General features: G+C 56.5%; 3 protein-coding genes and 1 pseudogene across 4 annotated transcripts; 3 read left to right on the top strand and 1 right to left on the bottom strand.

Moving 5' to 3' along the window:
- Positions 1-29,545: 29,545 nt before the first annotated feature.
- Positions 29,546-30,280, bottom strand: LOC308534046 (E3 ubiquitin-protein ligase RNF138-like; the record flags this gene model as incomplete). Its single annotated transcript, XM_081112323.1, has 2 exons — positions 29,546-29,914; positions 30,173-30,280. 2 exons carry the CDS (start codon positions 30,278-30,280, stop codon positions 29,546-29,548), a joined length of 477 nt encoding a protein of 158 aa, XP_080968449.1.
- Positions 30,281-30,924: 644 nt separating this feature from the next.
- Positions 30,925-33,798, top strand: LOC308534676 (polyadenylate-binding protein-interacting protein 1-like; annotated as a pseudogene). The gene is made up of 5 exons: positions 30,925-30,978; positions 32,036-32,058; positions 32,144-32,207; positions 32,599-33,560; positions 33,619-33,798. The product of its transcript is annotated as a polyadenylate-binding protein-interacting protein 1-like (transcript).
- A 10,283-nt stretch (positions 33,799-44,081) lies between these two features.
- On the top strand, positions 44,082-51,273 carry LOC308534044 (E3 ubiquitin-protein ligase TRIM38-like). Its single transcript, XM_081112321.1, has 7 exons — positions 44,082-44,286; positions 45,138-45,670; positions 46,165-46,260; positions 46,978-47,208; positions 49,827-49,849; positions 49,938-50,050; positions 50,360-51,273. Exons 2-7 carry the CDS (start codon positions 45,254-45,256, stop codon positions 51,070-51,072), a joined length of 1,593 nt encoding a protein of 530 aa, XP_080968447.1. The 5' UTR covers positions 44,082-44,286; positions 45,138-45,253; the 3' UTR covers positions 51,073-51,273.
- A 7,427-nt stretch (positions 51,274-58,700) lies between these two features.
- LOC308534045 (E3 ubiquitin-protein ligase TRIM38-like) lies at positions 58,701-66,695 on the top strand. The gene is made up of 7 exons (XM_081112322.1): positions 58,701-58,770; positions 60,590-61,122; positions 61,617-61,712; positions 62,438-62,668; positions 65,285-65,307; positions 65,396-65,508; positions 65,818-66,695. Exons 2-7 carry the CDS (start codon positions 60,706-60,708, stop codon positions 66,528-66,530), a joined length of 1,593 nt encoding a protein of 530 aa, XP_080968448.1. The 5' UTR covers positions 58,701-58,770; positions 60,590-60,705; the 3' UTR covers positions 66,531-66,695.
- The last annotated feature ends 1,906 nt before the right edge of the window (positions 66,696-68,601 follow it).

Raw genomic sequence — 68,601 nt, 5'->3', positions numbered from 1 at the left:
TCCCTCTCTGAAAATAATAACAATATATGCATACTAGAGGCCCAGTGCACGAAATCTGTGCATTGGGGACGGGGTATCCCTCAGCCGTGCCTGCATCCTCTCTAATCTGGGAACCCTTAAGGGATGTCTGACTGCTCCAGGGATGGGGCCTAAACGGGCAGTCAGGCATTCCTCTCACAATCCAGGACTGCTGGCTCCCAACCGCTCTCCTGCCTGGAGGCCTGATCACCCCCTAACCACTTCTCTGCCAGCCAGATTGATGCCTAAGTGTTCCCCTGCCGGCCCAGTCGCCCCCAATTACCCTCCCCTGCTGGCCCGATTGCCCCAAATGGCCTTCCCCTGCAGACCTGGTTGCCCCCAGTTGCCCTCCCTGCTAGCCTGATCACCCCCAATTGCCCTCCCCTGCAGGCCATCTAGTGTGTAGGAGGGATGGTCAATTTGCATACTGGTCACGACCAATTTACATATCAAGGCTAATTAGCATATCATCTCTTATTATTGTGTTGGCGAGATGGTCAATTTGCATACTGTTTGGGACTAGTTAGCATATCAGGTCACAACTCATTAGCATATCCGGTCATGACTCCGGTCATGTGACCAATTTGCATATTACCCTTTTATTAGTATAGATTTTTAAAAATAAAAAAAATTAACGGTATGTACGAGTGCTGAGAAAAGAGAGGGCTCTCCTGTGAGAGGACCGGTGGCAAACGCACAGCCAGGGCGCAGAGGCGTGTGGGGAAAGGCAGGTGTCGCCGAGCCTTCCATCAGCTCAGTCGAGGTCCCCACAGGCTGTCCTGGCCATTAGCCGAGAGGAGGGTCAGGGTGACAGGGACAGAGAGAGCCCCGGGCACTGACATCAGGTTCTTCCCGTCCGAGGGAGAAGGGAGATGTGGTCAGCAAGGGCCACTCCATTTCTTCCTCCAGGAAAAGCTCCAGGAAGCGGTGAGGAAACTGAGGAAACTGGAAGAGGAATGCACGGACCAGAAAGCTTTCACGGCGAAGCAGATCGCCCAGTGGGAGGTGAGAATGGGGGGCTCTCGCCTTGGCCGCTGGAGGGCACCCCCAGGGCTCAGGAGCAATCCCCACCCAGTCGGGCGTGTGCAGGAGGCAACAGTCCATGTCTCTCTCACATTGAAGCTCCTCTCTCTCTCCCCACCCTCCCTCCCTGCCACTCCCCTCTCTCTAACAATCAATGGAGAGAATATCCTGGGCTGAGGATTAATGACAACAACAGAAAAAGAACAGGGATTTCTTGGTGTCAAGCTCTGTCTGTCCGGGCGCTTAGGCGTAGGGTCTGATCGGGCGAAGCACAGTGATGGTGCCACTGAACCAGAGCAGCAGGTGGAGCCCCGAGAAGAAGCCATTGTCCTCCTTGTCCACATCGATGAGAGCTCATCCCCTCCCACCCTCCTCCCAGCAGGAAATGGCCAGGAAGCCAGTGCCTGTCGGAGCCGCAGAATCACATGCCTGTTTCCCGAGAGCCGTCCCCACTGGGTTTCCAACTTTCTTTACTTTATTTTATATTTGTATTTATGTCAGAGAGGAAGGGAGAGATAGAAACATCCAAGAGGAGAGAGAATCATGGATCAGCTGCCTCCTGCACGCCCTCCACTGGGGATGGAGCCTGAAACCCGGGCCTGTGTCCTGACCAGGATCCAATGTGACCTCCTGGGTCACAGGTGGACGCTGAACCACTGAGCCCCTCCGGCCGGGCTGAGTGTCCTCTCTTGACTGTAGGAGAAGGTAGAGGCTCAGAGACAGAAAATCCAGGCGGGCTTCCAGAACCTGCACAGGTTCCTGCGGAAGGAGGAGAGGTCGTACCTGCGGAGACTGGAGAGCGAGGAAGAGCGCACTCTGCAGAGACTGAGGGACAGTGAGGCCGACCTGGACCAGCAGAGCCGCCAGCTTGAGAGTCACATCCAGGAGCTGGAGGAGCGATGCCAGGGCTCCGCCCAGAAGCTGCTGCAGGTGAGGCTGTGCCCTGGGGGTATGCCACGGGGGCGGGTCCTCAGCTCCTGGGGGTAATTGGGGGTGGGGGGGGGGCGCGTGGGAACAGAGGACCGCCTGCCTGTCTCAGCGGTGGCCCATCTGTGTGGGGGATTCAAAGGGAGATTTATTCTTATTTAGTCATTTTGTTAATCCTCATTCGAGGATATTGTTAATTGGTTTCAGAGAAAGTGAAAGGGAGAGGGCGAGACAGAGAGAGAAACATTGATGGGAGAGGGACAATTGATTGGTTGCCTCCACAGGTGCCCCAGCCCTGGGCCAAGGATCAAGGCTGCAACCAAGGCATGTGCCCTTGACCTGAATTGAACTTGGGACCCTTCAGTCCACAGGACGACACTCTATCCACTGAGCCAAACCGGCTAAGGCAGTGGTTGGCAAACTGCGGCTCGTGAGCCACATGCGGCTCTTTGGCCCCTTGAGTGTGGCTCTTCCATAAAATATCGACTTCTGGGTGTGGGCCACGAAATTTCAATCGCACTGGTCGCGCGCCCGGCACGTGGTATTTTGTGGAAGAGCCACACACAAGGGGCCAAAGAGCCACATGTGGCTCACGAGCTGCAGTTTACCGACGACTGGGCTAGGGAATAAAGACATATTTCTTTTATGTTTAATACTTATCATTTTTTAACTGTTTTTTTAAAATTTGATTTGAGAGAGGATGGGAGAGGGAGAGAGAGATAGAAACATCAATGATGAGAGAGAATTATTGATGAGAGAGAATCATTGATCAGGCCTGCAACCTGGACATGTGCCCTGACAGGGAATAAACCCTGACCTCCTGGTTCATAGGTTGATGCTCAAGCACTGAGCCACACCAGCTGGGCCAAGCCTATTCCTTTTAGAATATTGAACAGGTAAAATCTACAAGGTGGCTCCATGGTCTACAGGGCTCTATGTATAAATCAGAAAATTGTGATTTGGCTCAAAACTCCACTGTGGCTGAGTGGATAGAGCATCAGCCTGAGGACCAAAGGGTCCCGGGTTCGATTCTGATCGAGGGCACGTACCTTGGTTGCAGGCTCCTCCCTGGCCCAGGCCGTGGTCAGGGCTTGTGCAGGAGGCAACCAGTCAATGTGTTTCTCTCACATTGATGTTTCTCTCTGTCTCTCCCTCTCTCTTCCGCTCTCTCTAAAAATCAATGGAAAATTATCCTCGGGTGAGGATAATGAAAAATGAAATCCCCCCTGTAGGTAGAGGGGGTTTTGTTTGGAGGCCTAACAGGCTCAGGGGATGGTTTCCGCTCCCACGTGCCTCTGTCCAGGGGCACAGGATCCTGAAGGTCAGGCGATGGCGGGGACCAGGTGGGGCCGCCCCATGAGGGATGGGTGAGCCTGGGCTGATGGGCCCTCCTTCTGTTTATGGTAAATCATCGAATGAGATACAAGAGGTCTTAATGAGCCAATTAACTAGGAGTCGTTTATCGTGTGGGGCCCAGAGGGAGGTGTCTCTTTCCAAATCTCTGAGCAACTCATACAGGAAGTTTCCCGTATTTATACCTTTTGAGCCTCTTTGTTTGCAGATATTACAAAGGGCTCTCTGTGAGTTAAAGTTACAGACAGTTGTAACCTTGAGTACATAATGAGTTTGTGCACGGCACAATTCTTACCAGGATTAGTCTATTTTAGGCTATTCCATTGGGTGGCTAGTTGGCAAGGTTAGACAGTTAAGTTGATCTTTTTCTATTATTTGAACTAAAAACAAATTGTTTTACAGAATAACAGACTGTCTTAAAGTGACTGAGTTTATAATGACAGAGCTTACAGAACAAGGGATTATCTCACAGCAGCAGAGAATTTTAACAGCAGTTTTCTATACGAGATGGAGGTTACTATGCTTCACTTCCAGCCTCAGGAAGGTGAACCTCCCCGGCCGCTGCTGGTCCCAGGTCCGGCGGGTGGAAGTGGAGGGCGCCCCTCAGGGTGACCATGTCTCATGGCTGCTCCGCCCCCGGGGTCACTGTGGCCGCCACCTCAGGGCCCAGTCTGGGCGCCGTGCACCCACCCACCCCTGAGGCTTTGTGACAGGTGGCCTCTGGCAGGTGCGCTCTGAGGGAGGTGAGGCCAGAGGGAGTGTGGGGGGCTCCCCACCCCCCTAAGCAGCCGCAGGGTCCCCAGCACCTCAGCAAGGAGGGCGCCCGGCTCGGAGGCTGAGAGGTGTCCTGCTGTGCTGACCGTCCAGAGGCCGGAGTGGGGATCGTTGCCCGGGGTGTCCATCTGTTACCCGGAAACCCCGGGGTGGGCTCGGGCTGCCTGTCGCTGTGTCCAGTCACGAAGGCAGGGATGAGTCCCATAAGGCGTTTGTTTACTGAGAAGGGGCCCACCCAGCAGGCAGGGGGCTTACACCCATCGAGTCCTGTCTCCCAGCAGGTGCAGGGACCGGACTACAAAGAGAAGGGGCTGGGTGCTGTGTGCAGCCCTGGGGGCCTCAGCCGTCAGCTCTTGTCCTCAGTCCCCAGGCGATGAGATGCTGTTGGTCAGATGGAGCTTTGGCTCCTGGTGGGTGGGCCTGACCCTGCTCATGGGCTCTGCTCGCCGGGCTCACAGCTCAGTCACCCCCCCAGTCACTTCGCACAGGGCTTGGGAAGGAAACTTAACAAAACATAACCCCTGTTCACATGTAAGAAACGCACCCCTGTTCCCATAAGTGTGTGTGTCCTAAGATTTAAAAGAACAGGATGGCTTTTCAGAGTCATCCAGGTGCTCTGCCGACCAGCGTATAAGCCCCATCCCATCCGAACCCAAGGCCGGGCCTGCCCTGTGCCTCTGGGAGGGAGCAGCAGCCCATCAGCATGGTGTTCCCACACTCACCTGTGCCTTTGTTTCCCGCAGGACGTGAAGGGTGCCCTGAGCAGGTGAGTGCTGAAGGAAGGACGGGAGAGGGGGAGTGGGGTGCGGAGCCAAGGGGTGCCCCCTGAGCAGCTCTGGCCTCTGCTCCCCCAGGAGCCAGGCTGTGAGGTTGGAGACGCCAGAGGCCCTGTCTTTGGAGATTGAGACTGAGTGTGAGATCCCCGACGTCTGCTTTGACCTGAGCAAACATTTGAGGAGCCATCAAGGTATGTGAGGGCGATGCTAAGCGCTTCGGGGACTGAGCTCAGTGCAACCTCCACCCCACGGGTCACGGGGACAAATGGGAGGGTTTCTATTTATGGTCACAGCCCTGAGCTCCCCTCGCTGGTCTGAAACAAGGCTCAGACTCCAGAGCACAGGCTGGTCTTCTCTAAAAGAAACTGTGTTGGGAGCAGAGCCCGCCTCCAGCCGCCCCTTCCCCACCCTCCAAGAGGACATTCTTGAAACAAACGAGACCCCAGGACGCTGACAGCCAGCGCCCTGAATTCTACCCTTGAGGTTCTTCTAATTTCCAGGACCCAGCGAGGATGGTCTCCCTCTGTCCGTATTCGTTTGGGATTTCTTTAACCGTCTGACAGAGCAGCCTGGCAGTTGTGAAACTGACATGGAGCAGTTTGCAAAGACCCTGAGTGGCCGGGTCACCACGGACGAGGCTTTGGAAGAACTGGTGGGCCTCATCTACCAACAGGCCACATCCGAGCCAAAGTTCTGCTGCCTGGGAGCTCGCCTGTGTAATTACCTGTCCCGTCACCTGACCATTCGCTCACAGAGGGGCAGATTCTTCCCAGTGCTCCTTCAAAGATTAAAGACTGATTATGAGCCTTTAGATCAAGCTGGCACGAGAGATGAAGCAGCTTGGAAACGTTTCCGTAAGTTGGTGCTCTTTATGGGAGAATTTTATCTTCCGCTGGAGATCGAAGGGGCTCATGGACAGGCTCAAACACCTTTTCTTTGGTGGTTGTTGGAAGTCCTCCTTTCTCACCCTGTGGACGATAACCTAATTTGTGCAGTACAATTCCTGAAAGTGACAGGGCCCGCCTTGGAAGAAGCCTGGAAGGCACAAGGAAGGACGGACATGGACAAGGTTATCCAGAGGATTGGAAACATCGTCCTGGACGCGCCCTGCAGTGAAGGCGTGAGGCACATGCTCTTGAAGCTTGTAGAGCTCCGGTCAAGTGACTGGGGGAGAGGTTCTGTCACCTCAGCATCCGAGAGAAGCAGCACCTGAGAATGATCCCAACTGTTTTGTGACAGAACCGCCATTGGGTCCAGTGGATGGTGTTCCTCTCCCTGCAGCTGATCCCGACGACCAGGATTCATCTCAGGAGTGACCTGAGGGTGGGAGGGGAGGGGGAGGTGGAAGGACACATGTAATACTTTCAGCAATTACAATTTATTAAAACAAAAAAGAGTGACTTGAAAGAAAGGACTCTTTTTCCAGATTGTGAAGAAAATGGAGCAGGTGTGTCCGGGGTGGTGACCGTACTTGGATGATATGACGCTGAGGTGGACCCAGAAGCTTATGCAGAGTTTTGTTTGGAACCAGAGCGTCAGTAGAAGCCGTCGGGTTAAACATCCAGGGGTCAGAGTGAGGAAGCCGTGCAGGTGATGGTGGGAACCGGACGTAGGAAACCTGTCACACTTGTACCCGATGGAGGACGCAGAGAGATGTTACTAATGTCCGCACCTCCAGTCGTGTGTAGCACTCTCTGCCACAATAAACTCTATTCCCTAGAACTTAAAAAATAAAATGGTAAAGTAAACTGTCACCCAGCCGGTTTGGCTCAGTGGACAGAGGGTTGGCCTGTGGACAGAAAGTCTCAGGTTCCATTCCAAGGGCACGTCCCTCTACAAATCGGTGTGTGTGTCTCTCTGTCTCTCCCCCTCCCTTCCTCTCTCTAAAGATCACTGGAAGCCTGGCTGGTGTGGCTCAGTGGTTGAGCATCGACCTATGAACCAGGAGGTCGGGGTTTGATTCCAGGTCAGGGCACATGGCTGGGTTGCGGGCTTGATCCCTAGTGTAGGGCGCTGCAGGAGGCAGCAGATCAATGATTCTCTCTCATCATTAATGTTTCTATCTCTCTCCCCCTCTTCCTTCCTCTCTGAAGTCAATAAAAAATATATTTTAGAAAATAAACAAGAAATTAAAAAAATTATAAAACTAAACAAAAGGTAAATATAAAAAACCCAACACATAGCCTATGCATGTAGAATTATCTCTGTGTGAATATACACATGTACATTTACCTATGGTGCATGTGTAGACATGTGCATATGTGTATGTATATATACAAACACACACACATAGAAACGTGAGAGCCCAGGCCCACCCTGACCCGCGGGCACACTCAGCACTGGGGTCAGTTTCACACGCGGATTCATTAAGAAGCGCCGTCAGGGAAGTGGAAGAAAATTGTGAGGGAGAATCACGGACCAGCTGCCTCCTGCAGGCCCCACCCTGGGGATCCACCCACAACCTGGGCCGGTGCCCTGACCGGGAATTGAACCCTGACCTCCTGGTTCCTAGGTCACTGCTCAACCACTGAGCCACACCAGCCGGCTCCCAGCTCACATCTCTGTCTGCCTCCTCGCTGCCTCTTCTGGGTGTGCCAGCCGGCATGTCCATCCTCTGTTTTTTCCCGTTAAAAATCCACGCAATTTGTGCCTCTGACTGAGTTTGCTTAGGACGAATCAGAACAATCTGTCCCATCAAATTGCCAGAAGAAAGTGCTGTGTGTAGCTGCGGCCTCGGCACACGGCACCCTGTCTGTGCGTCCACACCCGTGTGCCGAGGCCGCAGGGCCCCCCCGACAAAGGCCACGCTCGGGGTGTCACATGAGCAGCCGGGTGACCTGGCCCTGTGACCCCACACCCAGGGCGCCGCTGTTCCGGGCCTGGGAGGGGCTGTCACCTGGACCCCCGGCAGCTGCCACCCCCATGGGCACGGGGTCACCAGGCGGCCTCGGGCCCTGGCTCCAGGGCGGGAAAGGGGGCGTCTAACCCGCGGGTGAGCGGGGCTGGGTGAACCCATGTCATCGTCCCGTCTGCCTGCTCTCCCGCCCCGTCTGCCAGGGACCCGCACCCCGAGCTCTAGGGGCGAACCTTCACCTCCTGGCGGGGACTGTGGCCTCAGGGTGAGGTCCAGGCCTCTGCTCTGGGTCCGGGAAGAAGGCAGCAGAGTCAGCGGAGCCCCAGCTTCCCTCCTCCTCTCAGGGGTCCTCACAGGGGAGCCCAAGGCCTGGAAGGTGCGGGGGTGGGGGGGTGGGGGGGGGGGCCCTGTGGGGGGAGGGGCCGGGGAGCCCAAGGCCTGGAAGGGGCCAGGGAGCCCTGTGGGGGGAGGGGCCGGGGAGCAGCCAGGAGGCTGCGGATTCACTGCTGGGCTCAGCCCTGGGCACCTCCCTGTGGCCTGACCTTCCCAGCAGGTCACAGGGCTGAGCAGTGAGCCTGCCCGACCACCAGGGGGCACCCGCGAGGCAGAGAGGAGAAGCCTGGGGAGGAGCTGCCCCACAGGAAGCTGAAGGGGTCACAGCCTGGGGGTGGGATGGCTCAGTGGACAGAGCCCGGCCTGTGGACCTCAGGGCCTCGGGTGTGATTCCCGGCCAAGGGCACGACCTCGGTCAATGTGTCTCTCTCATGGACGTTTCTCCCTCCCCCCTCGCCTCCCTCCTTCCTTCCACTCTCTCTAAAAAATCGATGGAAATCATCCTCAAGTGATGATTGAAAAAAAGAGTAAGTCTAGGTGGGGTAGACAGTGCTTTGTAAAAAAATATGTTTTTTATTGATATCAGAGAGGAAGGGAGAGAGAGAAACATCAATTTTGAGAGACAATCATCCATTGGCTGCCCCTGCACGCCCCCCACTGGGGACCAAGCCTGTGAGCCAGGCCTGTGATCCGAATGGAACTGTGAGCTCTTGGCTTGTAGGTGGGTCCACACTCAATTCCTGACACAGGGGCTGGGTCTTGCAGTCCTTTTGCTCTGAGTGCCCCCCCCATGGTGGCTCCCGGCTCCCAGCTGGGTGCTGACTGGTGGTGATGCTGACCAGTGTCTGACCCTGCAGAGCGACGCTGAGGAGGAGCATGAGGGCGGAGGTCACCAGCCCTTTCCACCGCCCCCTTCAGAGCAGTGATGAGAGCATAGGGACCTAAAAAATAGCAAAAAATAAAATAACATCAGCCCAGAAGCTGAAGGTCCCCGAGGGGGTTGGTTGGAGGCCACGGCAGGAAGAGCTGCAGTCGGGCCAGTGGGCTGTGCCGCTCGAGGACCTCAGACGCTCCTGCTGGCCCAGAGCCCAGGTCCCTTGAGGAGTTGGCCCCTTTCCTGTGGCTGTAGAAGAAGGACTTCGACCCACCACTCCCCGCCCTGCCAGGCCCAGCCCAGCCACCTGCAAACCCTTAGGGTCCAGCCAGTCACCTGTAAACCCTTAGGGCCATTTCCTGGTTTCCTCCCAAAACCCCGCAGTGCCCAGCTCTCCACTGCAAGCAGTTTTATTTCTACCTGAGTCCTGCCCAGGACTTGGGAAGTGGCCTCTCTCGGTGACTCCCTCTAGCGAGTGTGTGACATCGGTGGTGTCCCAGGTACTGGGGAGGGTCTGGGCGGGTCTCCCAGGGAGGGTCACGACACCCAGTGTGTGGACTGGAGGGGGTGCGGTGGGGGGCCCGGGCGGCAGGGAGGGGCGTGTGTCAGACATCAGGGCCTCTGGTCCCTGTCCCTCCAGGCCCTGCCTCCCAGCCCTTCCGTGAGGCCGCTATCGCTTCCATCAAACTCCAAGCTGTTCCAACCTCAGGAGATCCGGGTGCGAGGAGGGGGGAGGGGAGGGGAGTGGACAGGCCCCCGGGACCGCTGGAGGGCAGGTCCTGTCCTGGGGTCACAGCCCAGCCACAGGGCACCTGAGTGTGTCCCCGGGAAATCACCCGCCCAGGAAGGGACTCTGAGCAGAAACTCTCTGTGGCTCTGGGGGCTGCCCTGGTTCTAGAGGAAGAGGGGTCCAGTGGTCTCAGGGATTCCTGGTTGTGTTCCCTCCATTGTTAGGTCCCAGGAAGGTCACTCTGCCACCTGCCCCGCCTCCCTCCGCTCCCAGGAGGGCAGGCCTGGCTCTCCAGGAGCTGCAGCCCCGGGCCAGGGTCCCAGGGTCCCTCCTTCGCTCTCTGGTTCCTGGGTCCTCTCTGGAGGGTCTTGGCGTCTTGTCTTCCCATTTGCTCCCCCTCCCCTCGTCCCCCAGGGTTGCAGGTGCCTGGAACTTCTCTTGGGAGACAGTCCTGGCTGAAGGAGAGAGGTCACCTGACTGGGCCTCCATGACCCGCCCCTCTCTGCCCAGCCCAGGCCTTTCCTTTATTTAAAAAAATATTTGTATTGACTTCAGAGAGGAAGGGAGAGGGAGAGAGAGAAAGATTGATGATGTTTCTCCTGCACGCCTGCCACTGGGGTTCGAGCCCACAAGCCAGGTATGTGTCCTGACCAGGAATGGAACTGTTGCAGAAGACCAGAGAAAAACCAAGCAATGCTTTTAGAGAAAAGGAGTGGCACTGTTTATTTACGCCGGAGGACTCAGGGAATAACTTTCCCAATCTGAGTACAGTAACATGTAGTGGGCTTCTCTTTTATATCTCTCTGGGGTCTTTGTCCCCCAAATATGGATTATGCTTCTGGTCCTTTTCCACAGGCTTTCCAAGAAGGCCCCCAGGTGTTTGGACTCTCCGGGCCATGTCTGATGGTCTGGCCTGGCACCAGCATTAATAACCCCTCCCTCCCCCGCTCTGGGGAAGGTGCTGTTCACAGTTTTATGGCCTCTGTATTTAGATAACCGGTTCTGCAACACCAGTTTCTAGGAAAGAGATAGTGACTTAATTACAGGTTATCAGGAATGTACACTGGGCTTGCTGGCATAGATTCAGATTGCTAGCTCCCCACCACCACCCCTAATATCAGGGTTACATTGGAATTAGCCCTTTATGGCTTCTCAGAACCCTGACCTCCTGGTCCAAAGGCTGACGCTAAACCACTGAGCCAGCCGGCCGGGCGCCTCTCAGGGGAGGGAGGCCTGGAGGGACTCACTGGGTCTCAGGTGCCTTGTTTACTTCAGGGCCATCCTGGGTGGGTTTCCCTGGAGGATATTTTTTCTATTGTTTCTTCCAGAGAAAGGAAGGGAGGGTGGCCGGAGAGGGGGAGAGAGAGAGAGACCTTGGGAATGGAACCCAGGACACGTCAGTGTGCAGTGGATGCTCTAACTACTGAGCCCACTGCCCAGCCTTCGTTCTTTGTGGGGGGCAGTCGGGGGAAAGGCTGGGGGTGCAGAGGCTCAGCTGGTCCACTCTCTTCAGTGGAATCTTCCTGATCCACCCAGTTCCTTAAGTTGCAAAGAAACGGTCCTGGAACCAGTTATTCTGATTATTCCTCATGTTCCTCAGGGGGGAGAGTCCCCCAGGCCCTCACTGGGTCCCTGGGGGCATCCCTCCTCGCTCTCGCCCTGCCTGTGTCTGGGCTCCAACACCAGCTTCCCCCTGATGGATGGTCTCTATTGGGGCTTCATGCAGCCCCCGGTGGCCATGAATGAATGGAAATGTGACCAGTCCTACCCGGTGCGGCTCAGTGGAGAGAGCATTGGCCTGCGGACTGAAGGGTCCTGGGTTCGAATGTGGTCAAGAGCATGTACCTGGTTTGCAGGTTCCATATCTTTCCCTGGTCAGAGTGCATGTGGGAGGCAATCAATGGATGTGTGTCTCTCTCTGTCTCCCCCCTGCCTACCACTCTCTCTAAAAATCAATGGAAAAACATCCCCAGGTGAGGCTGCATCTGCATGTTAAATTCTGTTTCATTTTAGTGAATGGAATTGGGGTCCCCACCCTAGTCCACAGCACAGCTGCACTCTCTGCAGCGTCCACATTGCAGACCTTTCTTCCCTCCAGATAAGACCTCCAGGCCCGGGGGCCTGGCAGCCGGGCGCCCACAGGAAGCCGGGGTGGGTGTGCAGCCACCGCTGTGGGAGCCTCTGGGTCCAGCATTGCAGCTTCCGGCAGAGGCATGGCATCGGCCTCCACCAGCAAGAAGATGCGGGAGGAGGCCACCTGCTCCATCTGCCTGCACCTGATGGCCGAGCCCGTGAGCATCAGCTGTGGCCACAGCTACTGCCAGGCCTGTCTCCTGGGCTTCATGGGCCCGCCCTCCTCAACGCGGAGACAGCAACACAGGGAGACCTTCTCCTGCCCACAGTGCCGGGCTCCCTTCCAGAGAGGCAGCCTGCGGCCCAACAAGCAGCTGGGCAGCCTCATCGCCGCCCTCCGGGAGCAGGAACCGTCCTGCCAGGAGCATGGGGAGCGGCTGCACCTCTTCTGTGAGGACGACGGCCAGCTCATCTGCTGGCGCTGCGAGCGTGAAGGGCAGCACAAGGGCCACAACACGGCGCTCGTGGAGGACGCGAGCCCCGGCTACAGGGTGAGTGCCTTCTTGTGCGCCCGAGACCCCCTCATCCAGCCCAGTGCCCCCTCGTGTGCCCGAGACCCCCATCATCCAGCCCAGTGCCCCCTCCTGTGCCCCGAGACCCTCATCATCCAGGAGGGAGCCCAAGGTTGGGACCCTGAATGCTAGCTTTCCTCCTGTGGTTCTTTCTTCTAGCGGGAGGTAGGGGTGAAGGCCTGGAGGGGTGGGAAGCTTTAGGGTGGATCCTCCCTGAATGAAGTCCTGGCTGTCCAGCCCCACCTTCCACGAACAGACAGACTCATCCAGGTCCCGGCTGCGTGAGGAATTGGTCCCAGCTCCAGTGCGCCATGCACTGCAACCCACACATGGGTGGTTTTTTATTTTGTTTGATAATCCTCACCTGAGGATATTTTTCCATTCATTTTTAGAGAGAGTGGAAGGGAGGGGGAGAGAGAGAGAAACATTGATCTGAGAGAGATATGGATTAGTTGCCTCCTGCAGGCCCGTGACCAGCACCAGGAAATGGCAGCTGAGGTTCATGCCTTTTGACCGGAATCGAACCCGGGACCCTTCAGTCCACATGCTGAGGTTCTAGCTGCTGAGCTAGACCAGCCAGGCCGCACCTGCAGGTTTTATCGCCTCTCGGGTCAATGTAAGGAGACAGCGCCATGTGCAGGGGCACGTGGGGGAGTGAAAGCACAGGGACAGGATGCCACTTCGTGGGCGGCCTGCCGTCCAATAGGGAAGACGCACCAGCAGAGGGACTGCCCGGCCTCCATGGCCTGAGGGGTGCGAAAGGGGACCCGGGTGCGGGTGGTCTCGGGGATCCCTCCCAAAAGTGAGTCCTGAAGGAGCCTAAACACTAACCGTTCATCCCAGCCAGTGGGGCTCAGTGGTTGAGCATCGACCTAGGAATCAGGAGGTCACGGTTGGATTCCTGGTCGGGCACATGCCTGGGTTTCGGGCTCCATCCTCAGTGTGGGGCATTGCCGGGAGCCGGTCCATCCTTGCTGTTTCAAGGGACCTGGCATATATGGCATACTGTTCTTAATATGTTTGCTCACCTTCTTGGCACTATGTGTTTTAACCAAAGTCACCTCTCTGAGAAAGGTTGTTTCCCCAGGTAGGGATTTTCCCCTGAAGTTAGGGAGGGAATAAAACCCCTTAACTAAGTGCCAGGCGGGTAATTAATCACTTTAACTATGAACAATCATGCTTAAGCTACATAATCTTTACTCCCTGGAATGGAGATAAGAAACGCCCTAACCTTTGAAATAGAGATTGATAGGATTGGAATCAACTGGTATAAATACAGATGTAACAAGACAACAGAAGACAGAACTTAGATGAAGATCCTAGAGACAGAACTTATAAGACAGAACCAAGACACAACCTAGACACAGAACTTAGAGACAGAACCTAGAGACAGAACATGGCAAAAGATCCTGGACGGAAACTGGCAACAGAACCTAGAGACAGAACCTCACGAGAGAACCTGGCTGAAGATCCTAGAGACAGAACCTGGCTACAGAACCTGGATAGAACATGGCAAGAGAACCTGACTAGAACCTGGCTACAGAACCTGGCTAGAGAACCTAGCAAGAGACAATAAATACATAACCTGGCTGAAGAACCTAGAGACAGAACCTGGCTACAGAACCTGGATAGAACATGGCAAGAGAACCTGACTAGAACCTGGTGACTGAACCTGGCTGGAGAACCTGGGCAGAACCTGGCTGGAGAACCTACCGAGGGAACATGGCTGGAGAACCGAGCAAGAGAACATGGACACAGAACCTGGCTGGAGATCCTAACCAGAACTTTGCTGGAGATCCTGTCCAGAACTTGGCTAGAGATCCTGGCTAGGCTGCTGATCAACTGAATGCTGTCCCTGTGTCATTCCTTCTTCGCTGATGCCATCCACACCTTTGGGGACCCCTGGACCTGCTGGGGTTGGACCCCAGCAGGGCGTGCAGGAGGCAGCCGATCCATGATTCTCTCTTGTCATTGGTGTTTGTGTCACTCTCTTCCTTTCTGAAATCAATATAAAACTTATGTAATAAAGAGGGAATATGCTAATTAACCATCACACCATCACAAAGATGACAGCGCCCATAGCCAATAAGTAGGGAATATGCTAATTGACTTCCCTGCCCTAAATGTTGGCGGTGCCCCATTTCCTCACTCCTCCACCGCCCAGGGCCGCCCGAGGCTTGCGCTGCCGGCAGTGGCAGCAGCAGAGGTGTGATGGGGCGTCGCTGGCCCCTTATGGCCCGGTCACCTCTGCCCCTGAGGGCTCCTGGACTGTGAGAGGGGGCAGGCCGGGCTGAGGGACCCTCACTCCAGTACATGAATTTTCATGTGCTGGGCTCCTAGTATACACACGTTTTTAAAAAAATTAGTGGTTTGTAGGAGTGCTGAGAAAAGAGAGGGCTCTCCTGTGAGAGGGCCCACGGCAAAGGAACAGCCAGGGGGCAGGGGCTGAGAGGGAAAGGCAGGTGTCGCCGAGCCTTCCATCAGCTCAGTCGAGGTCCCCCACAGGCTGTCCTGGCCATTAGCCGAGAGGAGGGTCAGGGTGACAGGGACAGAGAGAGCCCCGGGCACTGACATCAGGTTCTTCCCGTCCGAGGGAGAAGGGAGATGTGGTCAGCAAGGGCCACTCCATTTCTTCCTCCAGGAAAAGCTCCAGGAAGCGGTGAGGAAACTGAGGAAACTGGAAGAGGAATGCACGGACCAGAAAGCTTTCACGGCGAAGCAGATGGCCCAGTGGAAGGTGAGAATGGGGGGCTCTCACCTTGTCCGCTGGAGGGCACTCCCCTGGGCTCAGGTGCAGTCCCCCCCAGTCGGGCCTGTGCAGCAGGCAACAGCCCATGTCTCTTTCACATTGACTTTCCTCTCTCTCTCCCCTCCCTCCCTCCCTGCCACTCCCCTCTCTCTAACAATCAATGGAGAGAATATTCTGGGCTGAGGATTAACGACAACAACAGCAAAAAGAACAGGGATTTCTTGGTGTCAAGCTCTGTCTGTCCTGGCGCTTAGGCGTAGGGTCTGATCGGGCCAAGCACAGTGATGGTGTCACTTAACCGGAGCAGCAGGTGGAACCCGGAGAAGAAGCCATTGTCCTCCTTGTCCACATCGATGAGAGCTCATCCCCTCCCCTCCCTCCTTCCAGTGGGAAATGGCCAGGAGGCCTGTGCCTGTCGGAGCCCCAGAATCACATGCCTGTTTACTGAGAGCCGTCCCCACAGGGTTTCGAACTTTCTTTTTTTACTTTATTTTATATTTGTATTTATTTCAGAGACGAAGGGAGAGAGAGAGAAACATCCATGAGGAGAGAGAATCATGGATCGGCTGCCTCCTGCACGCCCCCCACTGGGGATGGAACCTGCAACCAGGACCTGTGTCCTGACCGGGATCCAATGTGACCTCCTGGGTCACAGGTGGACGCTCAACCACTGAGCCCCGCCGGCCGGGCTGAGCGTCCTCTCTTGACTGTAGGAGAAGGTAGAGGCCCAGAGACAGAAAATCCAGGCGGAATTCCAGAACCTGCACAGGTTCCTCCGGAAGGAGGAGAGGTCGTTCCTGTGGAGACTGGAGAGCGAGGAAGAGCGCACTCTGCAGAGACTGAGGGACAGTGAGGCCGACCTGGACCAGCAGAGCCGCCAGCTCGAGAGCCACATCCGGGAGCTGGAGGAGCGATGCCAGGGCTCCGCCCAGAAGCTGCTGCAGGTGAGGCTGTGCCTGGGAGGACGCCAAGGGGGGCGGGTCCTGAGCTGCTGGGGGTGTCGTGGGGGGGAGAATGGGAACAGAGGACCGCCTGCCTGGCTCAGCAGTGGCACATCAGTGTGGAGGACTTCAAGGCAGATTTCTCTTATTCTTATTTAGTCATTTTGTTAATCCTCATTCCAAGATATTGTTCCTTTGGTTTTAAAGAGAGTGGAAGGGAGAGGGAGAGACAGAGAGAGAAACGTCGATGGGAGAGGGACACATTGATTGTTCTCCTCCCCAGGTGCCCCAGACCTGGGCCGTGGATCAAGCCTGTAACCAAGGCATGTGCCCTTGACCTGAATTGAACTTGGGACCCTTCAGTCCACAGTCAACGCTCTATCCTCTGAGCGACACTGGCTAGGGCATAAAGGCACATTTCTTTTATTTATCATTTTTAACGTATTTTTTTTTTTATTGATTTCAGAGAGGAAGGAAGAGGGAGAAAGAGATAGAAACATCAATGATGAGAGAATCATTGACCAGCTCTGCAACCTGGACATGTGCCCTGACAGGGAATCATACCCTGACCTCCTGGTTCATAGGTTGATGCCCAAGCACTGAGCCACACCAGCTGGGCTAAGCCTATTCCTTTTAGAATACTGAACAGATAAAATCTACAAGGTGGCTCCATGGTCTACAGGAGACCAGAAATCAGAAAATTGTGATTTGTTTCAAAAGTCCAGTGTGGTTCAGTGGATAGAGCATCAGCCTGAGGACCAAAGGGTCCCAGGTTCGATTCTGATCAAGGGCACGTACCTTGGTTGTAGGCTCCTCCCTGGTCCAGGCCGTGGTCAGGGCTTGTGCAGGAGCAACCAGTCAATCTGTTTCTCTGACATCGATGTTTCTCTCTGTCTCTCCCTTGCCGGGAGCCGGCCCATCCTTGGTGCTTGACACAGTCGCTACAGGGAAGAAACATCTGCACAGCATATGTTTCAAGGGACCTGGCATATATGGCATACTGTTCTTAATATGTTTGTTCACCTTCTTGGCACTATGTGTTTTAACCAAGGTCACCTCTCCGAGAAAGGTTGTTTCCCCAGTAGGGATTTTCCCCTGAAGTTAGGGAGGGAATAAAACCCCTTATCTAAGTGCCAGGCGGGTAATTAATCACTTTAACTATGAACAATCACGCTTAAGCTACATAATCTTTACTCCCTGGAATGGAGATTAGAAACGCCCTAACCTTTGAAATAGAGATTGATAGGATTGGAATCAACTGGTATAAATACAGATGTAACAAGACAACAGGACACAGAACCTAGAGACAGAACCTAGCGAGAGGACATGGCAAAAGATCCTGGACAGGACCTGGCTACAGAACTTGGCTGGAGAACCTAGACAGAATCTGGCTGAAGAACCCGGCTACAGAACCTGGCGACCGAACCTGGCTGGAGAACCTAGCAAGAGAACATGGACACAGTACGTGGGTGGAGATCCTAACCAGAACTTTGCTGGACATCCTGAACAGAACTTCGCTGGAGATCCAGACCAGAACTTGGCGGGAGATCCTGGCTAGAGATCCTCGCTAGGCTGTTGATCAACTGAACGCTGTCTCCATGTCATTCCTTCTTCGCAGACTCCGTCCACACCTTTGGGGACCCCTGGACCTGCTGGGGTTGGACCCCAGCATTTACTGAGAAGAGGCCCTCCCAGCAGGCAGGGCGCTTACACGCATCAAGTCCTGTCTCCCAGCAGGTGCAGGGACCGGACTACAAAGGGAAGGGGCTGGGTGCTGTGTGCAGCTCTAGGGGTCTCAGCTGTCAGCTCTTGTCCTCAGTCCCCAGGCGATGAGATGCTGTTGGTCAGATGGTGTTTTGGCTCCTGGTGGGTGGGCCTGGCCCTGCTCATGGGTTCTGCTTGCCGGGCTCACAGCTCAGTCACCTTCCCAGTCACTTCGCACAGGGCTTGGGAAGGAAGCTTAACAAAAACGTAACCCCTGTTCACATGTAAGAAACGTACCCCTGTTCCCATAAGTGTGTATGTCCTAAGATTTAAAAGAACAGGATTGCTTTTCAGAGTCATCCAGGTGCTCTCCCGACCAGGGTGTAAGCCCCCATCCCATCTGAACCCAAGGCTGGGCCTGCCCTGCGCCTCTGGGAGGGAGCAGCAGCCCATCAGCATGGTGTTCCCACACTCACCTGTGCCTTTGTTTCCCGCAGGACGTGAAGGGCGCCCTGAGCAGGTGAGTGCTGAAGGAAGGACGAGGGGTGTGGGGTGCGGAGCCGCGAGGTGCCCCCTGACCAGCTCTGGACTCTGCTCCCCCAGGAGCCAGGCTGTGCGGCTGGAGATGCCAGAGGTTGTCATTTTGGAGATTCAGACCGAATATAAGGTCCCCGAGGTCTGCTTTGACCAGAGCAAACAGTTGAGCAGCCATCAAGGTACGTGAGGCCATCTCCTTGGAGATTCTGACTAAGTGCCAGGTCCTCAAGGTTTGCTTTGAGCTGAGGAAACGGTTGAGCAGCCATCAAGGTACATGAGGACATTACCAAGCACCCAGGGGACCGAGCTCAGTGCAACCTCCACCCCACGGGTCACGGGGACAAATGGGAGGGCTTCTACTTTATGGTCACAGCTCTGAGCTCCCATCCCTGGTTTGAAACAAGGCTCAGACTCCAGAGCACAGGCTGGTCTTATCCAAATAAACTGTGTTGGGAGCAGAGCCTGCCTCCAGCTGCCCCTTCCCCACCCTCAAGGGGTCATTCTTGAAACAAACAAGACCCCAGGACGCTATCTGCCAGCGCCCTGAATTCTACCCTTGAGGTTTTTCTAATTACACAGGAGCCCGCGAGGATGAGCCCCCTCTGTCCGTATTCGTTTGGGATTTCTTGGACCATCTGACAGAGCAGCCTGGCAGTTGTGAAACTGACATGGAGCAGTTTGCAGAGACCCTGAGTGGCCGGGTCACCACGGACGAGGCTTTGCAAGAACTGGTGGACCTCATCTACCAACAGGCCACGTCCGTGCCAGAGTTCTGCTGCGTGGGAGCTCGCCTGTGTTTTTACCTGTTCGGTCACCTGACCATTCGCTCAGAGAGAGGCAGTTTCCGCCAAGTGCTCCTTGAAAGATTTGAGACTGAAGGTCATCTGAGAGATCAAGCTGCTAAGGGAGATGAAGCAGCTCAGAAACGACTCCAGAGGTTCAACCTCTTTTATGACGAATTTCTTCGTCCGCTGGAGATCAAAGGGCCAGTAGGAAAGGTTCAAACAGCTTTTCTTCTGGGGTTCTTGGATTTCCTGCTCTCTAACCCTGAGCACATGAAATTAATTTGTGCAGTAAAATTCCTGAAGTTGACAGGGCCCGCCCTAGAAGATGCCTTGAAGGCACAAGGAAGGATGGACATGGACGACGTTATCCAGAGGATTAAAGACATCACTTTGCACTCGCCCTGCAGTGTAGGCGTGAGGAGGATGCTTCGGAAGCTTGTAAAGCTCCGGTCAAGAAACTGGGGGAGAGGCCCTGTCACCTCAGCATCAAGAGAAGCAGCACCCGACGTTTTTATGACTGAACCACCATCGTGTCCAGCGGATGGTGCTCCTCTCCCTGCAGCTGATCCCGACGACCACGATTCATCTCAGGAGTGACCTGAGGGCGGGAGGAGGGGGGGGAGGACATATGTGATACTTTCAACAACCAAGATTTATTAAAAACTAAAAAGAGTGACTTGAAGAGAAGACTCTTTCCAGATTGTGAAGAAAATGGAGCCGGTGTGTCCGGGGTGGTGACCGTACTTGGATGATATTGACGATGAGGTGGACCCAGAAACTTATGCACAGTTTTGTTTGGAACCAGAGCGTCAGCAGAAGCCGTTGGGTTAAACGTCCACGGGTCAGAGTGAGGAAGCCGTGCAGGTGATGGTGGGAACCGGACGCAGGAAACCTGTCACACTTGTACCCGATGGAGGACGCAGAGAGATGTTTCCAATGTCCGCACCTTCAGTCGTGTGTGACACGCTCTGCCACAATAAACTCTATTCCGTAGAACTTAAGAAATAAAACAAAATAAACTGTGTTGCTCTGGCTGGTTTGGCTCAGTGGATAGAGGGTGGGCCTGTGGACAGAAGGGTCCCTGGTTTGATCCCGGTCCAGGGCAGGTACTTCTACGAATCCATGTGTTTGTCTCTCTGTCTCTCACCCTCCCTTCCACTTTCTAAAAAAAATCACCGGAAGCCTGGCCAGCATAGCTCAGTGTTTGAGTGTCAACATATGAACCAGAAGGTCAGGGTTCGATTCCTGGTCAGGGCACAGGCCCAGGATGCAGGCTCATTCCCCAGTGTGGGGTGTGCAGGAGGCAGTGGATCTGTGATTCTCTCTCATCCTTGATGTTTCTCTCTCTCTCTCCCTCTCCCTTCCTCTCTGAAGTCAATAAAAAATATATTTAAAAAAAATAAAAAAAATTATAAAACTAAACAAAAAGATAACTACAAAAAAACCCAACATGTATAGCCTACACATGTAGAATTATGTGTGTGAATGTACATATGTACATTTCTCTATGTGTGCATGTTTAGACATGTACGTATATGTATGTATATGTACACACACACACACACACACACATAGAAATGTGAGAGCCCAGGCCAGTGATGGCGAACCTTTTGAGCTCGGCGTGCCAGCATTTTGAAAAACCCTAACTTAACTCTGGAGCCGTGTCACATATAGAAATTTTTTGATATTTGCAACCATAGTAAAACAAAGATTTATATTTTTGATATTTATTTTATATATTTAAATGCCATTTAACAAAGAAAAATCAACCAAAAATATGAGTTCACGTGTCACCTCTGACATGCGTGTCATAGGTTGGCCATCACTGGCCCAGCCCCACCCTGACCGAGGGGCACATTCAGCACTGTAATCAATTTCATAAGCGTAATACATTTAAGAAGCGCCGTCAGGGAAGTGGAAGAAAATTGAGAGAGAATCACAGACCAGCTGCCTCCTGCAGGCCCCGCCCTGGGGATCCACCCACAACCCGGGCCTGTGCCCTGACCGGGAATCGAACCCTGACCTCCTGGTTCCTAGGTCACTGCCCAGCCACTGAGCCACACCAGCCGGCTCCCAGCTCACATCTCTGTCTGCCTCCTCGCTGCCTCTTCTGGGTGTGCCAGCGGCATGTCCATAGTCTGTTTTTCCATTTAAAAATCCACGCAATTTGTGCCTCTGACTGAGCTTGCTTAGGACGAACCAGAACAATCTGTCCCATCAAATTGCCAGAAGGAAGTGCTGTGTGTAGCTGCGGCCTCGGCACACGGCACCCTGTCTGTGCGTCCACCTCCGTGTGCCGAGGCCGCAGGGCCCCCCGATCAAGGCCACGCTCGGGGTATCACATGAGCAGCCGGGTGACCTGGCCCTGTGACCCCGCACCCAGGGCGCCGCTGTCCCGGGCCTGGGAGGGGCTGTCACCTGGACCCCCGGCAGCTGCCACCCCCATGGGCACGGGGTCACCAGGCGGCCTCGGGCCCTGGCTCCAGGGCGGGAAAGGGGGCGTCTAACCCGCGGGTGAGCGGGGCTGGGTGAACCCATGTCATCGTCCCGTCTGCCTGCTCTCCCGCCCCGTCTGCCAGGGACCCGCACCCCGAGCTCTAGGGGCGAACCTTCACCTCCTGGCGGGGACTGTGGCCTCAGGGTGAGGTCCAGGCCTCTGCTCTGTGGTCCGGGAAGAAGGCAGCAGAGTCAGCGGAGCCCCAGCTTCCCTCCTCCTCTCAGGGGTCCTCACAAGGGAGCCCAAGGCCTGGAAGGTGCTGGGGAGCCCTGTGGGGGGAGGAGCGGGGAGCCCTGTGGGGGGAGGGGCCGGGGAGCCCTGTGGTGGGAGGAGCGGGGAGCCCTGTGGTGGGAGGAGCGGGGAGCCCTGTGGGGGGAGGAGCGGGGAGCCCTGTGGGGGGAGGAGCGGGGAGCCCTGTGGGGGAGGGGCCGGGGAGCCCTGTGGGGGGAGGGGCCGGGGAGCCCTGTGGGGGGAGGGGCCGGGGAGCCCTGTGGGGGGAGGAGCGGGGAGCCCTGTGGGGGGAGGGGCCGGGGAGCCCTGTGGGGGGAGGAGCCGGGGGGGCCCTATAGGGGGAGGGGACGGGGAGCCCTGTGGGGGGAGGAGCGGGGAGCCCTGTGGGGGGAGCAGCCAGGAGGCTGCGGATTCACTGCTGGGCTCAGCCCTGGGCACCTCCCTGTGGCCTGACCTTCCCAGCAGGTCACAGGGCCGAGCTGTGAGCCTGCCCGACCGCCAGGGGGCCCCTGCGAGGCAGAGAGAAGCCTGGGGAGGAGCTGCCCCCAGGAAGCTGAAGGGGTCACACCCGGGGGCGGGGGGGGGGGGGGGAGGGGGGGGACCGCTCAGTGGACAGAGCCCGGCCTGTGGACCTCAGGGCCTCGGGTGTGATTCCCGGCCAAGGGCACGACCTCGGTCAATGTCTCTCTCATGGACGTTTCTCCCTCCCCCCCCTCGCCTCCCTCCGTCCTTCCTCTCTCTCTAAAAAATCGATGGAAAAAACATCTTTGAGTGAGGATTGGAAAAAAAAGAGTAAGTCTAGGTGGGGCGGACAGTCCTTTTTAAAAAAATATGTTTTTTATTGATATCAGAGAGGAAGGGAGAGAGAGAAACATCAATTTTGAGAGACAATCATCCATTGGCTGCCCCTGCACGCCCCCCACTGGGGACCAAGCCTGTGAGCCAGGCCTGTGATCCGAATGGAACTGTGAGCTCTTGGCTTGTAGGTGGGTCCACACTCAATTCCTGACACAGGGGCTGGGTCTTGCAGTCCTTTTGCTCTGAGTGCCCCCCCCATGGTGGCTCCCGGCTCCCAGCTGGGTGCTGACTGGTGGTGATGCTGACCAGTGTCTGACCCTGCAGAGCGACGCTGAGGAGGAGCATGAGGGCAGAGGTCACCAGCCCTTTCCACCGCCCCCTTCAGAGCAGTGATGAGTAAATAGGGACCTAAAAAATAGCAAAAAATAAAATAACATCCGCCGAGAAGCTGAGGGTCCCCGAGGGGGTTGGTCGGAGGCCACGGCAGGGAGAGCTGCAGTCGGGCCAGTGGGCTGTGCCGCTCGAGGACCTCAGACGCTCCTGCTGGCCCAGAGCCCAGGTCCCGTGAGGACTTGGCCCCTTTCCTGTGGCTGTAGAAGAAGGACTTCGACCCACCTCTCCCTGCCCTGCCAGGCCCAGCCCAGCCACCTGTAAACCCTTAGGGTCCAGCCAGTCACCTGTAAACCCTTAGGGCCATTTCCTGGTTTCCTCCCCAAACCCAGCAGTGCCCAGCTCTCCACCGCAAGCAGTTTCATTTCTACCTGAGTCCTGCCCAGGACTTGGGAAGTGGCCTCTCCAGGTGACTCCCTCCAGCGAGTGTGTGGCATCGGTGGTGTCCCAGGTACTGGGGAGGGTCTGGGCGGGTCTCCCAGGGAGGGTCACGACACCCAGTGTGTGGACTGGAGGGGGTGCGGTGGGGGGCCCGGGCGGCAGGGAGGGGCGTGTGTCAGACATCAGGGCCTCTGGTCCCTGTCCCTCCAGGCCCCTGTCCCCCGGCCCTTCCGTGAGGCCGCTATCGCTTCCATCAAACTCCAAGCTGATCCAACCTCAGGAGATCTGGGGTGCAAGGCAGGGGGAGTGGAGGCCGGGACAGGCCCCCGGGGCCCTGAAGGTCAACTTCTGTCCAGGGGACAGAGCCCAGCCACAGAGCACCTGAGTGTGTCCCGGGAAATCACCCGCCCAGGAAGGGACTCTGAGGAGAAACTCTCTGTGGCTCCGGGGGCTGCCCTGGTTCTAGAGGAAGAGGGGTCCAGTGGTCTCAGGGATTCCTGGTTGTGTTCCCTCCATTGTCAGTTTCAAGGAAGGTCACTCTGCCACCTGCCCCGCCTCCCTCCGCTCCCAGGAGGGCAGGCCTGGCTCTCCAGGAGCTGCAGCCCCAGGCCAGGGTCCCAGGGTCCCTCCTTCGCTCTCTGGTTCCTGGGTCCTCCCTGGAGGGTCTTGGCGTCTTGTCTTCCCATTTGCTCCCTCTCCCCTCGTCCCCCAGGGTTGCAGGTGCCTGGAACTTCTCCTGGGAGACAGTCCTGGCTGGAGGAGAGAGATCACCTGACTGGGCCTCCATGACCCGCCCTCTCTGCCCAGCCCAGGCCTTTCCTTTATTTAAAAAAATATTTATATTGATTTCAGAGAGGAAGGGAGAGGGAGAGAGAGGAAGACTGATGATGTTTCTCCTGCACGCCCCCCACTGGGGTTCGAGCCCACAAGCCAGGTATGTGTCCTGACCAGGAATGGAACTGTTGCAGAAGACCAGAGAAAAACCAAGCAACGCTTTTAGAGAAAAGGAGTGGCACTGTTTATTTACGCCGGAGGACTCAGGGAATAACTTTCCCAATCTGAGTACAGTAACATGTAGTGGGCTTCTCTTTTATATCTCTCTGGGGTCTTTGTCCCCCAAATATGGATTATGCTTCTGGTCCTTTTCCACAGGCTTTCCAAGAAGGCCCCCAGGTGTTTGGACTCTCCGGGCCATGTCTGATGGTCTGGCCTGGCACCAGCATTAATAACCCCTCCCTCCCCCGCTCTGGGGAAGGTGCTGTTCACAGTTTTATGGCCTCTGTATTTAGATAACAGGTTCTGCAAGTCCAGTTTCTAAGACAGAGTTAGTGACTTAATTATTATAGGTTATCAAGAATGTACACTGGGCTTGCTGGCATAGATTCAGATTGCTAGCTCCCCACCACCACCCCCAATGTCAGGGTTACATTAGAATTAGCCCTTTTTAGCCTTCTCAGAACCCTGACCTCCTGGTCCATAGGCTGAAGCTCAACCACTGAGTCAGATGGCCGGGTGCCTCTCAGGTGAGGGAGGGCCTGGAAGGACTCACTGGGTCTCAGGTGCCTCGTTTACTTCCGGGCCATCCTGGGTGGGTTTCCCTGGAGGATTTTTTCCCCCATGGTTTCTTACAGAGAATGGAAGGGAGGGCGGCTAGAGAGGGGGAGAGAGAGACATCAGGGATTAAACCCGGGACACGTCAGTGCGCCGTGGACGCTCTAACTACTGAGCCCACTGCCCAGCCTTTGTTCTCTGTGGGGGGCCGTCGGGGGAAAGGCTGGGGGTGCAGAGGCTCAGCTGGTCCACAGTCGCTGCTTCAATGGAATCTTCCTGATCCACCCAGTTCCTTAAGTTGCAAAGAAACGGTCCTGGAACCAGTTATTCCGATTATTCCTCAGGGTTTGAGAGAGTCTCTCAGGCCCGCACTCGGTCCCTGGGGGAATCCCGCCTCCCTCTCGCCCTCCCTGTGTCTGGGGGTCCAACCACCTTCCCCTGTGATGGGTGGTCTCTATTGGGGCTTTATGCAGCCCCCAGTGGCCATAAAGCAATGGAAATGTGACCAGTCCTACCTGGTGCGGCTCAGTGGAGAGAGCCGTGGCCTGTGGACTGAAGGGTCTTTGGTTTCATTGCGGTCAAGGGCAGGAACCTGGGTTGCAGGTTCCATCTCTGGCACTGGTCGGAGTGCATGTGGGAGGCAACCAATGGATGTGTGTCTCTCTCTGTCTCCCTCCACCAACCACCACTCTCTCTAAATATCAATGGAAAAACATCCTCAGTGAGGCTACATCTGCATGTTAAATTCTGTTTCTTTTTAGTGAATGGAATTGGGGTCCCCACCCTAGTCCACAGCACAGCTGCACTCTCTGCAGCGTCTACATTGCAGACCTTTCTTCCCTCCAGATAAGACCTCCAGGCCCGTGGGGCCTGGCAGCCGGGCGCCCACAGGAAGAGCGGGGTGGGTGTGCAGCCACCGCTGTGGGAGCCTCTGGGTCCGGCATTGCAGCTTCCGGCAGAGGCATGGCATCGGCCTCCACCAGCAAGAAGGTGCGGGAGGAGGCCACCTGCTCCATCTGCCTGCACCTGATGGCCGAGCCCGTGAGCATCAGCTGCGGCCACAGCTACTGCCAGGCCTGCCTCCTGGACTTCATGGGCCCGTCCTCCTCCCCACGGAGACAGCAATACAGGGAGACCTTCTCCTGCCCCCAGTGCCGGGCTTCCTGCCATAGAGGCAGCCTGAGGCCCAACAAGCAGCTGGGCAGCCTCATCGCCGCCCTCCGGGAGCAGGAGCAGGAGCAGCAGCAGCAGGAGCAGGAGCTGTCCTGCCAGGAGCATGGGGAGCGGCTGCACCTCTTCTGCAAGGATGACGGCCAGCTCATCTGCTGGCGCTGCGAGCGTGATGGGCAGCACAAGGGCCACAATACAGCGCTCGTGGAGGACGCAAGCCCCGGCTACAGGGTGAGTGCTCTCACCTGCGCCCCGAGACCCCCATCAGCAGCCCAGTGCCCCGTCCTGCGCCCCGAGACTCCCATCATCCAGCCTGGAGCCCAAGGTTGGGACCCTGAATGCTAGGTTTCCTCGTGTGGTCCTTTCTTCCAGCGGTGAGGTAGGGTGGGGAGGTAAGTGGGGGGGGGGGGGGGAGGCGGGAAGGTTGAGGCTGGGTCCTCCCTGAATCAAGTCCTGGCTGTCCAGCTCCACCTTCCTCGGACGGTCAGACTCATCCAGGTCCCGGCTGCGTGAAGAACTGGTCCCAGCTCCAGCGCCCCATGCGCTCAAATGCACACGAGTGGTGTGTTGTTTTGTTTGATAATCCTCACCTGAGGATATTTTTTTTATTGATTTTTTGAGAGAAAGGAAGAAAGGGGGAGACAGTGAGAGAAATGCATTGATCTGAGAGAGACACAGATTGGTTGCCTCCTGCAGGCACCACCACCGGGGCCAGGAAAGGGCAGCCGAGGTTCATGCCTTTGACCGGAATGGAACCTGGGACCCTTCAGTCTATGGACTGAGGCTCTAGCCACTGAGCCAGACAAGCCAGGGCTGCACCTGCGTGTTTTATCTCCTCTCGGGTCAATGTAATGAGATGGTGCGTGTGCAGGGGCGCGTGGGGGAGTGAAAGCACAGGGACCAGGAGCCACCTCGTGGGCAGCCTCCCGTCCAGTACGGAAGACGCACCAGTGGAAGGACTGCCCGGCCTCCATGGTCTGGGGGGTGGGAAGGGGGACCCGGGTGCGGGTGGTCCTGGGGAGCCCTCCCAGGAGTGAGCCCTGAAAGAGTCTAAACACTAACCATGTGGCCTGGCCAGTGTGGCTCAGTGGTTGAGCATCAACCTAGGAACCAGGAGGTCATTGATGGATTCCTGGTCAGGGCACATGCCTGGGTTTCGGACTCCATCCCCAGTGTGGGGCGTGCAGGAGGCAGCTGATCCATGATTCTCTCTCATCATTGGTGTTTGTGTCTATCTCTTCCTCTCTGAAAACAATAAAAATCGTATCTAACAAAGAGGGAATATGCTAATTAACCATCACACCATCACAAAGATGATGGTGCCCACAGCCAATAAGGAGGGATTATGCTAATTGATTGCCCCACACTAAAAGAGGTCGGTGCCCAGTTTCCTCACTTCCCCCCAACAACCGCCCAGGGCCACCTGAGGCTTGCGCTGCCGGCAGTGGGAGAAGCAGAGGTGTGATGGGGCGTCGCTGTCCCCTGATGGCCGGGTCCCTCCGCCTCTGAGGGCCCCTGGACTGTGAGAGGGGACAGACGGGCTGAGGGGCCCTTCCTCCAGTACATGAATTTTCATGTGCTGAGCTCCTAGTATACACATGTTTTTTAAAAAAGTAATGGTTTGTAGGAGTGCTGAGAAAAGAGAGGGCTCTCCTGTGAGTGGGCCCATAGCAAACGCACAGCCAGGGGCCCGGGGGGTGTAGGGAAAGGCAGGTGTCGCTGAGCCTTCCATCAGCTCAGTTGAGGTCCCCCACAGGCTGTCCTGGCCATTAGCCGAGAGGAGGGTCAGGGTGACAGGGACAGAGAGAGCCCCGGGCACTGACATCAGGTTCTTCCCGTCCGAGGGAGAAGGGAGATGTGGTCAGCAAGGGCCACTCCATTTCTTCCTCCAGGAAAAGCTCCAGGAAGCGGTGAGGAAACTGAGGCAACTGGAAGAGGAATGCACGGACCAGAAAGCTTTCACGGCGAAGCAGATGGCCCAGTGGGAGGTGAGAATGGGGGGCTCTCGCCTTGGCCGCTGGAGGGCACCCCCCTGGGCTCAATGCAGTCCCCCCGAGTCGGGCGTGTGCAGCAGGCAACAGTCCATGTCTCTCTCACATTGATGTTCCTCTCTCTCTCTCCCCACCCTCCCTGCCACTCCCCTCTCTCTAACAATCAATGGAGAGAATATCCTGGGCTGAGGATTAACGACAACAACAGCAAAAAGAACAGGGATTTCTTGGTGTCAAGCTCTGTCTGTCCTGGCGCTTAGGCGTAGGGTCTGATCGGGCCAAGCACAGTGATGGTGTCACTGAACCAGAGCAGCAGGTGAACCCCGAGAAGAAGCCATTGACCTCCTTGTCCACATCGATGAGAGCTCATCCCCCGCCCCCCTCCAGCAGGAAATGGCCAGGACCAGTGCCTGTCGGAGCCGCAGAATCACATGCCTGTTTCCCGAGAGCCGTCCCTACTGGGTTTCCAACTTTCTTTCTTTTTTCACTTTATTTTATATTTGTATTTATGTCAGAGACAAAGGGAGAGAGAGAGAAACATCCATGAGGAGAGAGAATCATGGATCGGCTGCCTCCTGCACACCCTCCACTGGGGATGGAGCCTGAAACCCGGGCCTGTGTCCTGACCGGGATCCAATGTGACCTCCTGGGTCACAGGTGGACGCTCAACCACTGAGCCCCGCCGGGCCAGGCTGAGCGTTCTCTCTTGACTGTAGGAGAAGGTAGAGGCTCAGAGACAGAAAATCCAGGCGGAATTCCAGAAGCTGCGCAGCTTCCTGAGGGAGGAGGAGAGGTCGTTCCTGTGGAGACTGGAGAGCGAGAAAGAGCGCACTCTGCAGAGACTGAGGGACAGTGAGGCCGACCTGGGCCAGCAGAGCTGCAAGCTGGAGAGCCACATCCGGGAGCTGGAGGAGCGATGCCAGGGCTCCGCCCAGAAGCTGCTGCAGGTGAGGCTGTGCCCTGGGGGGACCCCAAGGGGGTGGGTCCTCAGCTCCTGGGGGTAATGGGGTGGGGGGGCATGGGAACAGAAGACCGCCTGCCTCGCTCAGTGGTGGCATATCAGTGTGGGCAGATTTCTTTTATTTTTATTTAGTTATTTTGTTAATCCTCATTCCAGTATATTGTTCCATTGGTTTTAGAGAGAGTGGAAGGGAGAGGGAGAGACAGAGAGAGAAACGTCGACGTGAGAGGGACACAGTGATTGGTTGCCTCCCACAGGTGTTCCAGCCCTGGGCCCGGAATCAAGCCTGCAGCTAGGCGTGTGCCCTTGACCTGAATTGAACTTGGGACCCTTCAGTCCACAGGTCAAGGTTATATCCACTGAGCCACACTGGCTAGGGCATAAAGGCATATTTCTTTTATTTTTATTTGTTACCATTTTTTAATGTATTTTTTTAATAGACTGAATTACTTTCATTAATATACACATCAAGTTATTGAAATGGTGACTGCATTAGTTTTCTCCTTAAAGATGGCACTTGCAGGTACAAAGATGCTCAGATGTCTGTAGCCTTCAGATGTTTACTTGAAAAGATTCTTCAACAGCAGTTTGATATTGGGTTTCCTCATCTAGCTGAAGATTCACAAATTCTCCATAATCAAACTGATGTCTTTGATTTAGATGACTAACGAAATTTCTAGTAATCTGGCTAGGATCTGCCCAAGGAAGAGACACACAAATAGGACATGTCACAGGAACTATTTGAAATAGGTGATGACTGTTACAGTGATCCAGTAAACGCTGTCTGGTAAAATTTGATTCTTGACACAAGGGACACTTAAAGGTGGGATGCCCAGAACTTGTATTCTCTTGATATGTTCCTATGTTATCAGATGTAGATGTTTCACTCCTATTATTGTTCCCTACTGAATCTTGAAAGATCTGAAAGTTTGGAATGATAGCAGAAACACCATATTCATCTTGATACTTCTTACAAGATTTGTAATGATGTCTCATGCGATAGAATTTAATCTGTTTTGCACAAGATCTGCAGCTACCAGATAACTTCCTCATGATATTTTCAAGGTCTAAGGCCCGTTCAGGACATGCTCTTTCTCTTCTAGTCACATTTCCACGACAGAACGGACAATGTATTCCACTTTCTCGCATTGCAGTCAGGAAACATTTTCTACAAAAAACGTGCTGACAGGCCACGGTCCGCACCGGCGTCTTGAGCACCTCCTGGCAGACTGGGCAGTAGAAGTCATCCTTGGTGTAGGAGGCGGCCGCCGAGGGGTCCTCGGCCATGGCGGGGGCGGGGAATCCCGGGGGCAGCGGCCGAGGTGGCCTAATGTATTTTTTAAAATTGATTTCAGAGAGGAAGGGAGAGGGAGAGAGAGATAGAAACATCAATGATGAGAGAGAATTATTGATGAGAGAGAATCATTGACCAGTCCTGCAACCTGGACATGTGCTCTGACAGGGAGTCAAACCGTGACCTCCTGGTTTATAGGTTGATGCTCAAGCACTGAGCCACACCAGCTTGGCTAAGTCAATTTCTTTTAGAATATTGAACAGACTGAAATCTACAAGGTGGCTCCATGGTCTATAGGGCTCTATATATAAATCAAAAAATTGTTATTTGGCTCAAAACTCCAGTTGGGTTGGTGGATAGAGAATCAGCCTGAGGACCAAAGGGTCCTGGGTTTGAATCTGGTCAAGGGCAGGTACCTCGATTGCAGGCTCCTCCCTGGCCTAGGACCTGGTCAGTGTTCGTGCAGGACGCAACCAATCGGTGTGTTCTCTCACATCCATGTTTCTCCTTGTCTCTCTATCTCCCTCCCACTTTCTCTGAAAATCAATGGAAAATTATCCTCGGGTGAGGATCAAGAAAAATAAAATCCTCCCTGCAGGTAAAGGGGGTGGGTTTTTTGGCGGAACAAACTCAGGTGATGGCTTCCAATCCCATGTACCTGTGTCCAGGGGCACAGGACCCTGAAGGTCAGGTGATGGCGGGGACCAGGTGGGCCGCCCCATGAGTGATGGGTGAGCCTGGCCTGATGGGCCCTCCTTCCAGCCTCAGGAAGGTGAACCTCCCCCTACCTCCCAGCTGCTGGTCCCAGGTCCGGCGGGTGGAAGTGGAGGGCGCCCCTCAGGGTGACCATGTCTCATGGCTACTCCGCCCCCGGGTCACTGTGGCCGCCACCTCAGGGCCCAGTCTGGGCGCCGTGCACCCACCCACCCCTGAGGCTTTGTGACCGGGGGCCTCTGGCAGGTGCGCTCTGAGGGAGGTGAGGCCAGAGGGAACGTGGGGGGCTCCCCACCCTCCTAAGCAGCCGCAGGGTCCCCAGAACCTCAGCAAGGAGGGCGCCAGGCACAGAGGCTGAGAGGTGTCCTGCTGTGCTGATCGTCCAGAGACCAGAGTGGGGATCGTTGCACAGGGTGTCCATCTGTTACCCGGAAACCCCGGGGTGGGCTCAGCTGCCTGTGGCTGTGTCCAGTCACAAAGGCAGGGATGAGTCCTATAAGGCGTTTACTGAGAAGGGGCCCACCCAGCAGGCAGGGCGCTTACACTCATCGAGTCCTGTCTCCCAGCAGCTGCAGGGACCGGACTACAAAGGGGAAGGGGCTGGGTGCTGTGTGCAGCCCTGGGGGTCTCAGCCGTCAGCTCTTGTCCTCAGTCCCCAGGCGATGAGATGCTGTTGGTCAGATGGAGCTTTGGCTCCTGGTGGGTGGGCCTGACCCTGCTCATGGGCTCTGCTCGCCGGGCTCACAGCTCAGTCACCCCCCCAGTCACTTCGCACAGGGCTTGGGAAGGAAGCTTAACAAAAACGTAACCCCTGTTCACATGTAAGAAACGCACCCCTGTTCCCATAAGTGTGTGTGTCCTAAGATTTAAAAGAACATGATTGCTTTTCAGAGTCATCCAGGTGCCCTACCGACCAGGGTGTAAGCCCCCATCCCATCCGAACCCAAGGCTGGGCCTGCCCTGAGCCTCTGGGAGGGAGAAGCTCCCCATCAGCATGGTGTTCCCACACTCACCTGTGCCTTTGTTTCCTGCAGGACGTGGAGGGTGCCCTGAGCAGGTGAGTGCTGAAGGAAGGACCAGGGGGAGTGGGGTGCGGAGCCGCGGGGTGCCCCACTGAGCAGGTCTGGCCTCTGCTCCCCCAGGAGCCAGGCTGTGCAGCTGGAGAAGCCGGAGGCCGTTTCCTTGGAGATTCAGATGGAGTACAAGGTCCCTGAGGTCTCTTTTGACCTGAGGAAAGGGTTGAGGAGCCCTCAAGGTACATGAGGGCATTGCTAAGCGCTTGGGGGACCGAGCTTAGTGCAACCTCCGCCCCCACAGGTCTCAGGGACAAATGGGAGGGTTTCTATTTTATGGTCACAGCCCTGTGCTCCCCTTGCTGGTCTGAAACTACGCTCAGGCTCCAGAGCACAGGCTGGTCTTCTCTAAATAAACTGTGTTGGGAGGGAGGCTCGCCTCCAGCCCAGAGTTCTGAAAGCCACCCAGGGCCCAAGGGGTGCGGTGGGCACAGCCCACAAGAGCCCTTCGTTTGCCCGTGGGGGAGGGTCCTGGGAGGAAGCACCCAGCCGCCTCTTTCGCACCCTCTGAGGGGACATCCTAGAAACAAAGGAGACCCCAGGACCCCATCCCCCAGCATAACTGGGAGTCCGAGTCAGTGATGGCTAACCCCCAAGTGGTTGTCGCTCCCTGTGAACGCCCACGCTGCCAGCCAGTGCCCTGAATTCTACCCCTGAGGTTCTTCTAATTACCAGGACCCCTTGAGGATGGTCTCCCTCTGTCCATATTCGTTTGGGATTTCTTGAACCATCTGACAGAGCAGCCTGGCAGTTGTGAAACTGACATGGAGCAGTTTGCAGAGACCCTGAGTGGCCGGGTCACCACGGACGAGGCTTTGGAAGAACTGGTGGGCCTCATCTACCAACAGGCCACGTCCGAGCCAAATCTCCGCTGCGGGGGAGCTCGCCTGTGTGCTTACCTGTCCTGTCACCTGACCATTCGCTCACAGAGGGGCAGCTTCCGCCAAGTGCTCGTTCAAAAAATACAGACTCAATATAACCTTAGAGATCAAGCTGCCAAGGGGGATGAAGCAGCTCGGAAACGATTCCATGGGTTCGCGCTCTTTCTGGGAGAACTTTATCTTCCGCTGGAGATCAACAAAGTAAAGTTGTTGTCTAATCCAGGTGTTTTTCGGGGGTTGTTGAATGCCCTCCTTTCTCACCCTGTGGACGATAACCTAATTTGTGCAGTAAAATTACTGAAGTTGACAGGGCCCACCTTGGAAGATGCCTGGAAGTCACAAGAAAGGACGGACATGGATGAAGTTATCCAGAGGATTAAGAATGTCGTCCTGGACACGCTCTGCAGGGTAGACGTGAGGCACATGCTCTTGAAGCTTGTAGAGCTCCGGTCAAGTAACTGGGGGAGAGGCCCTGTCACCTCAGCATCGGAGAGAAGCAGCACCTGAGAATGATCCCGACTGTTTTGTGACGGAACCGCCATTGGGACCAGCGGATGGTGTTCCTCTCCCTGCAGCTGATCCCGACGACCAGGATTCAATCAGGAGTGACCTGAGGGCGGGAGGGGAGGGGGGAGGACGTATGTGATACTTTCAACAATGAAGATTTATTAAAACCAAAAAAGAGTGACTTGAAGAGAAGACTCTTTCCAGATTGTGAAGAAAATGGAGCAGGTGTGTCCGGGGTGGTGACCATACTTGGATGATATTGACGATGAGGTGGACCCAGAAGCTTATGCACAGTTTTGTTTGGAACCAGAGGGTCAGCAGAAGCCGTCGGGTTAAACATCCACGGGTCAGAGTTAGGAAGCCGTGCAGGTGGGAACCGGACGCAGGAAACCTGCCACACTTGTACCCGATGGAGGATGCAGAGAGATGTTATCAATGTCCGCACCTTCAGTCGTGTGTGACACTCTCTGCCACAATAAACTCTATTCCCTAGAACTTAAAAAATAAAATTAAATAAAGTAAAATAAACTGTGCTGCCCTAGCGGTTGCTAATTACCTCGCTAGAAAAGCAATGTATTATGATTAAACCGGGCCAGGTGTGACCCTGTTCGTAAATTTTATGTAAACTTTTTACCCTGCCAGTACCAGGAACGGCTAATGAACTGCTTTGCAGTTTGTTTTTTCTTTTTTAAAAAAATGCTTTGTAGTGTTGCAGATAAAAGGTCTTGCTGTACTCTTGGTCAGCACTGCAAGCTGTGATGCTCCTATGGGAGGGACACGGCTGCAGTCAGCTGGCCAGCTTAATAAAGGCTCTTAAAATTTAAATTCTGAGTCGGTGGTCTATCTCGCTGAGCTAACCCATAACAGTCAACACAGTTGACTTCATTTTATTTTATTAAAAAGTAGAATAAATCAAAGTAGCTTTCACTTCACACAGAGCAGTAATGAGCAGCTAAGGCAAACACCCATATTTACACTTTCTTAGTAGACTAGCCCAGGCTGGAGCTGTATCCAGTCCCCCTTCTCTGTAGTAATTTGGCTAGTCCTACACAAACAAACTTTGTCCCGATCCCATGATGATCGGTGGCGAGAGACAGACAAGAGAGGGGGTGACCTGTTTTCACAGATCCGCACTCAGATGCCCACCTGGCCGCGTCCCTTGGGAGCTTAGATTTGTCTTAGCTAAGATGCACCCGTATAAACCCCGGGCCTGGTCACCTTCATGTGGGGGTGAGTCACCATTATGCCATATGACGAATCTCGGAACCGCAGGTTGGGGCCCACTTGGACTCCGTAACCGAAGTCGTGGAGCCACACAAAGGAGAGGAGAGGGCAGGCCCCCTCCCTCTACACTCACACACTTTCACCAGACATTCACTCAAAGTTTAAACAATCCACCCAATTCCTAACAATTTACCAATTCCTGAGGGAGCTCTATAGCTTCCCGGGAGGTGATCAAGCTCCCCTTCCACTCACCTGGAGTGGGCCTGACTGACAGTGGGTCGACGAAAATGACTGACTCTATCCCATTAGACAAAGACAAAGACAACAAAGAACAAAGACAAAACAAACCAGCCAAATGCAACCTAAGGTTGCCAGGAACCTGCAGCTCCCTCCTTGAAGTCCTGAAAATTTTTCAAAAAACATTGCAGCGGGGAGCACACAGAAGCAGACGATGACTGCCCTGTTTTGACAAACACCAAGACAACAAACACTAAGACAAACAAACACCAGACAGACAAACCCAGTGCAGCCTACAGCCGCACCTACCAGGGACCCCGGCCACCGTCATGGCCGCAGGTCAGGACCAGGAGTACCGCTGAGTCCAGCCCTCCATATAGGTCCTTCCGTGGGACGTCCCAATTCCTGTTTAATGACCGGTCCTTACCTCTCTCTCGAGAGTCCAGGTGGCTCGGTTTCCGAATTGAAAGTTTTTGGGTGGACTGGAGGCCTCCTTGGTAGTCGTTCCCCACAGGGATGTGGTGTATCTTGCTGTGTGCCCGACGACAAGTGAGGGAGAGCCTCCTTCCTTAAATAGGGGGTCCCTCTCACCCCTGCCCGGGGGAGAGCCTCCTTCCTTAAATAGGGGGTCCCTCTCACCCCTGCCCGGGGGAGAGCCTCCTTCCTTAAATAGGGGGTCCCTCTCACCCCTGCCGGGGGAGAGCCTCCTTCCTTAAATAGGGGGTCCCTCTCACCCCTGCCCGGGGGAGAGCCTCCTGCCCTAAATAAGGGGTCCCTCTCACCCCTGCCCAGGGGAGAGCCTCCTGCCCTAAATAAGGGGTCCCTCTCACCCCTGCCGGGGGAGAGCCTCCTGCCCTAAATAAGGGGTCCCTCTCACCCCTACCCGGGGGAGAGCCTCCTGCCCTAAATAAGGGGTCCCTCTCACCCCTGCCGGGGGAGAGCCTCCTGCCCTAAATAAGGGGTCCCGCTCACCCCTGCCGGGGGAGAGCCTCCTGCCCTAAATAAGGGGTCCCTCTCACCCCTGCCGGGGGAGAGCCTCCTGCCCTAAATAAGGGGTCCCTCTCACCCCTGCTGGGGGAGAGCCTCCTGCCCTAAATAAGGGGTCCCTCTCACCCCTGCCGGGGGAGAGCCTCCTGCCCTAAATAAGGGGTCCCTCTCACCCCTGCCGGGGGAGAGCCTCCTGCCCTAAATAGGGGGTCCCTCTCACCCCTGCCGGGGGAGAGCCTCCTGCCCTAAATAAGGGGTCCCTCTCACCCCTGCCGGGGGAGAGTCTCCTGCCCTAAATAAGGGGTCCCTCTCACCCCTTCCAGGGATCTCCCTGCGGGCCTCCAAATGTTATGGGTTAGCTCAGCGAGATAGACCACCGACTCAGAATTTAAATTTTAAGAGCCTTTATTAAGCTGGCCAGCTGACTGCAGCTGTGTCTTTCCCATAGGACTATCACAGCTTGTAGTGCTGACCGAGAGTACAGCAAGAACTTTTATCTGCAACACTACAAAGTATTTTTTTAAAAAAGAAAAAACAAACTGCAAAGCAGTTCATTAGCTGTTCCTGGTACTGGCAGGGTAAAAAGTTTACATAAAATTTACGAACAGGGTCACACCTGGCCCGGTTTAATCATAATACATTGCTTTTCTAGCGAGGTAATTAGCAATTTTTCTCTCCAATGGTGTCTGCCCTCAGCCTACTCAGTAATTCTTTGTCAGGCCCCTGCCCCTAGCACATTGACCAGTGGTTTGGCTCAGTGGAAGGTCCCAGGTTCCCTTCCAATTGCATGCACCTCTACCAATGGATGTGTTTGTCTCTCTCTGTCTGATCCCTCCCTTCCACTCTCCAAAAAATAACTGGAAGCCCAGTGAGCGTGGCTCAGTGGTTGCATGTTCACCTATGAACCAGGAAGTTGTGGTTTGATTCCAGGTCAGTGCACATGGCTGGGTTGTGGGCTCAACCCTGTGTGTGGCGTGCAGGAGGCAGCCGATCCATGATTCTCATCATGGATGTTTCTATCTCTCTCCCTCTCCCTTCCACTCTGAAGAAAATAAAAATATTTTTAAAATTTTTTAAAAAAAATTATAAAAATAAACAAAGAGATAAGTAAAGAAAATCCCAACACATAGACTATACATGGAGAATTATATGTGTGTTAATATACATATATATATTTATCTAAGTTGCATGTGTAGACATGTACATATATGTATGTATATGTAAAGAAACAAACACACACACATAGACATGTGAGAGCCCAGGCGCACACCCTGACCCGCGGGCACACTCAGCACTGGGGTCAGTTTCACACGCGGATTCATTAAGAAGCGCCGTCAGGGAAGTGGAAGAAAATTGTGAGAGAGAATCACGGACCAGCTGCCTCCTGCAGGCCCCGCCCTGGGGATCCACCCACAACCCGGGCCTGTGCCCTGACCGGGAATCGAACCCTGACCTCCTGGTTCCTAGGTCACTGCTCAACCACTGAGCCACACCAGCCGGCTCCCAGCTCACATCTCTCTGCCTCCTCGCTGCCTCTTCTGGGTGTGCCAGCGGCATGTCCATAGTCTGTTTTTCCATTTAAAAATCCACGCAATTTGTGCCTCTGACTGAGCTTGCTTAGGACGAATCAGAACAATCTGTCCCATCAAATTGCCAGAAGGAAGTGCTGTGTGTAGCTGCGGCCTCGGCACACGGCACCCTGTCTGTGCGTCCACATCCGTGTGCTGAGGCCGCAGGGCCCCCCGATCAAGGCCACGCTCGGGGTGTCACATGAGCAGCCGGGTGACCTGGCCCTGTGACCCCGCACCCAGGGCGCCGCTGTTCCGGGCCTGGGAGGGGCTGTCACCTGGACCCCCGGCAGCTGCCACCCCCATGGGCACGGGGTCACCAGGCGGCCTCGGGCCCTGGCTCCAGGGCGGGAAAGGGGGCGTCTAACCCGCGGGTGAGCGGGGCTGGGTGAACCCATGTCATCGTCCCGTCTGCCTGCTCTCCCGCCCCGTCTGCCAGGGACCCGCACCCCGAGCTCTAGGGGCGAACCTTCACCTCCTGGCGGGGACTGTGGCCTCAGGGTGAGGTCCAGGCCTCTGCTCTGGGTCCGGGAAGAAGGCAGCAGAGTCAGCGGAGCCCCAGCTTCCCTCCTCCTCTCAGGGGTCCTCACAGGGGAGCCCAAGGCCTGGAAGGTGCTGGGGAGCCCTGTGGGGGGAGGAGCGGGGAGCCCTGTGGGGGAGGGGCCGGGGAGCCCTGTGGGGGGAGGAGCGGGGGAGCCCTGTGGGGGGAGGAGCGGGGGAGCCCTGTGGGGGGAGGAGCGGGGGAGCCCTGTGGGGGGAGGAGCGGGGGAGCCCTGTGGGGGGAGGGGCGGGCAGCCCTGTGGGGGGAGGGGCCGGGGAGCCCTGTGGGGGGAGGAGCGGGGAGCCCTGTGGGGGGAGGGGCCGGGGAGCCCTGTGGGGGGAGGAGCGGGGAGCCCTGTGGGGGGAGGGGCCGGGGAGCCCTGTGGGGGGAGGAGCGGGGAGCCCTGTGGGGGAGGGGCCGGGGAGCCCTGTGGGGGGAGGAGCGGGGAGCCCTGTGGGGGGAGGAGCGGGGGAGCCCTGTGGGGGGAGGGGCCGGGGAGCCCTGTGGGGGGAGGGGCCGGGGAGCCCTGTGGGGGGAGGAGCGGGGAGCCCTGTGGGGGAGGGGCCGGGGAGCCCTGTGGGGGGAGGAGCCGGGGAGCCCTGTGGGGGGAGGAGCGGGGAGCCCTGTGGGGGAGGGGCCGGGGAGCCCTGTGGGGGGAGGGGCCGGGGAGCCCTGTGGGGGGAGGAGCGGGGAGCCCTGTGGGGGGAGGGGCCGGGGAGCCCTGTGGGGGGAGGAGCGGGGGAGCCCTGTGGGGGGAGGAGCGGGGGAGCCCTGTGGGGGGAGGAGCGGGGGAGCCCTGTGGGGGGAGGGGCCGGGGAGCCCTGTGGGGGGAGGAGCGGGGAGCCCTGTGGGGGGAGGGGCCGGGGAGCCCTGTGGGGGGAGGAGCGGGGGAGCCCTGTGGGGGGAGGAGCGGGGGAGCCCTGTGGGGGGAGGGGCCGGGGAGCCCTGTGGGGGGAGGAGCGGGGAGCCCTGTGGGGGGAGGAGCGGGGGAGCCCTGTGGGGGGAGGGGCCGGGGAGCCCTGTGGGGGGAGGGGCCGGGGAGCCCTGTGGGGGGAGGAGCGGGGAGCCCTGTGGGGGGAGGAGCGGGGAGCCCTGTGTGGGGAGGGGCCGGGGAGCCCTGTGGGGGGAGGAGCGGGGAGCCCTGTGGGGGGAGGGGCCGGGGAGCCCTGTGGGGGGAGGAGCGGGGAGCCCTGTGGGGGGAGGGGCCGGGGAGCCCTGTGGGGGGAGGGGCCGGGGAGCAGCCAGGAGGCTGCGGATTCACTGCTGGGCTCAGCCCTGGGCTCCTCCCTGTGGCCTGACCTTCCCAGCAGGTCACAGGGCTGAGCAGTGAGCCTGCCCGACCGCCAGGGGGCACCCGCGAGGCAGAGAGGAGAAGCCTGGAGAGGAGCTGCCCCACAGGAAGCTGAAGGGGTCACAGCCTGGGGGGGGGGGGGGGCACTCAGTGGACAGAGCCCGGCCTGTGGACCTCAGGGCCTCGGGTGTGATTCCCGGTCCAGGGCACGACCTCGGTCAATGTGTCTCTCTCATGGACGTTTCTCCCTCCCCCCTCGTCTCCCTCCTTCCTTCCTCTCTCTCTAAAAAATCGATTGAAAAATCATCCTCAAGTGAGGATTGGAAAAAAAAAGAGTAAGTCTAGGTGGGGCGGACAGTCCTTTTTAAAAAAATATGTTTTTTTAAATAATTTCAGAGAGGAAGGGAGAGAGAGAAACATCAATGATGAGAAAGAATCATCCATTGGCTGCCCCTGCACGCCCCCTACTGGGGACCAAGCCCGCAACCGGGGCATGTGATGGGGAATGGAACTGTGAGCTCTTTGCTTGTAGTTGTAAGGTACCCCGCGAATGACAGAAGGACGCCTCCAGAAGTCGAATTGAAGAGTCACGTTTATTGCAATCCGGGACTATGAGGGGCCATTCTGCTTTCCCAAATCTCATACTAATAAGATGGGCGCAACACCAGACTGATACAGGCAGAGATCACAGAGGTATTGATTACATCCCCAGGTTTGGAATGAAGAACCTGGTTTGCAAAAAAGCAGTTTACAGAAGCAGAAGCAGCATGTTATCTAAATTACAGTTTTGGGCTTCTGGATCCCTGAATTGACAGAAACACATTATCTAGAGCCCTCGGGTCTGGCATGAGGAACCTGGTCAGACTTAAGCCTGTTATCTAAAGCACAGTTTTTGTTTTGGGCACACGTTAACTGGAGCCCTCTGACCTTGGGATAGCCGTGCTGTCCTTCCCAGGGAATGGAAAATGCGCTTTCTAAGGCCAGTATGACCACAACCCAGGGGATAGTCACATAATCAATAGGGTATTCAATTGAATGGGGTGATTTATATAATTCAGAAAGTCAAAATAACCAGGTACATAAGCCAAACAGCAGGGTTAAAGGTAAACTGTAGTTTCTACCTGAGATGATTGCTACCATAACTCAGTAGGTAGGCCCATACTCAACCCCTGACTGGCTGGCACCTGCAGTCCTTTTGCTCTAAGTGCCGCCCCCACGGTGGCTGGGGCCTCCCATGGCTCCCGGCTCCCAGCTGGGTGCTGACCGTTGGTGATGCTGACAAGTGTCTGAACCCTGCAGAGCGACGCTGAGGGGGAGAATGAGGGCGGAGGTCACCAGCCCTTTCCACCGCCCCCTTCAGAGCAGTGATGAGAGAATAGGGACCATGCCGTGGCCGGTTGGGCTCAGTGGACAGAGCGTCAGCCTGTGGACTGAAGGGTCCCGGGCTCGATTCCCGTCAGGGGAATGTGCCTTGGTTGTGGGCACATCCCCAGTGGGGGGTATGCAGGAGGCGGTTGATCAATGTGTTAATGAAAAAAACCATTGAAACCTGTAAAGAATTTTTGTGAGTTTATTTGAGCCAAACTGTTGACATACGCCGGGAAGCAGAACCTCAACGAATTGAGATAGTCTTAGGTTTTACGCCGCCGCAAGGAAAAACCATGAGTCCAAACAGAGACCAGATTAAACAGGCTTTATTGGGAGCACACGGGCGGGTTCACTGGCTCAGAGAGGGGAGCCGGAGAAGCCGCCCGTGTGCTCCCAATAAAGCCTGTTTAATCTGGTCTCTGTTTGGACTCATGGTTTTTCCTTGCGGCGGCGTAAAACCTAAGATTTGGTGCCGAAACCCGGGAGTGGGTCTCGGACTCGGACGATCCTCGCCCCGTCTCCTCTTACGACCTGGGAAGCAGTGGGCAGCGGCAGCTCGCCCGGGCTAACTCCCAGACTCTGAGGTGCCGGGTCCGAGTCGATTGGCCGGTCCGGCTCACTTCCCCGGTTGGCCGCCCCGGACCTCGGCCTGGACTTCCCCTGGACTCCATCTCCAGTAAGTCACACGGGAAACCTCCCTCCCTCTCCTTCCTGCTCTCCGAGATCCGTCCGGAGCCTCTCGTCCTAAGTCGCGGCCGTGCCGAGAGAACTCCTCCGCCCTCAGAGGGCCACTGTCCGGTCTCTGAGGACAAAGGAGACGTCCTTGGTCCTCTTCAGACCCCAACCCAGAACCGGGACTCTGTGCCAATCGGTGGGACGCCTCCCTTGGTGCTTTGTCTCTAATCTCGGGGAGCGGGAAACCCCTCAACTATGGGAGTCTCAGAGTCCAGGCCGGATCCTAAGACACCTCTAGGGTGTCTCCTTAAAAATTTTTCCAAATTGGGGTACACTCAGACACTCAAGGCCAAATGCTTAATTTCTCTCTCACAACAACAATGGCCTCAATATCCTCTAGATAACCAGTCCCGCTGGCCCCCCAACTGGCACCTTTGACTTTAATGTTCTAACAGACTTGGATAATTACTGCCGGCGCACGGGCAAAGATTCTGAGGTCCCCTACGTCCAGGCTTTTTGGGACATACGTTCCCGCCCCGACCTCTGTTCTCCCTGCTCAACCCGTCAGATACTCCTAGCCCTCATAAATTCACCCGTCTTGACCCTAGCTCCTCCAACGGGGCTACTGTCCTGGCCTCACACTTTATTTCCCAATCTGCTCCCGATTATCAGATAGAAACTCAAAAAGGTTGAGGAGGGCCCTGAAACCCCCATACAGGATCTGGTAAAAATGGCCTTTAAAGTCTTTAATGCCCGGGAGGAGACGGCAGAAGCCGCCCGACAGGAGCGGCTCCGTGAGAAGGTATCCCTTCAGACCCAGGCTCTGGTGGCGGCTCTGCGGCCGGCAGGGGAACCGGGTCAGCGCCAGCCCTCAAAGGGTGGGCTCCGAAGTAGCCCTGGCTCCACGACTCGGTGACCCTCGCCGAGCCCAGGCTAGTTCTCCAGGTGGCGGGTAAGTCTATCTCCTTTTTGGTAGACACGGGGGCTACCTACTCGGTCCTCCCCTCTCATTCGGGCCCTAGTATTCCTTCCCAGATCTCAGTTGCGGGCATAGATGGGTCCCCCTCAACCCCCCAGCAAACAACTCCTTTAGCCTGCCAGTTCCAAGACCGCCTTTTTTCACACTCCTTCCTCATTATCCCAACTTGCCGTGTCCCCCTACTGGGGCGGGATATTTTAACTAAACTAACATTCGGAGCCTCTCTATCCCCCCCCAGCGCCCCTAGTCAGCAGGAAGCAGCCAGATGATCACGTCGTCCTCTTATCCCATCATAGAGAGTCCGGAATGTCTGGTATTCGCTGGCACCCTGCCCCAGGGCGAAAGGACCCCCTCCCTCTCTTGGGCCGGTGAGAAGCTGACCTGTCCACACTGACGTCTGAAAACCACCCCACCCCGGTGACCAAACCGCAGGACAGACCGCAGGACAGACCGCAGGTTTCACCTGACCCTGGAAAGCCCCGACTGCCACCAGTTTCGGCCAGCAACAATTACCTCAGAAAAGTATAAAACCTTGCCCCTGCCCAGGTTTGGCCCGGCTTCTCCGGCTCCCCTCTCTGAGCCAGTGAACCCGCCCGTGTGCTCCCAATAAAGCCTGTTTAATCTGGTCTCTGTTTGGCCTCACGGTTTTTCCTTGCGGCGGCGTAAAACCTAAGACCAACCTCAGACGCTCCTGCTGGCCCAGAGCCCAGGTCCCATGAGGACTTGTCCCCTTTCCTGTGGCTGTAGAAGGACTTCTTCCCACCTCTCCCCGCCCTGCGGGGGCCCAGCCCAGCCACGTGCTAACCCTTAGGGCCATTTCCTGGTTTCCTCCCCAAACCCAGCAGCGCCCCGCCCCCACCACAGGCAGTTAGTTTCATTTCTACTTGAGTCCCGCCCAGGACTTGGGAAGTAGCTGCTCCAGGCGACTCCCTCCAGCCCAGCCAGTGTGTGGCATCTGTGGTGGCCCAGGTACTGGGGAGGGTCCGGGCGGGTCTCCCAGGCAGGGTGATGACACCCGGTGTGTGGACGGGAGGGGGTGCGGTGGGGGCCCCAAGGGCGGCAGGGAGAGGTGTGTTTCAGACACCAGGGCCTCTGGTCTCTGTCCCTCCAGGCCCCTGCCCCACAGACCTTCCGTGAGGCCGCTTTTGCTTCCACCAAACTCCAAGCTCATCCAACCTCAGGAGATCTGGGTGTGAGGCGGGGGAGTGGAGGCCGGGACAGGCCCCCGGGGCCCCTGGAGGGCAGGTCCTGTCCTGGGGACACAGCCCAGCCACAGAGGACCCGAGTGTGTCCCCGGGAAATCACCCGCCCAGGAAGGGACTCTGAGCAGAAACTCTCTGTGGCTCCGGAGGCTGCCCTGGCTCTAGAGGAAGAGGGGTCCAGTGGTCTCAGGGAATTCCTGGTTGTGTTCCCTCCATTGTCAGGTCCCAGGAAGGTCCATCTGCAACCTGCCCGCCTCCCTCCGCTCCCAGGAGGGCAGGCCAGGCTCTCCAGGAGCTGCAGCCCCAGGCCAGGGTCCCAGGGTCCCTCCTTCGCTCTCTGGTTCCTGGGTCCTCCCTGGAGGGTCTTGGCGTCTTGTCTTCCCATTTGCTCTCCTTCCCCTCGTCCCCCAGGGTTGCAGGTGCCTGGAACTTCTCCTGGGAGACAGTCCTGGCTGGAGGAGAGAGGTCACCTGACTGGGCCTCCACGACCTGCCCCTCTGCCCAGCCCAGGCCTTTCCTTTATTTAAAAAAATGTTTGTATTGATTTCAGAGAGGAAGGGACAGGGAGAGAGAAACACAGATGATGTTTCTCCTGCACGCCCCCCACTGGGGATCGAGCCTCTAAGCAAGGCATGTGCGCTGACCGGGAATGGAACCCTGACCTCCTGGTCCAAAGGCGGACGCTAAACCACTGAGCCAGCCGGCCGGCGCCTCTCAGGGGAGGGAGACTGGAAGGACTCACTGGGTCTCAGGTGCCGTGTTTACCTTGGGGCCATCCTGGGTGGGTTTCCCTGGAAGAGATTTTTTCTATTGTTTCTTCCAGAGAAAGGAAGGGAGGGCGGCGGGGGCGGGGGGGGGGGGCGGAGTGGGGGGGACCTCGGGAATGGAACCCGGGACACGTCAGTGCGCAGTGGACGCTCTAACTGCTAAGCCCGCTGCCCAGCCTTCGTTCTCTGTGGGGGGCCGTCGGGGGAAAGGCTGGGGGTGCAGAGTCTCAGCAGGTCCACAGTCGCTGCTTCAATGGAATCTTCCTGATCCACCCAGTTCCTTAAGTTGCAAAGAAACGGTCCTGGAACCAGTTATTCCGATTATTCCTCATGTTCCTCAGGTGGGAGAGTCCCCCGGGTCCTCACTGGGTCCCTGGGGCATCCTGCCTGGCCCTCGCCCTCCCTGTGTCTGGGCTCCAACACCAGCTTCCCCCTGATGGATGGTCTCTATTGGGGCTTCCTGCAGCCCCCGGTGGCCATGAAGCAATGGAAATGTGACCAGTCCTACCCGGTGCGGCTCAGTGGAGAGAGCATTGGCCTGCGGACTGAAGGGTCCTGGGTTGGATTGCGCTCAAGGGCACGTACCTGGGTGCGGGTTCCATCTCTGGCCCTGGTCGGAGTGCATGTGGGAGGCAGCCCATGGGTGTGTGTCTCCCTCTGTCTCCCCCGTCCCTACCACTCTCTCTAAAAATCAATGGAAAAACATCCTCAGTGAGGCTACATCTGCATGTTAAATTCTGTTTCATTTTAGTGAATGGCATTGGGGTCCCCACCCTCGTCCACAGCACAGCTGCACTCTCTGCAGCGTCCACATTGCAGACCTTTCTTCCCTCCAGATAAGACCTCAAGGCCCGTGGGGCCTGGCAGCCGGGCGCCCACAGGAGGCCGGGGTGGGTGCGCCGCCTCCACTGTGGGAGCCTCTGGGTCAGGCATTGCTGCTTCCGGCAGAGGCATGGCGTCGGCCTCCACCAGCAAGAAGATGCGGGAGGAGGCCACCTGCTCCATCTGCCTGCACCTGATGGCCGAGCCCGTGAGCATCAGCTGCGGCCACAGCTACTGCCAGGCCTGCCTCCTGGACCTCATGGGCCCGGCCTCCTCCCCGCGGAGCCAGCAGGACACAGACACCTTCTCCTGCTCCCAGTGCCGGGCTCCCTTCCAGAGAGGCAGCCTGCGGCCCATCAAGCAGCTGGGCAGCCTCATCGCCGCCCTCCGGGAGCAGGAGCAGGAGCTGTCCTGCCAGGAGCACGGGGAGCGGCTGCACCTTTTCTGCGAGGACGAGGGCCAGCTCATCTGCTGGCGCTGCGAGCGTGACCCACGGCACAAGGGCCACAACATGGCGCTCGTGGAGGACGCAGGCCCCGGCTACAGGGTGAGTGCCCCTTCTGCGCTCCAAGTCCCGATAATCAACCAGGAGGTCACGGTTGGATTTCTGGTCGGGGTACATGCCTGGTTTCGGGCTCCATCCCCAGTGTAGGGTGCGCAGGAGGCAGCTGATCCATGACTCTCTCTCATCATTGGTGTTTCGGTCTCTCTCTTCCTCTCTGAAAGGAATAGAAATATATACATATTTTTACATGTAAAAAAATTAACAGTTTGTAGGAGTGCTGAGAAAAGAGAGGGCTCTCCTGTGAGAGGGCCCGTAGCAAACGCACAGCCAGGGGGCGGGGGCGTGCGGGGAAAGGCAGGTGTCGCCGAGCCTCCCATCAGCTCAGTCGAGGTCCCCACAGGCTGTCCTGGCCATTAGCCGAGAGGAGGGTCAGGGTGACAGGGACAGAGAGAGCCCCGGGCACTGACATCAGGTTCTTCCCGTCCGAGGGAGAGGGGAGATGTGGTCAGCAAGGGCCACTCCATTTCTTCCTCCAGGAAAAGCTCCAGGAAGCGGTGAGGAAACTGAGGCAACTGGAAGAGGAATGCACGGACCAGAAAGCTTTCACGGCGAAGCAGATGGCCCAGTGGAAGGTGAGAATGGGGGGCTCTCGCCTTGGCCGCTGGAGGGCACCCCCAGGGCTCAGGAGCAATCCCCACCCAGTCGGGCGTGTGCAGGAGGCAACAGTCCATGTCTCTCTCACATTGATGTTCCTCTCTTTCCCCTCCCTCCCTCCCTGCCACTCCCCTCTCTCTAACAATCAATGGAGAGAATATCCTGGGCTGAGGATTAATGACAACAACAGAAAAAGAACAGGGATTTCTTGGTGTCAAGCTCTGTCTGTCCTGGCGCTTAGGCGTAGGGTCTGATCGGGCCAAACACAGTGATGGTGTCACTGAACCAGAGCAGCAGGTGGAGCCCCGAGAAGAAGCCATTGCCCTCCTTGTCCACATTGAGGAGAACTCATCCCCTCCCCCCTCCTTCCAGCAGGAAATGGCCAGGAGGCCAGTGCCTGTCGGAGCCCCAGAATCACATGCCTGTTTACCCAGAGCTGTCCCCACTGGGTTTCCAACTTTCTTTACTTTATTTTATATTTGTATTTATGTCAGAGAGGAAGGGAGAGAGAAATAGAAACATCCAAGAGGAGAGAGAATCATGGTCAGGTGCCTCCTGCACGCTCCCCACTGGGGATGGAGCCCGCAACCCGGGCCTGTGTCCTGACCGGGATCCAATGTGACCTCCTGGGTCACAGGTGGACGCTCAACCACTGAGCCCTGCTGGCCGGGCTGAGCGTCCTCTCTTGACTGTAGGAGAAGGTAGAGGCTCAGAGACAGAAAATCCAGGCGGAATTCCAGAGCCTGCACAGGTTCCTGAGGGCGGAGGAGAGGTCGTTCCTGTGGAGACTGGAGAGCGAGGAAGAGCGCACTCTGCAGAGACTGAGGGTCAGTGAGGCCGACCTGGACCAGCAGAGCCGCCAGCTCGAGAGCCACATCCGGGAGCTGGAGGAGCGATGCCAGGGCTCCGCCCAGAAGGTGCTGCAGGTGAGGCTGAGCCCTGGGAGGACGCCACGGGGGCGGGTTCTGAGCTGCTCTGGGGGGCGGCGGTGGTGGTGGGAACAGAGGACCGTCTGCCTGTCTCAGTGGTGGCACATCAGTGTGCGGGACTTAAAGGCAGAGATCTCTTATTTTTATTTCTCATCATTTCTGAACATATTTTTTTTTTTTTTATTGATTTCAGAGAGGAAGGGAGAGGGAGAGAGAGATAGAAAAATCAATGATGAGAGAGAATTATTGATTGGGCCTGCAACTTGGACAAGTGCTCTGACGGGATCAAACCCTGACCTCCTGGTTCATAGGTTGATGCTGAACTACTGAGCCACACCAGCTGGGCCAAGCCTATTCTTTTTAGAATATTGAACAGATAAAATCTACAAGGTGGCTCCATGGTCTACAGGGCTCTATATATAAATCAGAAAATTGTGATTTGGCTCAAAACTCCAGTGTGGCTCAGTGGATAGAGCATCAGCCTGAGGACCGAAGGGTACAGGGTTCCATTTTGGTCAAGGGCACGTACCTCAGTTGCAGGCTCCTCCCTGGCCCAGGTCCTCGTCAGGGCTCGTGCAGGAGGCAATCGGTGTGTTTCTCTCACATTGATGTTTCTCTCTGTCTCTCCCTCTCTCTTCCACTCTCTCTAAAAATCAATGGAAAATTATCCTCTGGTGCGGATCAAGAAGAATAAAACCCCCCGTGCAGGTAGTGGGGTGGGTTCCTTTGTGCGGAGCCAGCTCAACCAAGGGTTCGGTGAGCTTGAGAGGGGGCGGCAAAGGATGTAGAAAAGTCAGACAGAGAGAATAAGCTGGTCTAGGTGGACCTCCTGTGCCTGGCTGAGGCCACAGAGAGAGATCCAGAGGCAAGCTGAGCCTATATTTTATAGCCAGAGGTAAACATGGTAGTGGTCACCATAGTTACACTGTTCTTGTGAGTTTCACTTGTTTTGGCAGCACTTGCTGCACCTCCCACAGCCCATTAGCTTCCCAGATAAGATCTAGGGAGGTCATAAGGTCAAGCCTAGTTATGCTAACGGGGCTGTGCCCTCTAAGCTGGGACTTGTCTGTGGCTTTGCCATCAGGTCTGTCTGAGGCCTAACCCTATATCCACTCCCAGAACAGGCTCAGGGGATGGTTTCCGCTCCCACGTGCCTCTGTCCAGGGGCACAGGATCCTGAAGGTCAGGTGATAGCGGGGACCAGGTGGGGCCGCCCCATGAGTGATGGGTGAGCCTGGCCTGATGGGCCCTCTTTCCAGCCTCAGGAAGGTGAACCTCCCCCCACCTCCCAGCTGCTGGTCCCAGGTCCGGCGGGTGGAAGTGGAGGGCGCCCCTCAGGGTGACCATGTCTCATGGCTGCTCTGCCGCCTGGGTCACTGTGGCGGCCACCTCAGGGCCCAGTCTGGGCGCTGGGCACCCACCCACCGCCGAGAGGCTTTGTGACCGTGGGCCTCTGGCAGGTGCGCTCTGAGGAAGGTCAGGCCAGAGGGAGCGTGGGGGGCTCCCCACCCCCCTAAGCAGCCGGGGGCTCCTCAGACCCTCAGCAAGGAGGCTCCAGGTCAGAGGCTGAGAGGTGTCCTGCTGTGCTGATCGTCCAGAGGCCGGTGTGGGGATCGTTGCCCGGGGTGTCCATCTGTTACCCAGAAACCCGCGGGTGGGCTCGGCTGCCTGTCGCTGTGTCCAGTCACAAAGGCAGGGATGGGTCCTATAAGGCGTTTACTGAGAAGGCGGCCCACCCAGCAGGCAGGGCGCTTACACTCATCGAGTCCTGTCTCCCAGCAGCTGCAGGGGACCGGATTATAGAGGGGTGTGCCGTGCCAGCATGGCCATGGGTGAACCTGAGGGGCATGGTGAAGCATTAGAAAAGACAGGCAAGAGAATAAGGCTGGGGCTGGGTGGGACGTTGCCCTCTGATTAGAGAGGCAGTGCCATGGCCTGCAAGCCCAGTGTTTATTTTATACTCAGAGCACACAAAGCAAAGCAAGGGAAGTGGTCCCCACAATTACGATGTTCTCGTGAGTTTCGCCAGTTTTGGCAGCACTTGCTGCACCTCCCACAGCCCATTAGCTGCCCAGGAAGGACCTAGGGAGCGCTATAAGGTCCAGCTTCGTTATGCTGAGAGGGCTGCGCCACAGGTCCATCCGGGCTTACCCTTATGGCCGCTCTCTACAAGGGGAAGGGGCTGGGTGCTGTGTGCAGCCCTGGGGGCCTCAGCCGTCAGCTCTTGTCCTCAGTCCCCAGGCGATGAGATGCTGTTGGTCAGATGGTGCTTTGGCTCCTGGTGGGTGGGCCTGACCCTGCTCATGGGCTCTGCTCGCCGGGCTCACAGCTCAGTCACCCCCCCAGTCACTTCGCACAGGGCTTGGGAAGGAAGCTTAACAAAACGTAACCCCTGTTCACATGTAAGAAACGCACCCCTGTTCCCATAAGTGTGTGTGTCCTAAGATTTAAAAGAACAGGATGGCTTTTCAGAGTCATCCAGGTGCTCTGCCGTCCAGGGTGTAAGCCCCCATCCCATCCAAACCCAAGGCCGGGCCTGCCCTGTGCCTCTGGGAGGGAGCAGCAGCCCATCAGCATGGTGTTCCCACACTCACCTGTGCCTTTGTTTCCCGCAGGACGTGAAGGGCGCCCTGAGCAGGTGAGTGCTGAAGGAAGGACGGGAGAGGGGGAGTGGGGTGCGGAGCCAAGGGGTGCCCCCTGAGCAGCTCTGGCATCTGCTCCCCCAGGAGCCAGGCTGTGCGGCTGGAGATGCCTGAGGCCCTGTCTTTGGAGATTGAGACTGAGTGTGAGATCCCCGACGTCTGCTTTGACCAGAGCAAACATTTGAGGAGCCATCAAGGTATGTGAGGGCGATGCTAAGCGCTTCGGGGACTGAGCTCAGTGCAGCCTCTACCCCACGGGTCACGGGGACAAATGGGAGGGTTTCTACTTTATGGTCACAACCCTGAGCTCCCATCGCTGGTCTGAAACAAGGCTCAGACTCCAGAGCACAGGCTGGTCTTCTCTAAAGACACTGTGTTGGGAGCAGAGCCCGCCTCCAGCCGCCCCTTCCCCACCCTCCAAGGGGACATTCTTGAAACAAGCCAGACCCCAGGACGCTGACAGCCAGCGCCCTGAATTCTACCCTTGTGGTTTTTCTAATTACCAGGACCCAGTGAGGATGAGCCCCCTCTGTCCGTATTTGTTTGGGATTTCTTTAACCGTCTGACAGAGCAGCCTGGCAGTTGTGAAACTGACATGGAGCAGTTTGCAGAGACCCTGAGTGGCCGGGTCACCACGGACGAGGCTTTGGAAGAACTGGTGGGCCTCATCTACCAACAGGCCACGTCCGAGCCCAAGCTCCGCTGCGGGCGAGCTCGCCTGTGTGCTTACCTGTCCCGTCGCCTGACCATTCGCTCACAGAGGGGCAGCTTCTACGATGTGCTCCTTCAAAGATGTCAGGCTGATTATGAGAATAGAGATCAAGCTGCCAAGGGGGATGAAGCAGCTCGGAAACGATTCCATGAGTTGGTGCTCTTTATGGGAGAACTTTATCTTCCGCTGGAGATCGAAGGGGCTCATGGAAAGGCTCCCACAGCTTTTCTTCGGGGGTTGTTGGATGCCCTCCTTTCTCACCCTGTGGATGATAACCTAATTTGTGCAGTAAAATTACTGAAGTTGACAGGGCCCGCCTTGGAAGATGCCTGGAAGTCACGAGGAAGGACAGACATGGACGAGGTTATCCAGAGGATTGGAAATGTCGCCCTGGAAGCACCCTGCAGTGTTGATGTGAGGCTGATGCTCTTGACGCTTATAAAGCTCCGGTCAAATAACTGGGGGAGAGTCCCTGTCACCTCAGCATCCGAGAGAAGCAGCACCTGAGATTGAACCCAACTGTTTTGTGACGGAACCGCCATTGGGTCCAGTGGATGGTGTTCCTCTCCCTGCAGCTGATCGCTACGACCACGATTCATCTCAGGAGTGACCTGAGGGCGGGGGGGGCGGGGGAGAAGGACTTATGTGATGCTTTCATCAATAAAGATTTATTAAAAACAAAAAAGAGCCGAAACTGGTTTGACTCAGTGGATAGAGCGTTTGATTCCGGTGAAGGGCATGTACCTGGGTTGCGGGCACATCCCCAGTAGGAGGTGTGCAGGAGGCAGCTGATCGATGTTTCTCTCTCATCGATGTTTCTAACTCTCTATCTCTCTCCCTTCCTCTCTGTAAAAAAAATCAATAAAATATATTAAAAAAAAAAAAGAAAGAAAAAGAAAAACATTCTTTTAAAAAAAACAACAAAAAAACAAAACAAAAAAGAGTGACTTAATGAGAAGACCCTTTTTCCAGATTGTGAAGAAAATGGAGCAGGTGTGTCCGGGGTGGTGACCGTACTTGGATGATGTGACGCTGAGGTGGACCCAGAAGCTTATGCAGAGTTTTGTTTGGAACCAGAGCGTCAGCAGAAGCCGTCGGGTTAAACGTCCACGGGTCAGAGTGAGGAAGCCGTGCAGGTGATGGTGGGAACCGGACGTAGGAAACCTGTCACACTTGTACCCGATGGAGGACGCAGAGAGATGTTACCAATGTCCGCACCTCCAGTCGTGTGTGACACTCTCTGCCACAATAAACTCTATTCCCTAGAACTTAAAAAATAAAATGGTAAACTGTCACCCAGCCGGTTTGGCTCAGTGGACAGAGGGTCGGCCTGTAGACAAAGGCCCCAGGTTCCATTCCAAGGGCAGGTCCCTCTACCAATCGGTGTGTGTGTCTCTCTGCCTCTCCCCCTCCCTTCCTCTCTCTAAAGATCACTGGAAGCCCGGCCGGTGTGTTCCAGAAGGGCAGGGTTCGATTCCAGGTCAGTGCACATGCCTGGGTTACAGGCTTAAACCCTAGTGTGGGGTGTGCAGGAGTCATCGGATTGATGATTCTCTTTCATCGCCAATGTTTCTACATCTCGTCTCCCTTCCTCTCTGAAGTCAATAAAAATATATTTAAAAAAATAAAAAGAAATTTAAAAAATAATAAAACTAAGTAAACATAAATATAAAAAACTGAACACATAGCCTATGCATGTAGAATTATGTGTGTGCTAATAGACACATGTACATTTACCTATGGTGCCTGTGTAGACATGTGCATATGTGTATGTATATGTACAAACACACACACAGAAACGTGAGAGCCCAGGCGCACACCCTGACCCGCGGGCACACTCAGCACTGGGGTCAGTTTCACACGCGGATTCATTAAGAAGCGCCGTCAGGGAAGTGGAAGAAAATTGTGAGAGAGAATCACGGACCAGCTGCCTCCTGCAGGCCCCGCCCTGGGGATCCACCCACAACCTGGGCCAGTGCCCTGACCGGGAATCGAACCCTGACCTCCTGGTTCCTAGGTCACTGCCCAGCCACTGAGCCACACCAGCCGGCTCCCAGCTCACATCTCTGTCTGCCTCCTCGCTGCCTGTTCTGGGTGTGCCAGCGGCATGTCCATAGTCTGTTTTTTCCCTTTAAAAATCCACGCAATTTGTGCCTCTGACTGAGCTTGCTTAGGACGAACCAGAACAATCTGTCCCATCAAATTGCCAGAAGGAAGTGCTGTGTGTAGCTGCGGCCTCGGCACACGGCACCCTGTCTGTGCGTCCACACCCGTGTGCCGAGGCCGCAGGGCCCCCCGATCAAGGCCACGCTCGGGGTATCACATGAGCAGCCGGGTGACCTGGCCCTGTGACCCCGCACCCAGGGCGCCGCTGTTCCGGGCCTGGGAGGGGCTGTCACCTGGACCCCCGGCAGCTGCCACCCCCATGGGCACGGGGTCACCAGGCGGCCTCGGGCCCTGGCTCCAGGGCGGGAAAGGGGGCGTCTAACCCGCGGGTGAGCGGGGCTGGGTGAACCCATGTCATCGTCCCGTCTGCCTGCTCTCCCGCCCCGTCTGCCAGGGACCCGCACCCCGAGCTCTAGGGGCGAACCTTCACCTCCTGGCGGGGACTGTGGCCTCAGGGTGAGGTCCAGGCCTCTGCTCTGTGGTCCGGGAAGAAGGCAGCAGAGTCAGCGGAGCCCCAGCTTCCCTCCTCCTCTCAGGGGTCCTCACAAGGGAGCCCAAGGCCTGGAAGGGGGAGGGGAGCCCTGGGGGGGGAGGGGCCGGGGAGCCCTGTGGGGGGAGGATCCGGGGACCCCTGTGGGGGGAGGGGCCGGGGAGCCCTGTGGGGGGAGGAGCGGGGAGCCCTGTGGGGGGAGGAGCCGGGGAGCCCTGTGGGGGGAGGAGCGGGGAGCCCTGTGGGGGGAGGAGCCGGGGAGCCCTGTGTGGGGGAGGGGCCGGGGATCCCTGTGGGGGAGGGGCCGGGGAGCCCTGTGGGGGGAGGAGCGGGGAGCCCTGTGGGGGAGGGGCCGGGGAGCCCTGTGGGGGGAGGAGCGGGGAGCCCTGTGGGGGGAGGGGCCAGGAGGCTGCGGATTCACTGCTGGGCTCAGCCCTGGGCACCTCCCTGTGGCCTGACCTTCCCAGCAGGTCACAGGGTGAGCAGTGAGCCTGCCCGACCGCCAGGGGGCACCCGCGAGGCAGAGAGAAGCCTGGGGAGGAGCTGCCCCACAGGGAGCTGAAGGGGTCACAGCCTGGGGGGGGGGGGGGCCGCTCAGTGGACAGAGCCCGGCCTGTGGACCTCAGGGCCTGGGGTGTGATTCCCGGTCCAGGGCACGACCTCGGTCAATGTCTCTCTCATGGACGTTTCTCCCTCCCCCCTCGTCTCCCTCCTTCCTTCCTCTCTCTCTAAAAAATCGATTGAAAAATCATCCTCAAGTGAGGATTGGAAAAAAAAAGAGTAAGTCTAGGTGGGGCGGACAGTCCTTTTTAAAAAAATATGTTTTTTTAAATAATTTCAGAGAGGAAGGGAGAGAGAGAAACATCAATGATGAGAAAGAATCATCCATTGGCTGCCCCTGCACGCCCCCTACTGGGGACCAAGCCCGCAACCGGGGCATGTGATGGGGAATGGAACTGTGAGCTCTTTGCTTGTAGTTGTAAGGTACCCCGCGAATGACAGGAGGACGCCTCCAGAAGTCGAATTGAAGAGTCACGTTTATTGCAATCCGGGACTATGAGGGGCCATTCTGCTTTCCCAAATCTCATACTAATAAGATGGGCGCAACACCAGACTGATACAGGCAAAGATCACAGAGGTATTGATTACATCCCCAGGTTTGGAATGAAGAACCTGGTTTGCAAAAAAGCAGTTTACAGAAGCAGAAGCAGCATGTTATCTAAATTACAGTTTTGGGCTTCTGGATCCCTGAATTGACAGAAACACATTATCTAGAGCCCTCGGGTCTGGCATGAGGAACCTGGTCAGACTTAAGCCTGTTATCTAAAGCACAGTTTTTGTTTTGGGCACACGTTAACTGGAGCCCTCTGACCTTGGGATAGCCGTGCTGTCCTTCCCAGGGAATGGAAAATGCGCTTTCTAAGGCCAGTATGACCACAACCCAGGGGATAGTCACATAATCAATAGGGTATTCAATTGAATGGGGTGATTTATATAATTCAGAAAGTCAAAATAACCAGGTACATAAGCCAAACAGCAGGGTTAAAGGTAAACTGTAGTTTCTACCTGAGATGATTGCTACCATAACTCAGTAGGTAGGCCCATACTCAACCCCTGACTGGCTGGCACCTGCAGTCCTTTTGCTCTAAGTGCCGCCCCCACGGTGGCTGGGGCCTCCCATGGCTCCCGGCTCCCAGCTGGGTGCTGACCGTTGGTGATGCTGACAAGTGTCTGAACCCTGCAGAGCGACGCTGAGGGGGAGAATGAGGGCGGAGGTCACCAGCCCTTTCCACCGCCCCCTTCAGAGCAGTGATGAGAGAATAGGGACCATGCCGTGGCCGGTTGGGCTCAGTGGACAGAGCGTCAGCCTGTGGACTGAAGGGTCCCGGGCTCGATTCCCGTCAGGGGAATGTGCCTTGGTTGTGGGCACATCCCCAGTGGGGGGTATGCAGGAGGCGGTTGATCAATGTGTTAATGAAAAAAACCATTGAAACCTGTAAAGAATTTTTGTGAGTTTATTTGAGCCAAACTGTTGACATACGCCGGGAAGCAGAACCTCAACGAATTGAGATAGTCTTAGGTTTTACGCCGCCGCAAGGAAAAACCATGAGTCCAAACAGAGACCAGATTAAACAGGCTTTATTGGGAGCACACGGGCGGCTTCTCCGGCTCCCCTCTCTGAGCCGGTGAACCCGCCCGTGTGCTCCCAATAAAGCCTGTTTAATCTGGTCTCTGTTTGGACTCATGGTTTTTCCTTGCGGCGGCGTAAAACCTAAGATTTGGTGCCGAAACCCGGGAGTGGGTCTCGGACTCGGACGATCCTCGCCCCGTCTCCTCTTACGACCTGGGAAGCAGTGGGCAGCGGCAGCTCGCCCGGGCTAACTCCCAGACTCTGAGGTGCCGGGTCCGAGTCGATTGGCCGGTCCGGCTCACTTCCCCGGTTGGCCGCCCCGGACCTCGGCCTGGACTTCCCCTGGACTCCATCTCCAGTAAGTCACACGGGAAACCTCCCTCCCTCTCCTTCCTGCTCTCCGAGATCCGTCCGGAGCCTCTCGTCCTAAGTCGCGGCCGTGCCGAGAGAACTCCTCCGCCCTCAGAGGGCCACTGTCCGGTCTCTGAGGACAAAGGAGACGTCCTTGGTCCTCTTCAGACCCCAACCCAGAACCGGGACTCTGTGCCAATCGGTGGGACGCCTCCCTTGGTGCTTTGTCTCTAATCTCGGGGAGCGGGAAACCCCTCAACTATGGGAGTCTCAGAGTCCAGGCCGGATCCTAAGACACCTCTAGGGTGTCTCCTTAAAAATTTTTCCAAATTGGGGTACACTCAGACACTCAAGGCCAAATGCTTAATTTCTCTCTCACAACAACAATGGCCTCAATATCCTCTAGATAACCAGTCCCGCTGGCCCCCCAACTGGCACCTTTGACTTTAATGTTCTAACAGACTTGGATAATTACTGCCGGCGCACGGGCAAAGATTCTGAGGTCCCCTACGTCCAGGCTTTTTGGGACATACGTTCCCGCCCCGACCTCTGTTCTCCCTGCTCAACCCGTCAGATACTCCTAGCCCTCATAAATTCACCCGTCTTGACCCTAGCTCCTCCAACGGGGCTACTGTCCTGGCCTCACACTTTATTTCCCAATCTGCTCCCGATTATCAGATAGAAACTCAAAAAGGTTGAGGAGGGCCCTGAAACCCCCATACAGGATCTGGTAAAAATGGCCTTTAAAGTCTTTAATGCCCGGGAGGAGACGGCAGAAGCCGCCCGACAGGAGCGGCTCCGTGAGAAGGTATCCCTTCAGACCCAGGCTCTGGTGGCGGCTCTGCGGCCGGCAGGGGAACCGGGTCAGCGCCAGCCCTCAAAGGGTGGGCTCCGAAGTAGCCCTGGCTCCACGACTCGGTGACCCTCGCCGAGCCCAGGCTAGTTCTCCAGGTGGCGGGTAAGTCTATCTCCTTTTTGGTAGACACGGGGGCTACCTACTCGGTCCTCCCCTCTCATTCGGGCCCTAGTATTCCTTCCCAGATCTCAGTTGCGGGCATAGATGGGTCCCCCTCAACCCCCCAGCAAACAACTCCTTTAGCCTGCCAGTTCCAAGACCGCCTTTTTTCACACTCCTTCCTCATTATCCCAACTTGCCGTGTCCCCCTACTGGGGCGGGATATTTTAACTAAACTAACATTCGGAGCCTCTCTATCCCCCCCCAGCGCCCCTAGTCAGCAGGAAGCAGCCAGATGATCACGTCGTCCTCTTATCCCATCATAGAGAGTCCGGAATGTCTGGTATTCGCTGGCACCCTGCCCCAGGGCGAAAGGACCCCCTCCCTCTCTTGGGCCGGTGAGAAGCTGACCTGTCCACACTGACGTCTGAAAACCACCCCACCCCGGTGACCAAACCGCAGGACAGACCGCAGGACAGACCGCAGGTTTCACCTGACCCTGGAAAGCCCCGACTGCCACCAGTTTCGGCCAGCAACAATTACCTCAGAAAAGTATAAAACCTTGCCCCTGCCCAGGTTTGGCCCGGCTTCTCCGGCTCCCCTCTCTGAGCCAGTGAACCCGCCCGTGTGCTCCCAATAAAGCCTGTTTAATCTGGTCTCTGTTTGGCCTCACGGTTTTTCCTCGCGGCGGCGTAAAACCTAAGATTTTCCTTTCGCCCTGGGGCAGGGTGCCAGCGAATACCAGACAGATAGTGCTCCGGAGAATGGCAGGGTTATATCCATATTTATACATGAAATCCATTGGTGACAGATTTAAGGAGGAGGGATAAAGCAAAGCGGGGAAACCTCTGTGATAGGATAAAAAGTAAAATGATGGACACATACTTAGGTGGGTGCAGGATCCATTCACATGATAAATGAAGGAATCTGCGGCATCCGTCCTGGGCCCAGCACACCTGGCTGTGCCCCAGGGGCTCCATAAATAGGAAAGTCACAAGTTACCCAGACATCCCAAGGACATGTTATCATAGATGCGAAAAGACAGACTGGCTCAGTTACGGTAAAGGTTGACCTTGTCAGTGAAGATACCGGCCCAGGACATAGCTGCCCACCATCACTGCTTTTAGTTAAGGTTTAATTTCAGACCATCCTTTGTGGTGACTTTAGGTCTCCGAGTCTGCAAAACTGCCATGCAGGCCTCTCCTGAGCTGGTCAGGTCAGCATGTGTCCACAGATGTTTCTCTCTCATTGATGTTTCTGACTCTCTATCCCTTTCCCTTCCTCTCTGTAAAAAATCAATAAAATATATTTTTTAAAAAAATACGGACCTAAAAAATAGCAAAAAAATACAATAACATCCGCCCAGAAGCTGACGGTCCCTGAGGGGGTTGGTTGCGGCAGGAAGAGCTGCAGACGGGCCTGTGGGCTGTGGTATTCGCTGGCACCCTGCCCCGGGGCGAAAGGACCCCCTCCCTCTCTTGGGCCAGTGAGAAGCTGACCTGTCCACACTGACATCTGAAAACCACCCCACCCCGGTGAAAAATTCCTGCCGGACAAACGGCTCCCGGAAAATGACCAAACCGCAGGACAGACCGCAGGTTTCACCTGACCCTGGAAAGCCCCGACTGCCACCAGTTTCGGCCAGCAACAATTACCTCAGAAAAGTATAAAACCTTGCCCCTGCCCAGGTTTGGCCCGGCTTCTCCGGCTCGGCTCTCTGAGCCAGTGAACCCGCCCGTGTGCTCCCAATAAAGCCTGTTTAATCTGGTCTCTGTTTGGCCTCACGGTTTTTCCTTGCGGCGGCGTAAAACCTAAGACCAACCTCAGACGCTCCTGCTGGCCCAGAGCCCAGGTCCCATGAGGACTTGTCCCCTTTCCTGTGGCTGTAGAAGGACTTCTTCCCACCTCTCCCCGCCCTGCGGGGGCCCAGCCCAGCCACGTGCTAACCCTTAGGGCCATTTCCTGGTTTCCTCCCCAAACCCAGCAGCGCCCCGCCCCCCACCACAGGCAGTTAGTTTCATTTCTACTTGAGTCCCGCCCAGGACTTGGGAAGTAGCTGCTCCAGGCGACTCCCTCCAGCCCAGCCAGTGTGTGGCATCCTTGGTGGCCCAGGTACTGGGGAGGGTCCGGGCGGGTCTCCCAGGCAGGGTGATGACACCCGGTGTGTGGACGGGAGGGGGTGCGGTGGGGGCCCCAAGGGCGGCAGGGAGGGGTGTGTTTCAGACACTAGGGCCTCTGGTCTCTGTCCCTCCAGGCCCCTGCCCCACAGACCTTCCGTGAGGCCGCTTTTGCTTCCACCAAACTCCAAGCTGATCCAACCTCAGGAGATCTGGGTGTGAGGCGGGGGAGTGGAGGCCGGGACAGGCCCCCGGGGCCCCTGGAGGGCAGGTCCTGTCCTGGGGACACAGCCCAGCCACAGAGGACCCGAGTGTGTCCCCGGGAAATCACCCGCCCAGGAAGGGACTCTGAGCAGAAACTCTCTGTGGCTCCGGGGGCTGCCCTGGTTCTAGAGGAAGAGGGGTCCAGTGGTCTCAGGGATTCCTGGTTGTGTTCCCTCCATTGTCAGGTCCCAGGAAGGTCCATCTGCAACCTGCCCGCCTCCCTCCGCTCCCAGGAGGGCAGGCCTGGCTCCCCAGGAGCTGCAGCCCCGGGCCAGGGTCCCAGGGTCCCTCCTTCGCTCTCTGGTTCCTGGGTCCTCCCTGGAGGGTCTTGGCGTCTTGTCTTCCCATTTGCTCTCCTTCCCCTCGTCCCCCAGGGTTGCAGGTGCCTGGAACTTCTCCTGGGAGACAGTCCTGGCTGGAGGAGAGAGGTCACCTGACTGGGCCTCCACGACCTGCCCCTCTGCCCAGCCCAGGCCTTTCCTTTATTTAAAAAAATGTTTGTATTGATTTCAGAGAGGAAGGAAGAGGGAGAGAGAAACACAGATGATGTTTCTCCTGCACGCCCCCCACTGGGGATCGAGCCTCTAAGCAAGGCATGTGCGCTGACCGGGAATGGAACCCTGACCTCCTGGTCCAAAGGCGGACTCTAAACCACTGAGCCAGCCGGCCGGCGCCTCTCAGGGGAGGGAGACTGGAAGGACTCACTGGGTCTCAGGTGCCGTGTTTACCTCGGGGCCATCCTGGGTGGGTTTCCCTGGAAGAGATTTTTTCTATTGTTTCTTCCAGAGAAAGGAAGGGAGGGCGGGGGGGGGGGGGGGGGGGACCTCGGGAATGGAACCCGGGACACGTCAGTGCGCAGTGGACGCTCTAACTGCTAAGCCCGCTGTCCAGCCTCTGTTCTCTGTGGGGGGCAGTCAGGGGAAAGGCTGGGGGTGCAGAGTCTCAGCAGGTCCACAGTCGCTGATTCAGTGGAATCTTCCTGATCCACCCCGTTCCTTAAGTTGCAAAGAAACGGTCCTGGAACCAGTTATTCCGATTATTCCTCATGTTCCTCAGGTGGGAGAGTTCCCCGGGCCCTCACTGGGTCCCTGGGCATCCTGCCTGGCCCTCGCCCTCCCTGTGTCTGGGCTCCAACACCAGCTTCCCCCTGATGGATGGTCTCTATTGGGGCTTCCTGCAGCCCCCGGTGGCCATGAAGCAATGGAAATGTGACCAGTCCTACCCGGTGCGGCTCAGTGGAGAGAGCATTGGCCTGTGGACTGAAGGGTCCTGGGTTGGATTGCGCTCAAGGGCACGTACCTGGGTGCGGGTTCCATCTCTGGCCCTGGTCGGAGTGCATGTGGGAGGCAGCCCATGGGTGTGTGTCTCCCTCTGTCTCCCCCGTCCCTACCACTCTCTCTAAAAATCAATGGAAAAACATCCTCAGTGAGGCTACATCTGCATGTTAAATTCTGTTTCATTTTAGTGAATGGCATTGGGGTCCCCACCCTCGTCCACAGCACAGCTGCACTCTCTGCAGCGTCCACATTGCAGACCTTTCTTCCCTCCAGATAAGACCTCAAGGCCCGTGGGGCCTGGCAGCCGGGCGCCCACAGGAGGCCGGGGTGGGTGCGCCGCCTCCACTGTGGGAGCCTCTGGGTCCGGCATTGCTGCTTCCGGCAGAGGCATGGCGTCGGCCTCCACCAGCAAGAAGATGCAGGAGGAGGCCACCTGCTCCATCTGCCTGAACCTGATGGCCGAGCCCGTGAGCATCAGCTGCGGCCACAGCTACTGCCAGGCCTGCCTCCTGGACCTCATGGGCCCGGCCTCCTCCCCGCGGAGCCAGCAGGACACAGACACCTTCTCCTGCCCCCAGTGCCGGGCTCCCTTCCAGAGAGGCAGCCTGCGGCCCATCAAGCAGCTGGGCAGCCTCATCGCCGCCCTCCGGGAGCAGGAGCAGGAGCTGTCCTGCCAGGAGCACGGGGAGCGGCTGCACCTTTTCTGCGAGGACGAGGGCCAGCTCATCTGCTGGCGCTGCGAGCGTGACCCACGGCACAAGGGCCACAACATGGCGCTCGTGGAGGACGCAGGCCCCGGCTACAGGGTGAGTGCCCCTTCTGCGCTCCAAGTCCCGATAATCAACCAGGAGGTCACGGTTGGATTTCTGGTCGGGGTACATGCCTGGTTTCGGGCTCCATCCCCAGTGTAGGGCGTGCAGGAGGCAGCTGACCCATGATTCTCTCTCATCATTGGTGTTCCTGTCTCTCTCTTCCTCTCTGAAAGGAATAGAAATATATACATATTTTTACATGTAAAAAAATTAACGGTTTGTAGGAGTGCTGAGAAAAGAGAGGGCTCTCCTGTGAGAGGGCACACGGCAAAGGAACAGCCAGGGGCCCAGGGGGTGTAGGGAAAGGCAGGTGTCGCCGAGCCTCCCATCAGCTCAGTCGAGGTCCCCACAGGCTGTCCTGGCCATTAGCCGAGAGGAGGGTCAGGGTGACAGGGACAGAGAGAGCCCCGGGCACTGACATCAGGTTCTTCCCGTCCGAGGGAGAAGGGAGATGTGGTCAGCAAGGGCCACTCCATTTCTTCCTCCAGGAAAAGCTCCAGGAAGCGGTGAGGAAACTGAGGCAACTGGAAGAGGAATGCACGGACCAGAAAGCTTTCACGGCGAAGCAGATGGCCCAGTGGGAGGTGAGAATGGGGGGCTCTCGCCTTGGCCGCTGGAGGGCACCCCCAGGGCTCAGGAGCAATCCCCACCCAGTCGGGCGTGTGCAGGAGGAAACAGCCCATGTCTCTCTCACATTGATGTTCCTCTCTCTCTCCCCACCCTCCCTCCCTGCCACTCCCCTCTCTCTAACAATCAATGGAGAGAATATCCTGGGCTGAGGATTAACGACAACAACAGAAAAAGAACAGGGATTTCTTGGTGTCAAGCTCTGTCTGTCCTGGCGCTTAGGCGTAGGGTCTGATCGGGCCAAGCACAGTGATGGTGTCACTGAACCAGAGCAGCAGGTGGAGCCCCGAGAAGAAGCCATTGTCCTCCTTGTCCACATCGATGAGAACTCATGCCCTCCCCCCCTCCTCCCAGCAGGAAATGGCCAGGAGGTCAGTGCCTGTCAGAGCCAAAGAATCACATGCCTGTTTCCCGAGAGCCGTCCCCACTGGCTTTCCAACTTTTTTTTATTTGTTTTATTTTATATTTGTATTTATGTCAGAGAAGAAGGGAGAGAGAAATAGAAACATCCAAGAGGAGAGAGAATCATGGTCAGGTGCCTCCTGCACGCTCCCCACTGGGGATGGAGCCCGCAACCCGGGCCTGTGTCCTGACCGGGATCCAATGTGACCTCCTGGGTCACAGGTGGACCCTCAACCACTGAGCCCTGCTGGCCGGGCTGAGCGTCCTCTCTTGACTGTAGGAGAAGGTAGAGGCTCAGAGACAGAAAATGCAGGCGGAATTCCAGAACCTGCACAGGTTCCTGAGGGAGGAGGAGAGGTCGTTCCTGTGGAGACTGGAGAGCGAGGAAGAGCGCACTCTGCAGAGACTGAGGGTCAGTGAGGCCGACCTGGACCAGCAGAGCCGCCAGCTCGAGAGCCACATCCGGGAGCTGGAGGAGCGATGCCAGGGCTCCGCCCAGAAGGTGCTGCAGGTGAGGCTGAGCCCTGGGAGGACGCCACGGGGGCGGGTTCTGAGCTGCTCTGGGGGGCGGCGGTGGTGGTGGGAACAGAGGACCGTCTGCCTGTCTCAGTGGTGGCACATCAGTGTGCGGGACTTAAAGGCAGAGATCTCTTATTTTTATTTCTCATCATTTCTGAACATATTTTTTTTTTTTTATTGATTTCAGAGAGGAAGGGAGAGGGAGAGAGAGATAGAAAAATCAATGATGAGAGAGAATTATTGACTGGGCCTGCAACTTGGACAAGTGCTCTGACGGGATCAAACCCTGACCTCCTGGTTCATAGGTTGATGCTGAACTACTGAGCCACACCAGCTGGGCCAAGCCTATTCTTTTTAGAATATTGAACAGATAAAATCTACAAGGTGGCTCCATGGTCTACAGGGCTCTCTATATAAATCAGAAAATTGTGATTTGGCTCAAAACTCCAGTGTGGCTCAGTGGATAGAGCATCAGCCTGAGGACCGAAGGGTACAGGGTTCCATTTTGGTCAAGGGCACGTACCTCAGTTGCAGGCTCCTCCCTGGCCCAGGTCCTCGTCAGGGCTCGTGCAGGAGGCAATCGGTGTGTTTCTCTCACATTGATGTTTCTCTCTGTCTCTCCCTCTCTCTTCCACTCTCTCTAAAAATCAACGGAAAATTATCCTCTGGTGAGGATCAAGAAGAATAAAACCCCCCGTGCAGGTAGTGGGGTGGGTTCCTTTGAGCGGAGCCAGCTCAACCAAGGGTTCGGTGAGCTTGAGAGGGGGCGGCAAAGGATGTAGAAAAGTCAGACAGAGAGAATAAGCTGGTCTAGGTGGACCTCCTGTGCCTGGCTGAGGCCACAGAGAGAGATCCAGAGGCAAGCTGAGCCTATATTTTATAGCCAGAGGTAAACATGGTAGTGGTCACCATAGTTACACTGTTCTTGTGAGTTTCACTTGTTTTGGCAGCACTTGCTGCACCTCCCACAGCCCATTAGCTTCCCAGATAAGATCTAGGGAGGTCATAAGGTCAAGCCTAGTTATGCTAACAGGGCTGTGCCCTCTAAGCTGGGACTTGTCTGTGGCTTTGCCATCAGGTCTGTCTGAGGCCTAACCCTATATCCACTCCCGAAACAGGCTCAGGGGTTGGTTTCCGCTCCCACGTGCCTCTGTCCAGGGGCACAGGATCCTGAAGGTCAGGTGATAGCGGGGACCAGGTGGGGCCGCCCCATGAGTGATGGGTGAGCCTGGCCTGATGGGCCCTCTTTCCAGCCTCAGGAAGGTGAACCTCCCCCCACCTCCCAGCTGCTGGTCCCAGGTCCGGCGGGTGGAAGTGGAGGGCGCCCCTCAGGGTGACCATGTCTCATGGCTGCTCTGCCGCCTGGGTCACTGTGGTGGCCACCTCAGGGCCCAGTCTGGGCGCTGGGCACCCACCCACCGCCGAGAGGCTTTGTGACCGTGGGCCTCTGGCAGGTGCGCTCTGAGGAAGGTCAGGCCAGAGGGAGCGTGGGGGGCTCCCCACCCCCCTAAGCAGCCGGGGGCTCCTCAGACCCTCAGCAAGGAGGCGCCAGGTCAGAGGCTGAGAGGTGTCCTGCTGTGCTGATCGTCCAGAGGCCGGTGTGGGGATCGTTGCCCGGGGTGTCCATCTGTTACCCAGAAACCCGCGGGTGGGCTCGGCTGCCTGTCGCTGTGTCCAGTCACAAAGGCAGGGATGGGTCCTATAAGGCGTTTACTGAGAAGGCGGCCCACCCAGCAGGCAGGGCGCTTACACTCATCGAGTCCTGTCTCCCAGCAGCTGCAGGGGACCGGATTATAGAGGGGTGTGCCGTGCCAGCATGGCCATGGGTGAACCTGAGGGGCATGGTGAAGCATTAGAAAAGACAGGCAAGAGAATAAGGCTGGGGCTGGGTGGGACGTTGCCCTCTGATTAGAGAGGCAGTGCCATGGCCTGCAAGCCCAGTGTTTATTTTATACTCAGAGCACACAAAGCAAAGCAAGGGAAGTGGTCCCCACAATTACGATGTTCTCGTGAGTTTCGCCAGTTTTGGCAGCACTTGCTGCACCTCCCACAGCCCATTAGCTGCCCAGGAAGGACCTAGGGAGCGCTATAAGGTCCAGCTTCGTTATGCTGAGAGGGCTGCGCCACAGGTCCATCCGGGCTTACCCTTATGGCCGCTCTCTACAAGGGGAAGGGGCTGGGTGCTGTGTGCAGCCCTGGGGGCCTCAGCCGTCAGCTCTTGTCCTCAGTCCCCAGGCGATGAGATGCTGTTGGTCAGATGGTGTTTTGGCTCCTGGTGGGTGGGCCTGACCCTGCTCATGGGCTCTGCTCGCCGGGCTCACAGCTCAGTCACCCCCCCAGTCACTTCGCACAGGGCTTGGGAAGGAAACTTAACAAAATGTAACCCCTGTTCACATGTAGGAAACGTACCCCTGTTCCCATAAGTGTGTGTGTCCTAAGATTTAAAAGAACAGGATGGCTTTTCAGAGTCATCCAGGTGCTCTGCCGACCAGGGTGTAAGCCCCATCCCATCCGAACCCAAGGCCGGGCCTGCCCTGTGCCTCTGGGAGGGAGCAGCAGCCCATCAGCATGGTGTTCCCACACTCACCTGTGCCTTTGTTTCCCGCAGGACGTGAAGGGCGCCCTGAGCAGGTGAGTGCTGAAGGAAGGACGGGAGAGGGGGAGTGGGGTGCGGAGCCAAGGGGTGCCCCCTGAGCAGCTCTGGCCTCTGCTCCCCCAGGAGCCAGGCTGTGCGGCTGGAGATGCCTGAGGCCCTGTCTTTGGAGATTGAGACTGAGTGTGAGATCCCCGACGTCTACTTTGACCAGAGCAAACATTTGAGGAGCCATCAAGGTATGTGAGGGCGATGCTAAGCGCTTCGGGGACTGAGCTCAGTGCAGCCTCCACCCCATGGGTAACGGGGACAAATGGGAGGGTTTCTACTTTATGGTCACAACCCTGAGCTCCCATCGCTGGTCTGAAACAAGGCTCAGACTCCAGAGCACAGGCTGGTCTTCTCTAAAGACAGTGTGTTGGGAGCAGAGCCCGCCTCCAGCCGCCCCTTCCCCACCCTCCAAGGGGACATTCTTGAAACAAGCCAGACCCCAGGACGCTGACAGCCAGCGCCCTGAATTCTACCCTTGAGGTTTTTCTAATTACCAGGACCCAGTGAGGATGAGCCCCCTCTGTCCGTATTTGTTTGGGATTTCTTTAACCGTCTGACAGAGCAGCCTGGCAGTTGTGAAACTGACATGGAGCAGTTTGCAGAGACCCTGAGTGGCCGGGTCACCACGGACGAGGCTTTGGAAGAACTGGTGGGCCTCATCTACCAACAGGCCACGTCCGAGCCCAAGCTCCGCTGTGGGCGAGCTCGCCTGTGTGCTTACCTGTCCCGTCACCTGACCATTCGCTCACAGAGGGGCAGCTTCTACGATGTGCTCCTTCAAAGATGTCAGGCTGATTATGAGAATAGAGATCAAGCTGCCAAGGGGGATGAAGCAGCTCGGAAACGATTCCATGAGTTGGTGCTCTTTATGGGAGAACTTTATCTTCCGCTGGAGATCGAAGGGGCTCATGGAAAGGCTCCAACAGCTTTTCTTCGGGGGTTGTTGGATGCCCTCCTTTCTCACCCTGTGGACGATAACCTAATTTGTGCAGTAAAATTACTGAAGTTGACAGGGCCCGCCTTGGAAGATGCCTGGAAGTCACGAGGAAGGACAGACATGGACGAGGTTATCCAGAGGATTGGAAATGTCGCCCTGGAAGCACCCTGCAGTGTTGATGTGAGGCTGATGCTCTTGACGCTTATAAAGCTCCGGTCAAGTAACTGGGGGAGAGTCCCTGTCACCTCAGCATCCGAGAGAAGCAGCACCTGAGAATGAACCCAACTGTTTTGTGACGGAACCGCCATTGGGTCCAGTGGATGGTGTTCCTCTCCCTGCAGCTGATCCAGACGACCACGATTCATCTCAGGAGTGACCTGAGGGCGGGGGGGCGGGGGAGAAGGACTTATGTGATGCTTTCATCAATAAAGATTTATTAAAAACAAAAAAGAGCCGAAACTGGTTTGACTCAGTGGATAGAGCGTCCGCCTGCGGACTGGAAGGTCCCAGGTTTGATTCCGGTGAAGGGCATGTACCTGGGTTGCGGGCACATCCCCAGTAGGAGATGTGCAGGAGGCAGCTGATCGATGTTTCTCTCTCATCGATGTTTCTAACTCTCTATCTCTCTCCCTTCCTCTCTGTAAAAAAAATCAATAAAATATATTAAAAAAGAAAGAAAGAAAAAGAAAAACATTCTTTTAAAAAAAACAACAAAAAAACAAAACAAAAAAGAGTGACTTAATGAGAAGACCCTTTTTCCAGATTGTGAAGAAAATGGAGCAGGTGTGTCCGGGGTGGTGACCGTACTTGGATGATATGACGATGAGGTGGACCCAGAAGCTTATGCAGAGTTTTGTTTGGAACCAGAGCGTCAGCAGAAGCCGTCGGGTTAAACGTCCACGGGTCAGAGTGAGGAAGCCGTGCAGGTGATGGTGGGAACCGGACGTAGGAAACCTGTCACACTTGTACCCGATGGAGGACGCAGAGAGATGTTACCAATGCCCGCACCTCCAGTCGTGTGTGACACTCTCTGCCACAATAAACTCTATTCCCTAGAACTTAAAAAATAAAATGGTAAACTGTCACCCAGCCGGTTTGGCTCAGTGGACAGAGGGTCGGCCTGTAGACAAAGGCCCCAGGTTCCATTCCAAGGGCAGGTCCCTCTACCAATCGGTGTGTGTGTCTCTCTGCCTCTCCCCCTCCCTTCCTCTCTCTAAAGATCACTGGAAGCCCGGCCGGTGTGTTCCAGAAGGGCAGGGTTCGATTCCAGGTCAGTGCACATGCCTGGGTTACAGGCTTAAACCCTAGTGTGGGGTGTGCAGGAGTCATCGGATTGATGATTCTCTTTCATCGCCAATGTTTCTACATCTCGTCTCCCTTCCTCTCTGAAGTCAATAAAAATATATTTAAAAAAATAAAAAGAAATTTAAAAAATAATAAAACTAAGTAAACATAAATATAAAAAACTGAACACATAGCCTATACATGTAGAATTATGTGTGTGCTAATAGACACATGTACATTTACCTATGGTGCCTGTGTAGCCATGTACATATGTGTATGTATATGTACAAACACACACACACATAGACATGTGAGAGCCCAGGCGCACACCCGGACCCGCGGGCACACTCAGCACTGGGGTCAGTTTCACACGCGGATTCATTAAGAAGCGCCGTCAGGGAAGTGGAAGAAAATTGAGAGAGAGAATCACGGACCAGCTGCCTCCTGCAGGCCCCGCCCTGGGGATCCACCCACAACCTGGGCCGGTGCCCTAACCGGGAATCGAACCCTGACCTCCTGGTTCCTAGGTCACTGCTCAGCCACTGAGCCACACCAGCCGGCTCCCAGCTCACATCTCTGTCTGCCTCCTCGCTGCCTGTTCTGGGTGTGCCAGCCGGCATGTCCATAGACTGTTTTTTACCGTTAAAAATCCACGCAATTTGTGCCTCTGACTGAGCTTGCTTAGGACGAACCAGAACAATCTGTCCCATCAAATTGCCAGAAGGAAGTGCTGTGTGTAGCTGCGGCCTCGGCACACGGCACCCTGTCTGTGCGTCCACACCCGTGTGCCGAGGCCGCAGGGCCCCCCGATCAAGGCCACGCTCGGGGTGTCACATGAGCAGCCGGGTGACCTGGCCCTGTGACCCCGCACCCAGGGCGCCGCTGTTCCGGGCCTGGGAGGGGCTGTCACCTGGACCCCCGGCAGCTGCCACCCCCATGGGCACGGGGTCACCAGGCGGCCTCGGGCCCTGGCTCCAGGGCGGGAAAGGGGGCGTCTAACCCGCGGGTGAGCGGGGCTGGGTGAACCCATGTCATCGTCCCGTCTGCCTGCTCTCCCGCC

The sequence above is a fragment of the Myotis nattereri genome (genome assembly GCF_964212035.1).
Source record: "Myotis nattereri genome assembly, chromosome: 18".
Classification (NCBI taxonomy): Eukaryota; Metazoa; Chordata; class Mammalia; order Chiroptera; family Vespertilionidae; genus Myotis; species Myotis nattereri.
Note: the sequence above shows the minus strand (reverse complement) of the source record. Positions and strands in the feature narration are given on the sequence as shown.

Coding starts and splice junctions, on each gene's coding strand:
- LOC308534044 (XM_081112321.1), top strand. CDS start 45,254: ATGGCGTCGGCCTCCACCAGCAAGAAGATGCGGGAGGAGGCCACCTGC. Junction 46,261..46,977: donor AGCAGATGGCCCAGTGGAAG/GTGAGAATGGGG, acceptor TCTTGACTGTAG/GAGAAGGTAGAGGCTCAGAG. Junction 49,850..49,937: donor GTGAAGGGCGCCCTGAGCAG/GTGAGTGCTGAA, acceptor CTGCTCCCCCAG/GAGCCAGGCTGTGCGGCTGG.
- LOC308534045 (XM_081112322.1), top strand. CDS start 60,706: ATGGCGTCGGCCTCCACCAGCAAGAAGATGCAGGAGGAGGCCACCTGC. Junction 62,669..65,284: donor CCGCCCAGAAGGTGCTGCAG/GTGAGGCTGAGC, acceptor TGTTTCCCGCAG/GACGTGAAGGGCGCCCTGAG. Junction 65,509..65,817: donor ACATTTGAGGAGCCATCAAG/GTATGTGAGGGC, acceptor TCTAATTACCAG/GACCCAGTGAGGATGAGCCC.